Source organism: Lactuca saligna, chromosome 6 (assembly GCF_052625555.1).
Source record: "Lactuca saligna cultivar CGN05327 chromosome 6, ASM5262555v1, whole genome shotgun sequence".
NCBI lineage: Eukaryota > Viridiplantae > Streptophyta > Magnoliopsida > Asterales > Asteraceae > Lactuca > Lactuca saligna.
Genome location: NC_136422.1, coordinates 59264214 through 59336302, shown reverse-complemented (window position 1 = coordinate 59336302; position 72089 = coordinate 59264214). Strand labels below are relative to the sequence as shown.

Here is a 72089-nt window from a genome sequence, read left to right as displayed (position 1 = left end):
TTTAAGTATGGTCAATACTTGTTATTTCTCGGTCCTCGGATTTAGGACTACATATACATAAAGTGTTAACAAACATGAGAACATACGGAAATTTTATTTAATTCAAACGCGTCCATGTCCATTTAAACACATAACATTTTCTATTAGTAAGAAAGGTTACTTATACATTTTGGTCTTCGGTCATAAGACTACATTACACAGATTTTAAAGAAAATATCGGATTTTCTGGATACATATTCTAACGATTTTACAAGGAAAACGGTTTACTTTTCTAAAGAAATCTCTTATGAACTCACCAGCCTTTGTGTTGACACTTTTTAAAACTACTTGTATGCTCAGGAATTCAGTGAAAACAGGAAATCAACAACGTTTTGAGGATGGGATGATAAATCGTCAAACAGTTCATTTGGTATCATAATGTAATTGATGTGAATCATGTAAATATGTGCTTTGATGTAACGTTTTCAATTATATTTGTGATGGTTGTATTTACTTTGAGCACTATTATACTCATTGTTGTGATACTCTACATGAAGTACTCCACCCCCGGATGTTTCCGCCATCCTTGGTTTGGGGGTGTGACAAAATAAAGGAGTAGTTGGCTCCAAAGTCAAACAAAATTTGGGCAGGCAATTCGTTTACGAGAAACGTACCAAAAATGACATCAGCTTCTTCTTTCGTAGCTTCCAGTGTCATCTGGAAGGCTCTCGCCTTCGGCTTTGGTGGAATGTTGGGCTTTGTTGCCTCCTTCTTTTTCGGAAAATATCTCGAGATATGCCCCTCCTCACCATACCCATATCAAACTTTCTTGGTAAGGGTGCATTCGTTGGCATAGTGCCCAGGCTTTCCATATTTGAAGCATGTGGTTTCCCTGCCACATTTCCCATGATGCTTATTATTGCATTTGTGGCACCATTTCACTTCGCCTCCTCCACCTCCTCTCGAACTAGACTTAGAGAATTTACCCTTGTTGCTGGACCCCGAGAGTTCGTCGAAATTCCTCTTCTCACCAACCTCTGACCTCTCCAGACCCTTATCCCTGATCTGGGTCTGAATATTTCTAGCAGTCCAGATGGCGGCTTTCGTTGTGGTTGCTTGCTAAACCATTGGACCAAAGTCTGTTGGTAGTCCGAGGGCAAACTTATTGACCTTAGAGAGTTCAGCTGGAACTAAATATGGAATAAGCTTCATCTTTTCTGTGAAACTAGCAGCGTATTTAGTAACACTCATTTTTCCCTTCTTCAAATTCTGAAACTCATTATTGATTTCCAGAAGGTCCTGCTCGGAGCAGTATTGCAATTTGAGTTGCACCACAAAGTCTTCCCAAGACATCTTGCTCGCTTCTCCATTGGGCATCGAGCCAGCTAACAACTTCCACCAACTCAACACTCCAGATTTTAACAGAGGGATTGCAAGAGCGGTCTTCTGTCTGTTGTTGTATTGACAACTCTCAAACATTGTATCCATTTCAGAGATCCAGTTTATCACTTCCACCGGTGTCAGGCTTCCAGATAGACTCGGTGGTTTGGATGCTATGAAATCCTTGTACTTGCATCCTCTTCCATCATTTCCTCCATCCTGGTTATTCTGCCTAACAATATGTGGGTTGGCTTGACTAATGATCCCACTGAAGTTTCCACCTTCTGAAGGCCGTTCATTCAATTCGGGCTGTTCAATTGGCATTAAACGTTCTTCACGATTTTGCTGAAGCAAACGTCTAGTTTCTTCCATTTGACGATCCAACATCGTATGAATCATCAATTGCACACCAGCCATTGTCATTGGCTCAGGTGCTGCTGTTACAACATGTACTCGCTCAATCACTGGCGGTTGATTCCTGCTTTCATCTGCATTTCCAAAGCCACTTCAGGTTCTCGCCATTCTTGATCTATACACCGAATAAGGTGAATTTAGATCCTCATCCACGATAGATAAATAAATTGTCCATAACACTTAGAAACGTTTACAAGCTAGTTCTAATATTGTTGTCATACGCTTAGAATCCTAAACACATAAGGTCTCCAGATCCGGTTGGCAACAAACCGTAGATCTGAACAAATTATATCATATATGGTAAACATATAACATTTAGCACATAAAAGCATTTTAGGCATCTTTCCTAAAATAAACTAGTGCTTGTGTCTAAAATATAACAGACACTTATCTCACAATCTTCACTTAGCATGCTAAGTTTAAGTCTAGAAATCCTACAAATTCCTAGTTCGCTTAAACTAATGCTCTGATACCAACCGTGACATCCCCAAAATCATGGCAAGAAAAGACCGATTTAATTTATGCTTTTAAAATAATTTTCAGAGTAATCCTTTGATTTAAAAGAGTTGCGGAATTTGTTCCCAAAACAAAATATGATAAATAAAATTTATCAAAACATTCCTTAAAGAAATGTATATTTTCATATATAACAAAACTCGGGATGTCATGTTCCGATACAAACCAAAAGCATAAACGGCACATTATAAGCCTTACAACAGTTATATACAACTACTGGCCTATAAACAAAATATCTTCACAAGTTGTCCAACTTATGCTCTTGCGCCACATTGTTCACAACATCTACAGGTTATGAACACATTGTTCATAACATCTACAGGTTATGAACCTGCCAGCATTCCACTGGACAATCTAGAAAGAGTCCGTGGTCATCATCCATACTCCGACAGATGACTAGATCAACAACAACATTGAGGTCTCTCATCATTTTATTTCATCACACATCAACTATCTACCCATGTTCTACCCAACATATTTGTAGATAAAAGTATACATATTTATATACAACTTAAAACATGTATAGCATGTTCATTCAATACTCATTCCAAATAATAGATGATACACATATACATAACACGTATGTCATAGAGAATAATGCATATCAATGTGTTAGAAGATAACAATAATACACTTACATAAATCATCTACTTAATACATTCCATCGATACTTGTATAAAAACCATGTATATGAAAGGGACTATGCACTCACTTGATAATACGATGATCGGACAACACTACGACTCTAAATGTAGTATTCTTCGGTGAAATCGGGATGCTTCACGAAAACCGGGCTTCTTGCGGGCAGACTTTCGGCTCGAGAACTCTGTTTCTCGGGATCTTTGGGGCTTCGGGAATCGCTTCGGGTCTTGGGATGATACCCGGGCTTCGAGGGTATAACTTATACGTAAATCGAGGTAATATGGAGTGAGAGGAAAGAAATTGGCAACCCTAAATGGCTGGCCTCACTTTCTATTTATAGGAGGCGGAAAGCCTATGCTCATGTCATGAGCCACTAATGCTCACGTCGTGAGCTCGATGTCATGGCGTTCGTCATCAGGCCACTTGCCCTGGAAGATGTCCATCACCTGCTCACGTCGTGAACACTGTGCTCACGTCGTGAGCTCTGACACAAGGGTTGGAGTTTGTGCCCCGAACTTTAGAAATTCATGTCTTTCGCTTACGAGCTCCATTTTTGACGTTCTTTATATCCACGCGTAGATGAGATTATGCTCTACAACTCTCATTTAGACTCTGTCAGCTAATTTTGACTTTAACTTTTATTATATTATTTTTAGTAAGCCGAGATAGAAAAACTCCGTTAGAAATTCATAACTCCTTCATCCGTTGTCCGTTTTCGTCTGTCTTTTTACCGTTGCATTACTATTGACGAGGTCTTCGATTCTCATTTAGATTGTTTCAGCTAGAAATCACTTCATCTCATATTCGAACTTTGGGCGGCATACCGCTAAGTCGAAACTTCAAAAAATCATAACTTCATCATACGAAGTCATATTTAGAAGTTCTTTTTATGCACGCTCTTGGTTTAACGTATTCTATGAATTTTGTTTAGATTACTAAGGATAAAAATTGATCTATTGTAAATTCACTAATTACATCATGCAGTGTCGTATCAGTTCTTTCGCGAAACTTCAACAGGTTATAACTTCTTCGTTATAACTCGGATTTCAGCATTCTTTATATTTTTGGAATCCTCGTAACGACGACTACAACTTCATGTATAGATATCAGGCTTATCTAATATTTTATTATTATGCTTATTCTTGTTCTTAATTCATTTAAGTCACATAATTAAGCATAAAACACATAACACAAAAAATAATACATTTTTATTATTTGACAATGGTTTACAAAGGTTATACTATACTATTCCATCGTCATTAATGCCTAGCCTAGAAACACGGGTGTTACAAGTTGACAATGTCATGAGTTTTACTTTTGTGGTACTCACAAAATCCCACTTTTCCTCCTTTCACTGGTTATTTGTCAGAGATTGCGTAGACATCCGGCCGCCTGCCCCACCTTTCCTCTCTTTGGAATGGCCTGAAGCGTCCCTGCGAGCACTTGCCTCGCCCAAAGTGCCTGACCCCGCCTTGGGTGTTGGGTGAGATGGTGGCGGGCTGTGGCGTTTTGTGGCCGAGGTGGTCATGGCATTCAGGTATGCTTGTTTCGTTGCCTCACCTTCTTCCTATATTAGGTAGCGTTCCACTTTCTCTTTTAGTTCTGCCCATGTCTGCGGCTTTTTCCCGTGAACTTTTGAGACACGGGTCCTGGTAGGAGACCCTATGTTAAGGAGCCTGCTATTAAGCCTTTTTCGTGTTTTGGGATGTCTAGCGTGGTGTTGGTAAACCTGATGAAGTATTCTCTTACTGTTTCTCCTTCCTTCTGTTTGCAACTAATGATTGAGTGCGAATCTCCTTTGTATTTATGTAGCTGCATGAAGTTCACTAGGAATAAGTATTTTAACTTCCGAAAGTTGTATATACTCCCTGGCCGCAAAGTCTTGAACCATGTTCCTACGTTGCCATGTAGGGTTGTTGGGAAGTACGCACACCAGAATCACTCGTCCAGCTTAAGCGATGTCATCGTCCACTCGTATGTGTCGATGTGACTATCAGGATTTGTGGTTCCATTGTAGATCTTTAAGTGTGGTTGTTTTGCTTTGTTTGGGATTTCGTAATCCAAGAGCTCCTTGGTGAATGGAGATGTTACGATATGTGACAGCCAGTCTTGGTTTGGAATGGGAAAAGCACCCTATGGGTTATACTGCTGGGTAGTAGCATGTGGTTGCATAAGCATGCTACTATATGTTGGAGAGTGGTCAGACACCATATTTGGTCAATGGTCTGATGGGTGTAGTTTGAGTCTTGTGACCAGTCCATGGGTGGGTTTTGACTGAGGTGCCCTTGGGATTTGAAAAAGTTTTGGCACGTGAATTATTCCTAGGTTTTGACTTATTGACGGATTGATGTGATTTTGAGGGTTCAGGAGTTTGGTAAGATGCTTTTCCACTTTGGATCGTTTAAGGAATAGCTTTGAAAAGAATACTTTTGAAAAGACGTGAGTTTCTTTGGGATTTTGCAGGAGTGTTTGAAAAAGTTTTTGTTACTTGATTTTTGAAGGATTTTTAGTAGCAGTGGGTTTTTCAAAACCTTTTTTTTGAAATTTTGGTTTGTTTGAAAGTTTTCTTTTTGTAGTCAGTATCCCGCTTCTTACCTCGAGACCCGAGCTCTTCGTTGAAAGCCAATTTTGCTTGTGTTTTTGGAGAACCGCAGTCAGAAATGTTTAACTGTGATTTCTTGAAAATCTTTGACTGATTTGAAAAGCGAGGACTTGAGTCATTTGAACTAGAGAGTTTAGGACTTTGTGAATATTTACCATATTCAAAATTTTCAATTGGTAACTCATGAAAAATGGGTTGAATAGTCACTGAGCTTTTGACTGCGGTCTGTGGTGCGCATGACTGAACTACTGCAGAGTAAGTCAATGATGGTTTGTTGTTTGGACGATTTATGGAAGGCAAGGATGGACATTTTTTCAACAGATTCTGGTCCTTCCATAAGGATTTCTTCATCTACATCTGAAGAGGACTGAGAGTCGGGACATATTGTACCAATGATAGGTAATTGATCACTTGGATTACCTGAGGATTCAGAAAGAATTTCCTCGATGACACAATTGTTACTCAGCTCATGAAGTCGATCAAAGTGGCATCTTATGTCTTCAGTAAACTTTTTATCATTAACTGTATAATGAAACTCATGATGCGGTGGGACATCTGGTTGATCAACATTGAATCGGGGAGCTGGGTCCTTATTGGTTGAGTACCCATTGGACCATCCCCACATATAGGTGTTGTCTACAATCTCATTGTTACCTAAGTTTTCAATTGCTTCAGATTCATTAAAGAGCTTTTCTATTAATTGATTCAAACGTACAATTTCTTTCTAGGAAAAATCCCTTTGATTTAAAGCAATATCTAACTGAGTTTCATTCAGCATCCTAGCATACTTTTCTAACAAAAGATCCTTTTCTAGCATAGAAACCTTAAGTCTCTTATCCTTAAGTCTTCCTCTCATGTGATATAGCTCTTAGGATGCTATATTCTTTTCATCTAGTGATTTGATGTAGTCTGAAAGGACGGCATCACACGTGTCATCACGTCTTTCTAAGTATGGTTCATAATCATGCATGCTAAAATTATTAGAGTGGATCATGATTTTTACCTGTTCGATGATGTTGAGGGTGCCATCTTTGGCAATGTAGCAGTAGTTTCTTCCCAAATTCTTCGATCCGTCCTCTTCAGCAGCTACAACCATGTATATCTTCCCTTTTCCTTTGATGTTGTCAAAATCTTCATCTTCTCCGGGTGACCATAATTGATGATCTCTCTTCACATGAGCAACATATGATCTTGCCTTTTCTTTTTCTTCCGTTTCTTGGACCATTCTAAGATAGATTGCCTTGTCCTTAACCACATTTGCTTTGCAATCTTTGGCAAAGTGATTTCTTTATGACATTTGTGACAGATGATGACTTTACTTTTCTCTCTTCAGTTGAGGTACCGAAGTCTCATGGTTTGTTGGATTATGGTGCCTCTTTGGAATGATGTGCATTCTGTGGTTGCAGTGGATGGTGAGGGTTTCGAGGTTATCGTGAGTGGTTAAACTATGGATTGAAGTTGTGGTTGAATGGTGGTTTGGTAAACTGCTGATTTTAACAAAATGAGGTTGGTGGTAGTCTGTTGAATTGTTGGATAACCAATGCGACAACATTTTGGAATTCTTCTTTGTCATCCATTTCAACATCAACTTCATATGACTGCGGTGGGTTGTCATATGAAAGTGGAAAAGATGATTTGGTAGGATATGAGTACTGAGAGGTTTTGACTTGTGGGGTTTGAGATATCAAGGCAAGTGGACCACCAAGGTCAACACAATCTTTCAACACAGTTGATTCTTGTACCTGAAGTTCTCCATACAACTTGAATAGGGACAACATATGGATCATTCTATCTCCTTTTACAATCATATTTTCAGTAGACCAATGTCTTCCCAAACCATTGAGAAATTGTAGGTGATTCATTGCAGCCGGACCATTTTGTCAAGATCATCTTTGGTTGGTCGATTCATTCCAACCGGACCTCCACCTAGTCTGACTTGAGTACCATCTTCTTGAATAGGAGTAAGAACAGGGACATGAGGTCCTTCTTCCACTGATCTCTACACATCTCTTTCGAGCCTCTTAAGATACCTTTCCATTCTTTGAGACCAATGGTGGTATTCCTTTGCAACAAGTATTGGTGCTCTGTTCGAGCCTCCAACATTATTGGAAACGTTCAATCATAAAACTTGTGCCATATTTCCTTTGTTTTTGTTTTTGTTTTTTAAGAAAGAGCTTTAGTGGTATAGAAGGTTTTCAAAATTAGAGTTTTGTTTAAAAAGCAACTACTTTGGCTCTGATACCAATTGTTGAGAGAAACACTTTTGAGAAACACTTGAACAAATGTTAGTACAAGATAATAGTTGCGGAATAAGTTAATCTTAAAGGATCACGTAAGCTCAACAATAATAAGTTTGAGTTGTTAGATAGTTAGTTGCGGAAATGTAAAGTGCTGAAATGTAATAGAAATGTAAATGACAACAAGTTATATCAAGTATACACCAAACTCATTCATAACGAGGTTTGCATTCAAACACAAGTTAGTATGTGTGATCAGTTTAAGATGAAGAGGATCTCGAATATTAGATAAAATAGAGATATGAGAGATCTTTGTATTTCAGATTGAAAGTTCAAAAAGATCGTTAAGAAGTGGTAAGGTAACATGAAGACGAAGACTCTATTTATAGAGTTTCATAAAGTTACATCCGGAATAAACAATAATACACTACTGACTTTGGACGTCTGGCTGCAATCAAGGGAACGACTCCCATTCGGTGTTTATCTTGAAGATTTTTTGGATTTTTGCAAGAATTTTTCGGTTTAAACCGGAAATTTTTATGATGAGTTTTTCTATTTTTATGTGTTGATTCAAGCTTAGAAAAATAAAAAAGTTGTTGATTTCTTGTTCATTTTTCTGCTGAAAATCCATATATACAAAGTTCTTATGATGCTGAAGAAAAGAATAAGAAAAAGGGAGAATAAATTTTTGTGGTTTTAAAAAAATTGTTGAAGATTTGCTCCGGGCATTTTATTTATGCCTTGGAAATGAGACACAAATTTTAGGCTTATTATTGAAGAAAGTGAAGATTCTCTGTGAAGTTTTTTTAGCAATTTCTTATGTTCATAATAAAAAATGTATGATGTTCATGTCTTTCATCTTTAAATTTTTGTTGTGAATCTTCAATTTAGTGTGTTTGGGCGTGTTAAGTGGTTTGCAAAAAGTCACTTATCCTCTTCAATCTATTTGGAAAGAGTCTACTCCATTTACTATTCCCTCAAAAGACAAAAAAAACCATGTGACTTGACCAATCCCATCATCTTTTGTCCCTTTAAACCCTTGCAAACTCAACCTTTTTGCCTTCCCAACACCTCTTTTTGACCCAAATTGCTTTAGAAAAGATTCCCCTTGGTAAAATATAAATAAATGGCCTTTTCGGTATCATTTTTTTCATGAAAATAGCATTTTTTGTCATCAGCTTTGTCCTCCTCAGTTCCCCGAATCGTAGTCCAAAACTACCTACCGAAGCCTCTTGAGAAGCCTCTGCGGTACCCCTCTTAGTCATGGTACCGAAGCCCTTCTCAGCTACCGGAGTCCCTCTCAGCTACGATACCCCTCTCAGACTTGCTACCAAAGTCCTCTTAGCTGCGATACCCCTCTCAGAGTTGCTACCGAAGTCCTCTCAACTGTGGTACCCCTGTTAGACTTACTACCGAAGTCTTATTAGTTGTGGTATCCCTCTCAGACTTGCTACCGAAGTCCTCTCAGCTGCGGTACCCCTCTCAGACTTGCTACCGAAGTCTTCTCAACTGCATACTCCTCTCAGGCCTTGTACCCGGAGTCCATCTCAGCTTCTGACCGTAATCTCCTCTCTTCTTGCCTTTGACCGCAACTCCTCCCTCTCACCCGCAACTCCTCTCATCTGCAACCCCTCCCATCCACAACTCCTCTCACCCGCAACGCCTCTCATACGTAACCCCTCTCATCCGCAACCCCTCTCACCTGCAACCTTCACCTCCTCATTGCAGTCCTCTCGACCGCAACTACCTCCCTCCTTCCTCCTCCTCCTTTCTGTTTAGCCCCCTTTCCTCCTCCTCATTCATCCTCCTTCCTTCCCCCTCTCATCAGCCCTTCCCCTATTTTTCTTTATTTTTTAGCCTTATTTTTTTTTACTAACAACACTTATTTTTTTTAACACCCATTTTTTTCAGCCAATTTTTTATTTACCCACTTATTTTTTTAACACCATATTTTTATTTAGCCAATTAGTTTTTTTTTAACACCAATTGTTTTTATTTAGCTAATTTTTTTTAACACCGATTTTTTTTATTAACCATTTTTTTTTATTAAAACCAACTATTTTTTTAATACCAATTTTTGCCACAACCCAACCTTTGATAGTCACATTGGTTCACTTCTTGCTGATTATATTGGAAGAATTTTATTCTTTCCATGAGGATTGCTCCATACTGCAGTCAGAAATCATATTGTTCTTCGCGATATTTGCACCGCTACGGCGCCTGATCAACAAAGTTGTTTCACATTCTTCACCTTATAGGATTTTTATGACTTGTCTCTTTTGATCTACGGTTGACAGACCATGTATCTTGAGCATGTGGACTTTATTTTAATTTTGAAGACCAATTCAAGAGTTCTGAAACCGCAGTTTGGGTATACTGGTATTATTATTCAGCACATCAGAGATTTTTTCACGTAGAGTTATTATTGTTACTTTGGTATTTGATCTAGCAGTTTTTAGCGACTGAATCAACCAACTACATATGACCGCAGTGTATCTATTTTATTCTCATTCTTGTATTTTATCGAGACCCTTCATACATTTAGGGAGATCTTGCATAGCTCTTGGTATCTGACACTCTCCATCCCAATGATTTGTTGATTTTTTGATATCCGGTCATTGGCTATCAAAAATAGGGAGAGAATATCATCCGGATGTGATTTTATGATTGTTTGAATTTGGATTTTTGAAGACTTCTGAAGACGAAGATTATTTAGTGATGCGATGTTGTAACGACCCGTCTATGGTATGTTGTTTTTATATTATTTATTTTAGAAGTTTACAGAGGGACTCGGCGAGTCTATGGCCCGACTCGTCGAGTAGAGTCGTGATCTTGAGCAGCGTATAGATTGGCGACTCGACGAGTCCATATTCGGGACTCGGCGAGTCGGCCTGCCAGGTAGAAACCCTAAATCCCCGGGTATGCACCCTATTCAAACCATCTTATGAGCCCCCAAACTCGTCTCCTTCACCCTCAAAGCATCATTTAGCAAACCCTAACCATTCCATTGAATATTTGAGCATTTCTTGTGTAAATCTTGAAGTTTTGAAGAGAAGAAGGAGGCTAGATCCAAAGGAGAAGAAGAAGATCCAAGGTCTTGCACCCATTTCAGAGTTTATTGAGGTAATAATCGGATTCCTCCTGTTTCTATGATTGATTCTCCTTTATAAGCATATTTAGCCCATTTTATCCATTCCTTAGCTTGTTCATAGTAGAGAAATCATATTAGATTGCTTAGCCTTCAGATCTAACCATGTTTCAGTTCCCAAAACGTAGATCTATCACCTTTATGCAGCCATTTTGCATGATAGCCCTAGATCTATTTTTCCAAGTGCCTTTTTATCCTTTATATCCTTTTTCATGCATTTGTAACTTTACGTGGTAAACCAGCCTTAGGAACTCAGATCTATAATTCGTATGCAGTGGTTTTGAGCAGAATCGAGTTGTTAGTAACTGCATGCATGTGACTTGGCGAGTCGTTCTTCGGACTCGTCGAGTCGAGTCGTGATTCCCCGATCTTTCCCCTTTGAGTGATTCCGAGTGGAGACCAGTGAGTAGTAGTAGGGACTCAGTGAGTCGGAGGTTAGACTCAGTAATGGAGGGACTCAACGAGTTGTTCATAAAACTCGGCGAGTCTAAGACAATCTTCTTAGATTCAAGAACAACTCATCGAGTTGTTCATACAACTCGGCGAGTCGGATGTAGATAGCCTGAGTTTTAGAATCGAATGGGAACTCGTCGAATTTATGCCATACTCGACGAGTAGCAGCGAGCAGGGTTGAGAAATGAGAGTAGGGACTCGGCGAGTTGGCAACCCTACTCGACGAGTCAGGTCAACTGTAAGTTGAGTTTGACTAGAAGAGTTGACTTTGATAAGGAGAGTTGACTTTAGTCAGGGGTAAAAGAGTCATTTTACCCCAATGCAGTTACTAGTATTTGATTGAGTGTATTTGTGAAATTGTAGCCGGGGAGATACCGGAGCAGCAACAGATAGCATCTAGAGCCATACACTCAGCATCCAGATCACGAGGTGAGTTTCCTTTCAGTAGGAACGGGTCTAAGGCCACAATGCCGGCCCGTATAGTTAGTAGTAGTTTCCGGACTTCGGTCCGATGCAGATTTTAGTATGTTTGATGCCTTCGTGGCTCAAACAGGATTTATGTGTTATGTGTTCTGGGTTACAGCCCGATGCAGTATACAGTCTATGTGTTCATTCTAGTTGATATGTTTATGCTATGCTATGTTCAGTAGTTCCGGACTTCTGTCCGATGAAGTAAGTTCCGGACTTCGGTCCGATGCAGTTAGTTCTGGACTTCGGTCTGATACAGTTAGTTTCGGATTTCGGTCTGATGCAGGGGGCAAGGCCTCGGTAGTTCCGAACTTCGGTCCGATGCAGAGGCTAAGGCCATGATTAGTTTCGGACTTCGGTCCGATGCAGTTTCCGTACTTCGGTCCGATGCAGTGGGCAAGGCCCAGTATGTGTTTATATGTATTGTATGGTATGTGGTAGTTTGGGGGAGCTTACTAAGCTTCGTGCTTACAGTTTCAGGTACTTCCGCAAGCAAAGGGAAGAGCTCGGGTTGATGGCATCGCATACACCACAGTTTCAGTTGTCCTGGGAGATGCTTTAGTTTTTCATAAATGTGATTTGATACAGTTTTGACACAGTCTACACAACACTTTGTTATTATTTTGAGATATTGATGTATGAGTTTTATTTTATGATATTATGTTAGTATTTTTAGTAATTGTTAAACAAAAATTTTGGGTCTTATTTTGGGATGTTTCAAGTTGGTATCAGAGCCTTGGTTTGAGGGATTCGGATACACTTTCGGGTGCGTCTGAACTCAAACTAAGGAAACGGTGAAAATTTTCAAAAGAAAAATGTTTTTGAAAATGATTTTTGGAAAAAGAACTTAGAAAGAAGAAGAGTTTTATAAAAGGAAAATGGTGTGGCGTATGCGATCAACCGAGCTCAAGTAAGTACTCCCAAATTACCTATACAAGTTATATTATGATTGCCAGTTTTAATTTCTGTAGAACAACATGCTAGAATAGGACTAAGGATCTAGGAGGATGCCTTATGTGCCTGCTATATGTGTTTCATCTTTACGAAATTTGCATGCTAGTACTGAGTAGACAATAGTAGGATAGCCTATTTAGGTTATGCCTGATAGTATGAGCTTAGCATTGTATGCTAGTATAGTATCTCGTTATAAGAATAGATTTGCTTGAATAGTTTGTTGTATCCGAATGCTGCTTGCTTTGTGCTTTGTGGGACTCTGAGTGATGAGAGTTAGCCATTTGGTGAATACGTTGCATCACATGTGATCAAGGTTGAATAATCTCATAGTGCTGGATTTGGCCCTATTGCGCAGCTCTTCTTTGAGTCTAACCGTTGTAGGGATGAGTCTTTTACTCGAAGGATTATTTGAGCCTCATTTCATGTGATGGTATTCAAGTAATGACTAATTAGCATTACAAGGAGGCCTTCAGCAGCTGAGGACTGTTTTGAATGGAGTTAGAGATTTCCCCTAGGGAAAGCCTAGGATGAGAGTAGCATAGATCAGTAGTAGTAGAAGTGACTTGGTGGAGTCAAGGCAGTTCTTGAGGAAAGTACGGATAGATGTGGAAGGTAGTATAGGCCCGTACTACTGAAAGTAGAGGATCCGTACTCGAATCAAGGAAGGCTGAGACAAGACCAGGAAACTAGTATTGGTATCAGTGATCCCTTGAGATATTTCAGTTTTCTGATGTTGCTATGATTTGTTTCAGAATGGTAGTTTTGCGTTCGAGGCCAGCAGTCGGCAGTTCAGGTGCCGGAGGGGGGGTCAGGATCAGGCCCGGAGGCCGGGTAGTTGGATGAGCAGACCAGAGAGTTTCTTTCTTCTGAGGTTACTCGTATCATACTGGAGCAGACTTCTGTGATCTTCGGTTCGATCAAGGAGGGTATTCTAGAGCTGATGGATGAGAGATTGGGCACCTTCCGTGCCGAGGTGGCGGCCATGATGGGGTCGTGCACACTTATGTTCAGGGAGTTCAGGGCATGTGGAGCTCCAGATTACCATGGGGCACGGACCCCATAGCGAGTTCTAGATGGTTGGCGGATGTGGCCAATGCTTTCCACACGAGCAGGTGTCCCGAGGGGGACAAGGTTAGATTAGCGTCCTGTCTTCTGAAGGACAGGGCAGGAGATTGGTGGGAGGAGGTCGGACATACCATTGGAGATGATGCAGTGTTAGATGCCATGACCTGGGCTGATTTCTCCACCAGGTTCAAGGCGGAGTTTGCACCGGTTATCAAGGTGCAGTAGTTAGCCAGGGAGTTTCAGGACCTCACCCAGACTACAGAGACCGTGGCGGAGATCACCGCCAAATTCCAAGAGTGGGCTCTTCTCGTTCCTCAGTATGCAGCCGATGAGGAAATGAAGAAGGCCCGTTATCATGAGATGCTGCGGAGCGATATCCGCCAGTTTGTGAGCCGGTCCAGCTGTAAAACGCTAGATGACATGATTGCTAGGGCTCGGGAGAGGGATATTGAAATTGAGATGGAGAAGAAGAGGAAACCGGAGGCGGTTTCGGGTACAGGTATTTCGGGCAAAAAGCCCAAGGTTTCAGATCACAGATCCAGGAGTCAGCAAAGCCACAGTCAATGTGGCAAGTGTGGGAGATTGCACGATGGGGTGTGCAAGGCAGGGAGTTCTGGCTGCTACAAGTGCGGTCGGACTGGGCATTTGAGCAGGGATTGTATGGCTCCTGCTACTGCTATTGCAGCATTAAATCTGATTTGCTTTCAGTGCAATCAGAGGGGACATAAAAAGTCCTAGTGTTCGAGTTTAGCTGCAGCAGGGAAGGTGGTTGCACCTGCCCTTGCTACTTTGAGGATTACAGATGGCCGGCAGGGCCGAGCAGAGGCACCAGTAGCAAAGAGTAGAGCTTTTCAGATGATAGCAGAGGAGGTGCGAGCAACTCCTGATGTGGTGACGGGTATGTATCTTCCCTTCATCTCTATATTATTATTGATTATTGCTTATGGTTATATGTTTTGTATAGGTTCGTTCTCAGTGAACGACATTTCTGCTACAATATTATTTGATTCGGGGGCTACCCGATCGTTTGTATCGCTAGCGCTTAGCAAAAGATTTAGTAGAGCTCCAGGGGAGCTGGATTGTCCACTAGAGGTTGAGACAGCAGATGACAGGACCGTGAGGGTCGCCAGGGTGCATAGAGGATGTTCTCTTCAGTTGTTCGACGAGCAGTTTTCGGTGGATTTGGTCCCTATTCCCCTGCGAGGGAATAAGGTTATAGTGGGCATTGATTGGTTGAGCCCCAACGGGGCAGTGATTGACTACGAGTTACAGCTAGTGAGGGTTCGCACTCCTAGTGGGGAGAGTTAGTGATTCAGGGTGAGAGGTCACAACGTGGACCAACTTTTTGTTCAGCCGCAAGGGCGAGGCGCTATTTTCAACAGGGTTGCGCCGGTTTTGTAGCTTATGTCTTGGATGACCGGGGGAAGGGCAAGATGACAGTTGACGATGTTTCGGTAGTGCGAGACTTTCCGGATGTATTCCCGGAGGATTTACCAGGAATACCTCCTAAGAGGCAGGTCGAGTTTGGGATCGACCTAATTCCTGGTGCGGCTCCGATAGCCAAGGCACCGTAACGGTTAGCTCCCCCTGAGATGCAGGAGTTATCTACGCAGCTGCAGGAGTTGCTAGACAAGGGTTTTATTCGGCCGAGTAGTTCACCTTGGGGAGCGCCGATCCTGTTTGTGAAGAAGAAGGATGGGTCGCACCGTATGTGCATTGACTACCGGGAGTTGAATAAGGTAACGGTGAAGAACCGTTACCCCCTTCCGAGGATAGATGATTTTTTTGATCAGCTTCAGGGGGCGTCTTGGTTCTCCAAGATCGATTTACGCTCCGGATATCACCAGATGCGAGTTAGAGGCGAAGATGTGCAAAAGACTGCTTTTAGGACCCGTTATAGTCATTATGAGTTTGTGGTGATGCCTTTTGGGCTCACTAATGCTCCAGCCGCATTCATGGATCTCATGAATCGCGTATGCAGACCGATGCTAGATCGTTCTGTGATAGTATTCATTGATGATATCTTGGTGTATTCCAAGATTCAGGAGCAACATGAGGAGCACTTGAGGGAGGTGCTAGAAGTTTTGAGAAGGGAGAGACTTTTTGCAAAGTTCTCCAAGTGCGAGTTCTGGCTGCGTGAGGTGCAGTTCCTTGGTCACCTCATCAACCAGAAGGGTATCTTGGTAGATTCGGCCAAGATAGAGGCCGTGATGCAGTGGGAGGTCCCGAAGTCTCCATCCGAGATTCGGAGCTTCCTAGGTTTGGCAGGGTACTACAGAAGATTCATTCAGGATTTCTCCAAGATAGCAGTACCACTCACCCGACTGACTAAGAAATCGGTGGTGTTTCGTTGGGGGCCTGAGCAGCAGGCGGCATTTGAGACCCTCAGGTAGAGGTTGTGCGAGGCTCCGATCCTTACCCTGCCAGAGGGAATAGAGGATTTTGTAGTCTACTGTGATGCCTCAATCACAGGCATGGGAGCAGTATTAATGCAGCGGGGGCATGTGATAGCTTATGCCTCGAGACAGTTGAAGCCTCACGAGGCTAACTATCCTACCCCCGATTTAGAGCTGGGGGCAGTGGTGTTTGCCCTCAAGATTTGGAGACATTATATTTATGGGGTCCTTTGTACCTACTACACAGATCACAAGAGTTTGAGATACCTTATGGATCAGTCGAGTCTAAACATGAGGCAGAGGAGGTGGTTGGATGTGCTGAAGGATTATGATTGTGAAATCCTTTACCATCCAGGGAAGGCCAACGTAGTGGCCGACGCCTTGATCCGAAAGGTGATAGCAGCCCCTATCAGAGACTTATGTCTGAGGATGACAGTGATTACTCCATTGTTGGAACGGATCAGGGAGGCTCAGGTTGAGGGCCTCAAGGAGGAGAGGCAGAAGTGTGAGAGGATAGTGGGCCGAGTAGCTTCGTTTGATTATGATAGTCGGGGTTGTTGACCCTTCATGGGAGAGTGTGGGTACCGTACGGGGGCGGAGTACGGCAGGTGTTGATGGACGAGGCTCATAAGTCTCGATTTTCTATCCACCCAGGGGCGACGAAGATGTATAGAGATCTTCGACCCGATTATTGGTGACCCTGCATGAAGCGGAATGTTGCTTGGTATGTAGAGAGGTGCCTGACCTGCCGGAAGGTCAAGGCAGAACACCAGAGGCCTCACGACAAGATGCAATCGTTAGACATTCCCGTGTGGAAATGGGAGGACATCACCATGGATTTTATCACCAAGCTTCCCAGGATCGCACGTGGGGTAGATTCGATTTGGGTGGTAGTGGATCGGTTGACAAAGAGTGCTCATTTCGTACCGATCCAGGAGAGCATATCGACGGAAAAGTTAGCCGATATCTATGTGCGGGAGATAGTTGCACGTCATGGAGTGCCGGTATCGGTGTTGTCAGATCGAGACGTCCATTTTACATCCAGATTCTGGAAGTGGTTTCATGACGAGATGGGTACTCATCTCCATTTCAGCACCGCTTTCCACCCTCAGACGGACGGGCAGAGTGAGAGGACGATTCGGACCCTCGAGGACATGCTCCGGGCATGTGTCCTAGACTTCGGTGGCAGTTAGGATACGTATCTTCCGTTAACGGAATTTTCGTATAACAACAGTTATCATGCAAGCATTGATCGACCTCCCTTTGAGATGCTTTATGGGAGGAAGTGCAGAACCCCGATTTGTTGGGGCGAGGTCGGTCAGCGAGTCATTGGGAGCACAGAGGTGGTGCTCAAGACGACCGAGTTGATTCAGCAGGTTCGTAGTAGACTGCAGACTGTGCAAAGTCGGCAGAAGAGCTACGCCGACAGGAGGTGTTCAGACTTGGAGTTCCGGGTAGGCGATATGGTCCTTCTGAAGGTCTCACCTTGGAAGGGTGTCATCAGGTTTCGGAAGAGGGGTAAGCTGGTCCCCAGGTTCATTGGTCCTTTTAGGGTTTTGGCCCGGGTGGGTCGGGTTGCTTATCGGTTGGATCTTCCGGTAGAGCTTAGCCAGATCCACAACACTTTCCATGTATCTCAGTTGAGGAAGTGTTTGGTGGATGAATCAGCAGTTGTTCCCTTAGAAGATATTCAGGTTGATAGTAGCTTGAATTATATTGAGAGGCCGGTCGCGATTCTGGACCGGAAGACAAAGACCTTGAGGAACAAGGTAATTCAGCTAGAGAAGGTGCAGTGGGAGCACCGGAAGGGGTCTGAGAGGACGTGGGAGGCTGAGGATGAGATGAAAGAGCACTACCCATAGTTATTTTCAGATTCAGCCGTAGCAGACTTCGAGGAAGAAGTCTGAGTCAAGTGGGGGAGAATTGTAACGACCCGTCTATGGTATGTTGTTTTTATATTATTTATTTTAGAAGTTTTCAGAGGGACTCGGCGAGTCTATGGCCCGACTCATCGAGTAGAGTCGTGATCTTGAGCAGCGTATAGATCGGCGACTCGGCGAGTCCATATTCGGGACTCGGTGACTCGGCCTGCCAAGTAGAAACCCTAAATCCCTAGGTTTGCACCCTATTTAAACCATCTTATGAGCCCCCAAACTCGTCTCCTTCACCCTCAAAACATCATTTAGCAAACGCTAACCATTCCATTGAGTATTTGAGCATTTCTTGTGTAAATCTTGAAGTTTTGAAGAGAAGAAGGAGGCTAGATCCAAAGGAGAAGAAGAAGATCCAATGTTTTGCACCCATTTCAGAGTTTAATGAGGTAATAATCGGATTCCTCCTGTTTCTATGATTGATTCTCCTTTATAAGCATATTTAGCCCATTTTATCCCTTCCTTAGCTTGTTCATAGTAGAGAAATCATATTAGATTTCTTAGCCTTCAGATCTAACCATGTTTCAGTTCCAAAAACGTAGATCTATCACCTTTATGGAGCCATTTTGCATGATAGCCCTAGATCTATTCTTCCAAGTGCCTTTTTAGCCTTTATATCCTTTTTCATGCATTTATACACGTAAAGTTGGAAACTTTACGTGGTAAACCAGCCTTAGGAACCCAGATCTATAATTCGTGTGCAGTGGTTTTGAGCAGAATCGAGTTGTTAGTAACTGCATGCATGTGACTTGGCGAGTCGTTCTTCGGACTCGTCGAGTCGAGTAGCGAGTCCCCGATCTTTCCCCTTTGAGTGATTCCGAGTGGGGACCAGTAAGTAGTAGTAGGGACTCAGTGAGTCGGAGGTTAGACTCAGTAATGGAGGGACTAGACGAGTTGTTCATACAACTCAGCGAGTCTAAGACAATCTTCTTAGATTCCAGAACAACTCGTCAAGTTGTTCATATAACTCGGAGAGTCGGATGCAGATAGCCTGAGTTTTAGAATCGAATGGGAACTCGTCGAGTTTACGCCATACTCGACGAGTAGCAGCGAGCAGGGTTGAGAAATGAGAGTAGGGACTCGGCAAGTTGGCGGCCCAACTCGGCGAGTCAGGTCAACTGTAAGTTGACTTTGACCAGAAGAGTTGACTTTGATCAGGAGAGTTGACTTTAGTCAGGGGTAAAAGAGTTATTTTACCCCAATGCAGTTATTAGTATTTGATTGAGTGTATTTGTGGAATTGTAGCCGGGGAGATGTCGGAGCATCAACAGATAGCTTCCAGAGCCATACACTCAGCAGCCAGATCACGAGGTGAGTTTCCTTTCAGTAGGAACGGGTCTAAGGCCACAATACCGGCCCGTATAGTTAGTAGTAGTTTCTGGACTTCGGTCCGATGCAGATTTTAGTATGTTTGATGCCTTCGTGGCACAGACAGTATTTATGTGTTATGTGTTCCGGGTTACAGCCCGATGCAGTATACAGTCTATGTGTTCATGCTAGTTGATATGTTTATGCTATGCTATGTTCAGTAGTTCCGGACTTCTATCCGATGCAGTCAGTTCCGGACTTCGGTCCGATGCAGTTAGTTCCGGACTTTGGCCCGATGCAGTTAGTTCCGGATTTCGGTCCGATGCAGGGGGCAAGGCCTCGGTAGTTCCGGACTTCGGTCCGATGCAGAGGGCAAGGCCCTGGTTAGTTCCGGACTTTGGTCTGATACAGTGGGCAAGGCCCAATATGTGTTTATATGTATTGTATGGTATGTGGTAGTTTGGGGGAGCTCACTAAGCTTCGTGCTTACAGTTTCAGTTTTGGTTTCAGGTAATTCCGCAAGGAAAGGGAAGAGCTCGGGTTAATGGCATCGCATACACCACAGTTTCAGTTGTCCTGGGAGATGTTTTAGTTTTTCATAAATGTGATTTGATATAGTTTTGACACAGTCTACACAACACTTTGTTATTGTTTTGAGATATTGACGTATGAGTTTTATTTTATGATGTTATCTTAGTATTTTTAATAATTGTTAAACAAAAATTTTTGGGTCTTATTTTGGGATGTTTCAGATGTGGCACTGATTTTTGGTCTTCACAGATCAAATTTTTGGCATTACTAGATGTTTCTTGGTTCCATATTATTTATTATTCGAACTCTACCACATGATGATTCTTTTGTGCTTGCATCCGGTTCAGATCTTATGATTTCTTGAGTTTGGAGTTGTGATATTTTAAAGATGAAGATTATTTTGGCGATGTGACATCACACTTATTTTTTATCTTCTGATAAAAAATTTGGCATTGCTAAACCATGTCTTTGGACTCACATTATTTATTATTTGGACTTTACTTTTGGATGCTTCACATTTTTAGTAGGTTATTATTTTGAAGAATTTTGGGTGTATTATGATTCGAGAACTAGAGATGTTTTTCAGATTTCTTGAAGCCGAAGTGTTTTTCTGATTGGATCTTCTACTTGATCATGGGGCTTATGACCAATTTGTAGATTTGGATCTTATTTTTCTGCTTCATTGGTAGTGCTTTGAATCCAAAGACCTTACTGTTTAGAGATTCATGGCCAACATCAGAGATCAAAGACACTTCATAGTTTCAGAGAAATTTCAATATTTTGTTCTCATTATGTTTCATTCTATTACCACACTTGCTAGTCGGTTACTGTGTATTTTAGCCTTTTATCACTTCATTTGTATCCCAAATTATTTGCGAGCATTTAGGGAAAGAATATTGGAGCATGTAAATGCTCTACAAATTATGAGTGATAGTTAGGTTATTATTTTCCTTTATTGTATTATTGGTTTCTCTTGCCTATTTATAGAGAGAGTTGGTCATTGTAAAGGTAAGAGTGCACTCACAATGTAGTTTCTAGAGAGAGAAAGTGTGGTGGGATCTCTCCCGCCAAGGGAGAGTTATCTCTCCCAACAATGTTCTTCATGTATTATCTTTTATCTCTTTTCTAGTATTATCATGGAATTACTCATCTTATGGTGTTCTTCATTTTTATGTTCATTAAATCTCGAGATATTATTGTTCCGGATGCACCGATAGTCAAAATGGGTTTCAATAGACTATATTTTATTCATGTTTAAGTCAAAGCTTTCTGAGAAGTCAAGTTTCTAAAGAATTGACATATTTTTCGTGTTTTTCAGTTTTTCAGTTTCTTGTTTTTTGTCGCTTATTGAGGGGGTGGGGGGTTTTGTATTGCCAAATCCAATTTGATCACTTCCTCATTCCCATTTAGATTTTTATAAACATATTTCATTTATCAAAAGCGGGGAGAGATTATGATATGGGTATTCGAAATCAAAAGTGTTTGGATATTCATATTGGGCGAATGATCATTTATGATTAAAGACCGATATGACCTTGGGGGGGGGGGGGGTTGATTTTGAAGTGATTTGAATTTAAAAGTATGAAGTGGTTCATTTTTACGAAGGGTTTACTCTTAATGAAGATTTTTAGGATGTGCTTTTATGCTCAAACACAGGTAGTTTTCCTTGGAGTTTTAGATACTCAAGGACTCAAAGTTTCCTTTTGATGCTTTGAATTATAATGTCTCACATTCTAGAACCTGGATTAGAAGATCATTGAAGACTTGGAGATTTTTTGACTTCTTCTACATTTTTGTCATGCTTGAGGACTTGTTTGTGAAGTTGCTCTTTCGGAACTTGAAGTCGGTTCATGCATTCCAAGCTTTGAGGGGGAGAATGTTGGGATGCAAGGCTCTTCATTATATGGTGACTTGGAAGGATCCTTCCCTATTTGACATGGAAGGATTTTCTTATGGAAGGCCATATGGGCTGAGCTAGCCTATAAATACTAGTTTTAGTATTCCTTGTCGGTTGAGAGAGCTCCCATTGTATAGATGAGTAGTTTAGTCTAGAGAGAGAGGGGGGGGGATATTATAGTAAGAAAGCACATGCTTCTACATTTTTGTACTACTCCATTATCTATACATCTTGTCCTTAAAAGTTAGATAAGGTCTTTTTGATTATGCATGATCTTAATTCCGCATTTTTCATCTCCATTGGATCCTACAGTATTGTTGGATAATGATGGTTACTATAAAACATCTAATCATACCATAGAAAATGACACATTTAAACAAAACCATAATGATCAAACTATTGGATATATGTTCATCAATTTACTACACTTAAACATTAACCTACAAGAATGTTATTGATTTTACCTTATGCCGTGATCAAGAAGAACATACAAGAGGATCCAAAGTAGAATTACTTTATTGATGTTGCACTCTATAGCAACAATCCTTGCAAGCAAACAAAAGGATCAAACATTATTAGCTTGGTGACCAAGAAGCATGAAAACCCTTTTGGGGTTTTTGTTAATAGTTGCGAATGAGAATGGAGGCAAGAGAATAAAGAAATTTTGTGATCTAACTTGCTATTTATAGGGATTTTATGCCTTTTATAATTTTGAAAACCTTAGAGATTTACTTCCTCTCCACGATATGTTTAAATTGGGAAATTATACAATGAAGACGACAAACTAAATAATGACCTTCTAATTAAACCATCAATTATTGATGAATAGTAAACTAAATTGATCCTTTTTTATTACCCAATGGACCTTTTCATTTAATGGTGGTATCACGAAATGCATAATTGTTGCAACCTTTTCTACTAAATCGGTTCTCCCTAGATCCTTTCCTCTTCGTCTACCCGTGCCTTTTTTGATAGATTGGTTCACACTAACAATTGATTGATTTGATGCTCATTATTGAACAGTTGAAGCATGTTCTACTGGAGTATTATCTACAAGTGGAACATGCACAACATTTGAGACTTTCTGATTAACGTTTTTCAAGTGTTTTAAATGTCCATTATCGATAATCTCTATAACATACTTCAACATAAGATGTTGTAAGGAAAAAATGATATTAGGTTTGTTTTCAAAAAAAATTCTTCAAATTTCACCAAATTTAATAAATAAGAAAAATTTAAATCTAACAAGAATTCTACACTGTAATTTCAAACAAAAGGCCTAATGTATAGCCATTCACCATTTTCAGACTGCAATGAACCATCGATACAAGAAACAATAAAATACTAATTTGGAACATTTGAAGCCTTTTTTTAAGAATAATGATATAAGACGCGGAAATTTGTGTTGAATATCCTGATTTGTTGAATATAGATCTTATAAAATAACAATTATGTTTCGTTTCTTAAATTCATTGTAAGAATGTCAAATATTATCATAATGGTTGTTAGATTTCTTAGTCATATTCCATATTTCACAGTATTGAAGACATAAAAAATATAGTTTTCGTAAATAAGCAGGCTTTTGATAGATGTGTCATTAGCACAATCACAGATGGACATCAAAGGATATTGCAGATGTCATCTGCAAAATAATTACCCATGATTGAATATTCCTTCAACTTTACTCACTTAAATACTTACCATGTTTTCGTACATTACATTATCTTTTCGACGATGACAATTAAATTCACAGATATTTATGCAATATGGAGAATTATGTTTTAAGTCATTATATGATAAATAAAATTATAATTAATGAGATGAAATCCATATGGAAAACAAGATACACCGCTACCCCTTTACGGATTGCAAAGCTAACTCTTTTAAAAATTACATCCATGGATCTTAGGGGCGTAACATTAGAACACATGACCCGTTGCACTCGTTTAAGGACCTCCACTACTTATGGTGCCAGGAAACCAAATGTATCAAAAGCAAATGGTACAAACACATGTTGATTATGAATACAAGCTTTTTGGTGTTTTTCCACTTTACTTGAGGCCGTTATTAAAACTAGTGAAACCCTTAATCCTTAAGCTCACCAGGGGGAAACTCCTGTTCGATGCACACAAGCATGTTTTCCTCACATCCACCCAAAAACAAAATATATGCCGATCTAAGTGTTGATCTTCCTTCTAACACATCAGTTAGGAAGTTCATGAGTGCTTCTTTCTTAGGTGAAACCTCGACCCTCTAGAATACGTTAAAAAGAACATCTCTAACCATATCGTGTGAATAGTTAAACTAGGAGATGGCAACAATGTACTACATGGTCTCCAACAGAGTCTAATCATGCTTTATGACAAACTACACATATCTCGTCAACGGGAAATAAAGGGATCATGAGTCGATAATTAAAGATAGTATGATACTCCACGGGAAAATTATGTTGGCCAAGAACATCTATATGGATAGAAAGAAGAAAATCCTAAGCATGTGGTGGTTTTAGACACTCAAAAACTATCATCTGTCTACCTGGCATATCAAGATCTATTTCTATGCTCTTGACAATTTTGTTAAAAATGGAACTTGCCAATACATGTAGGGATTTAAATGGGGACGTCCTTAGTAGAAAAACCACTAAGTCGAAACTTGGGATCGTTTCACGAAGACAATCCTAGGTAGAAACATAGTCAGATGCCATAAAACATATGCTAGTGTCTCGTAAGATGTGGTCTTGTAACACCTAAGATTGGGCCACTAAGGACACAAAAGAGTATAAGGAAGCCTCTACAACTGCGTGAAACCCCCAACCACCAATCTAAATGGGTAAAGAAGCACATCTATAATGGATGTCTCTAAATAAGGGACATCCACAATCCACTAAGTCCTTAGTTGACTCGTGTAACCCTAACAAAGGAAAAAAGTAGTCTCCTTCATGTGCACAGGTTGACATGTCCTTAGGCCAAAGAAAACTTTTTTAATACCAATACAAGATCGAAGTAGAAGGATCTGATCAACAATTATGAGGAATAATTTTCATGGTGGAAATAGGCACTTTAAATACATAGTCAACAAGTTCAATATTTAAATAAGAGTGCTAATGTAGAAATCGACCTCCACAACAAAGGGAATCTTAGAAAGTGTGGGAATCTTGATCTCCCAAGCTTCCTTCTCCTCTTCTAACTTCAAATACACACAAAAAGGCACAAAAAATCTCAAGAACCTTTATGCTATGGGAATCCTCAATGGTTCCAGATCTGAAGCACAACTCTAAATATACACACAAATCTAAGTATAGCCTCTCTAAAGCTTAGAAAAGGTAGAAAACAACCCGAAATCAAGATCTAAGTAATGAATAGCCAAGGTATCAGCTTTATACCTCAAATAAGCAGGAAAAGTGCCAAGACTTCTGGATCTACTTGCTATCTCTTGATCTCCCAAGCTTCCTTCTCTCCTTCTAACTTCAAATACACACGAAAAGGCACCAAAATTCTCAAGAACACTCAAATAAGGCTTAAGGTTTCTAGTTAGGATTTTCTCGTGGTTGGGAGGAACAATGGGGGCTGTGTTGGGCATTATATGTTGTTTAAATAGGGTGAAAACCCTAAATATTAGGGTTTCATCCAGACAATCCTACTCGTCGAGTAGGTCACTTATCTTGCTGATCCAAAGTCGAGTCTACTCAATGAGTTGGGCCTCCAACTCGCTGAGACCCAGAATAAAACATGAGTTTACTTTAATTAAAAAACGTACCAGGAGCCTGCTGTTACAAATTTCCATGTCCATACCAAATACTATAGGTAGATTCTGGTTGTTCTCGTCCATAGATACTGCTACGAACATTGTGTTTAGGTAGTCGCCTCTTAGACACACACTACCTCTAAAGATGACACGCGACACACAACCTATGAATGCGTGTAGCTATAATTTTTTTTTTTGGAAAAACAAATCAATAAGCTTTAGTTATACAAATGTTATCAATTTTAAAGAAACAATATGATTATGGAATTTTTTTTACCACACATCCAATAGCCACAAAACAAAATTGGAAACGATCCATCACATCAGTTTTGATGTTCGTGTAACTATGAGGGTTAGTGCACCTTAGTTTGTGTAGGAAAATTGACACACTTGTAAAGCTTTCTTCATGCTCACTCTCTGAGAAACTCATCTTCAACGAGTTATAGGAGATAATTATGGATGTTGAAAAGTAAGATATTAACTAATTATGGTAACAATTATATATAGGGACGAAAATTGATGTTTTATAATTTGTAATAACTGTTCGAAAACTGTTTCCAAAACATGCATCCATGACTACGTATGAATATTCTTGTTTCAGACCAAATCTATGGAATGAATACCTCAACTCTGGAATGCGATATTATGGAGAAAGTGGCCATTTTACAAAAATAATAATAATAATAAGTTGGTTATTATTAATAAAATACCCATTTATATGGGTTAGAGTACTCAATTTCCCATTTTTAACCAATAACCATTTACTAACGATGAATGCTTAGCGGTATAATAGAGTCAGATAATTAGGCCATCCGTAATCCATATCATGACGGGCGTCATGGTCTAGGTGGTCACGAACCACATCCATGCACACCATCCCAATGTGTCATTGTGGGTTGTGGTCATGCCCTTTCGTGGTGTGTTCGATGATCGAGAATGGCCAATAGGAGCCGGTTGAACCATTTACTCTTGAGTAAATTACACGAATGGTTCCTATGGTTTGGGGTAATTTGCGTGTTTGGTCCTTAACTTATTTTTTTAACTCGGAAGGTCCCTATGGTTTGTTTTTGTTACGCGTTTGATCCCTACTGTTTATTTTTGTTACGCGTTTGGTCCCTGTCTTATCTAAAAAGACTATTATTTAAAGAGGAAAAAATGATGGGGTAGGTGAGGTAAGGTGAGGGGGTGGGATTAGGGGTGTGTTTATTTAAATAAATTAGAAAAATCAAGGGCATAATAGTATTTTTTTTAGGTAAGATAGGGACAAGGCACGTAACAAAAACAAACAATAAGGACCTTCCGAGTTAAAAAAATATGTTAGGGACCAAACGCGCAAATTACCCTAAACCATAGGGACCATTCGTGTAATTTACTCTTTACTCTTTGACTTCAATTTTACTAGCCGTTCAACTGTTTTTTTTTTTTGAAAAATATTTTTTTAATTTCAACCATTTACCTACATAAACCATAACACACAACCTCATTTCTTACACCATTAATATATTTCTCTATAAACAATTACACGTACGACTTTATTTTCAACCAAAAACCATGGATCCCAATAAAAATCCCCCCCCCCCCCAAACTATCGAAACCACAAATCTGATAACATTTTTACGCTAGATACAACTCACCGTCAATACCCGAACATGGAATCACCTCTAGGAGGTTGATAGGTGCATTTTATGCACCTATTTTGCATGTTTATTTCCATCATCTCATAGCATTCTACTTCATAATTCTTGTATTTAGTTAATTAATTAGGAAATTTCATATTTTATTAAGAATATCTAGTACTTCACAATTTTTGATTTATTTTGTAGGCATTATGGAGCTTTGAAATGGAGCATGAAGCATGGAACTTGGATCATGGAGCATGGAACTTGGAACATGGAGCATAGAGCTTTGAAGCATGAAGAGACGATGGACCAGTCATGCCATGGAAGAAAACATGAAGACATAACTTGAGTCCCTGTTGCATTATCATCATAGCAGAGGACTACGTTTGAAACACGATTCGTGTCACACCGACACTGGTTGTGTTTGTGCTTTCTCATCTTAAATTTGAGCAACATGACTCATGGTGAAGCTTGATTGAAGAAGGATCCAATAATGAAGACTTATTGGAATTTTAGCAAAAAGCATGGGCCATGCTAAAAACACATGGTCAAGATACATGGCCATGCCAAAAACACATGGGAAAAAGGCATGGCCATGCTAAAAAGGTATGGTCTAATAGAATGCATTGTGGTGCTACATTGGAGGGGATCGACACTTATCATACACAGACGGTTTTGGGAGTTTTCTCTAGTGATTTTGGGAGATTTTTGAGAGCTTTTGAAGGCTACTAATCATTGCAAACACTTTTGATTTCCTTTTGTAAGTATTAAACATTTCTAATTCCATCTTTCTTTTTGATTGATTTGTTCTTAGCCATGTGTGGCTAAGAAACCCTAATTTTCAGTTTGCATTCAAAACATGTTTCTTGGTTGACTTGAAGTATATGATTTGATGTTTGATTTGTGATTCTATTCTAGTGATTATGTTTTTGTTTAAACTAGTGCCCATGAATTTGATTTGTGTTTGATTGGCCACTTTTATGAATTGAATTTTTGTGTAGTTAATTAACTTTTAGGGCACCTAATCATTGTATTAAGTTAATAATTGGTAATAAACAAGAAGTTTTCTTGTTCTAAAACATATATCACATGTTTTCTCACTTCCGAGCGTATGAGAAGAAATGAACATTATTGGGAAGCTTGTACAAAACTTAATGCAGTTTTTCAATACGACCAGGTCTAGTCAAAGACCGTGTTTTGGTTAGATAATTTGGCAAGAGAGAGGCATTAGAGCATGTTTATAACTTTCAGTACCAACTTAGAATAGCAACCATAAATTACATCAAGTCATAATCAAGTTGAACAACAACATTGAGAACTAGAACTAGAACCCTTCAATCAAATTGTTTACAAGTATATTTCATTTTCTGCATTTTTTAAAGTGAACTGTTATTTTATTATTTTACTTTTACAAACAAAACCCCCTTTTGTGATCAAAGTTCCTTGTGCAAAGAGGTGTAGACTTTTATCCCATGTCTCTGTGGTTCGTCCCTACTCACCTTGTAATACTTTTTAGTGTATTAAAGTAGTGTATTTGGACTCTATTGTACCTATATTATTTGTTGGGTTTGACACGCCTAACAGTGGTTTTATGAATTTGCTCCAAACCAGTTCACCTATCCAACACACACAACTTTTCCAACAACAATTTCAAACTTTCCGCCCTATCAACAACAATTTCAACCCAATTTCGTATACCAACAAACTTTCCAAACCACAACCTTTACAACCACAACCATCACAATCACCACCTTCACAACCCCCTCTTTCGCCAGATTTTGTGTCGGAAACACAACCTTCACTACCACCAACCTAACCAAAAAAGGAAAAAAAAAAAAACTCGTGTTAACTAATACAACCGATAGGGTTCCATGGACAAAAGAGGAAAAAGAGATGCTATCGGAGGCGCGGGTATCGACTTCCCAAGACCCAATTGAAGGAGGTAGTCAAACATTTAATTATTTTTGGGAGAAAGTACAAAGCCTGTTCTACGAGTTAATAAGAAGTGAAAGTCGAAATCCCGACCAAATTAGCTCAAAGTGGCACGATTTGAGGCTAAAATGTACTGAATTTAGATGAATTTACAACAACTTCAACAACGATGTATTTAAGGTGGCCTTGGATCAATATAAAAAACAACGGCAACCCACAAATGCTTTCCATATCTCAAACCGTGACTAAAATTGAAAGATGCTCCAAAATGGAAAAAACAAACTGAAGGAACTTCACAAATCTCTTCCGGTTCAAAGCGTTCAAGACACCCTGGTGCAACTTCCCAACAATCGGACGAGCGAACAGACATCAACATCAACGATGATCCAATAGATCTTGAAGACGAGCAACCTCTTCGCTGGCTCGTTGGAAGAAATAAAGCAAAAAAACGGTATATCGGCCTCGGGATCTAACGTTATCGATCATTTTGAAGACAAATTTGATCGATATGTCTAAATACATGAGAGCAAGGCGGGGATGATGAGTCGGGTGCAATAAAAAATGTTAGAAATGCAAACGTCATTTCAAGAGGCACAAATGTCGCTTCAAAGAAAAACCGATATGAAGATATTGAAGATGAAAGCGGATGATCTTAAAGTCGAAGATTTGGATATATTTCTCGCGATTAAATAGTTCGTTCGAACCCGATATAGGAATAATGAGTATTTTTTTGTAGTTATGTTTGACATTTTTAGTATATATATATATATATATATATATATATATATATATATATATATATATATATATATATATATATATATATATATATATATATATATATATATATATATATATATATATAAACGTTGGGTTTTTATTTTTTTATTTAATGTAATGTGGTATTTTAAAGCTACGAGAAAAACTAGTTAGTTTTTTTTTTAAATATATATGTTTTTAAAGTATTTTTAAATTAAAAAAAAATATATCGAATGGTGTTTTAGTGATATGAATCTTATGGTTTCGGTGATACCATGTGGTTAATGACGTGGATGGATTGTGGATAAACCAAAATGTTTTATCGCTATTATCGATTCTGTTACGTCTATTGAGGTTTTTGTGCTGATAACAATTAGCTCAGTCGGAAATTATGAATCCGTTAGGGTTAACTGAGGATTTCTGCGCAAAACAAAATTTATAATCTCAATTAAAAAAAAATGAAGTTAAAGGCACGGCGGCTGAGTGGCTACGACTATTAAGTATCGACTCTAGTGAATCGATGCACATTGCTTCTACTACTTTATATCCATCACATTCAGTTATCTTTAGATTCTATTTATGTATTATTTATTCTGTTTCGTTAAATGATAATATATTTTTTTTTAACGTGGTATGAAAACCAATACTTATTCTAGTTATATATTTGGTTTAATTACTATAGCCAAAATGGTCAAATCGAACATCAACTTTATATATAAATATGTTCAAACCGACACGCATAAACGAATGTTAAATTAGATGGCTTAAATGAGACAAATATACAATGTCAAACAATCACATTCATAAGAAAATTCTTTAAAGATTTACAAAAAAATAAAGGAAAAAAGAACCAACCTTGAAGGTAATAAAGCATTTTGTGTTTTGAGTACTAAATTATCTTTTAAACGAAGAAAAATAAATCAACACACCATATTAAATAAAACTCACCAACTATATATAAGCTTCTGTTATATATGTATGCTTAAATGAGACAAATATACAATTTCAAACAATCACATTCATAAGAAAATTCTTTACAAATTTACTAAAAAAATAAAGAAAAAAAGAACGAACATTGAAGGTAATAAAGCCATTAAGAACATTTTGTGTTTTAAGTACTAAATTATCTTTTAAACGAAGAAAAATAAATCAACACACCATATTACCTAAAACTCACCAACTATATATAAGCTTCTGATAGATGTATCTTATATATCTACCTGTCCATGTCAAGTGGAGAAAAAGATTTCTACATTTGAAGAAAGCTTTGTGATTGGTCGAGTTTCCTTTGAGCCTCGATATCTTCATGTATTTGTTCTTGATCGTAACTTGTTAGTATTTGGTACTCAACTTTCTCCTCGTAGATTTTATACATGACGAAGTAAAGCGAGACATCAAAGATTGTCAACCAGATTAGATACCAACTAAATTGAATATTCACCAATGACTTAGCGCGTTCTAAGGCTTCTTCCCCATGGCACCTGACCACATGATGACCCTCTTCAAGGTTCAAGAAACAACCTTTAGGAATTAAGTTTCTAGTCCAAAGCATGAAACCCATGATCATAAGCCAAAGACCTTCAAAGAATATGCTAATGGACCTTATGAAGCCAACTATGAAGCTTTTCTGGTAGCTAATGCCCATAAGGGTGGTGATTACAGAGATAAGAATTAGTATTTGTAGAAGTATATGATATTGTCCTTCAACACAAATGTGGTCTGCTGAGTGGAGGTAGCAGAGGAGGAGTTGTTGCCCAAAGGCAATACCTGCATGCAACTGAGTCAACTTGTATTGGGCTTTGGGTAAAAATGACTCTACAATCCTTTCTATGAGTAGTAAATAGATACAAGTTATATAAAACTCAGAGTAAACAAACAATCGATTGTGTGTATCTGCCCTAAGCCCACAACCAAACAAGGAATACCGAATGAGGCGGATGTCACACATCCCATTGGTTGTTCGATCGTCGTTGTATATAACCCTGGTGTATTTACTTGGTACTCACGGAGTTAATTGCAATAGTTCCTTTACATTTGATAAAAAGATCCTTTAAGAAAACCTTTATTTCTTTTAGTAAAAAAAAATGGTAACCACAGTGGTTCCTCCTATAATCTCCTAAGTTATACTAGCTATATATAATCTAATATCGAATAGATAGTTAGTTGTGTGAATCTACACTAAGACTACAACCAAACAAGGAATAGGAAATGAGGCGGAAGACACACATCTAACTATCTATTGGGTACTAATTATATATAACCCTGATGTATTAACTAAGGTATTATAGAATTAATCACCTAAGGTCCTTTAAGTTATATTGGTTTAATAAAATGGATTAAACCCTTTACTGGTAAGTTTCTAGTTTTTTATACCAAATGTTCTATTTGGAAAGTATGTTTTGTACTTGAAAAATGTGCATTGAATTAGTGTCCTGTGACTTGACCTATACCTGGTACCCCTTATGATGACTTAATGTATACGGAACATATATATATATATATATATATATATATATATATATATATATATATATATATATATATATATATATATATATAAGATCAAATGGATAATAGGTTGGGTGAATCCGCTCTAAGCCCACAAACAAACAAGGAACATGAAATGAAGCGGAAAACACGCATCCTATTACCTGTCGGATCCTATTAATATATATCCGTTGATGTTTACATTAAGGAATCATAAGGTTAGCATTATGGTCCCTTTCTACTGAATGTACTAGACCCGACTGTTCTGTGTTTCGTTTTGAAAAGATGTAAGTTTTCCCTATTTTATAACTATTTTAACTCGAAAATAACTTGCATTAACTTTCAAGTGGAACTGACACAAAATGAAAGTAATGGGAAAACATAAGTACTCAGTTGTCTTTTGAATTGACATCCTGACATACTAATTACCTTAGAACATGTATGTTTTATTAAGGTCATAATGTGAAGGCTAGTACCCATTCTATAAGCTCTCCCTTTCAAAAGATTCTGGGAACCAAACACGACTTCAGCAAACCAGTTGCTAGGTCGTGTAACTCCACATTAAAGTTATGCGATCATGTATACCCAATTTAACTATCACCTTTTGTTTAGCACAATGAGTTAGTGATTCGCTAGTATAATTAAATTCTGTAGTTGTTCCATGCTATAGCATCTTAGTAAGTTTGTTCTGTTATAGTATCTTAGTATGTTCTTTCTGTTATCGTGTATTGTATCTTCCTCCCTGTTTCTCTTTATTGTGTGTTCTCTTATGTTATCGTGTATTGTATCTAGTATGAATTGAACCTCTAAACTATACCCCTTATAGTTTACTAGTGTTTTACTTGAACTGTTATTGAAAAGACTCATTTTACTACTAAGTTATGCTTGTACTTTAATAATAGAGTTTTGTTAAAGTAAAAAGTAACATAACTTTAAAAGAGTTTTTAAATGTTTTGATCACATATAAACGACATAAGCAATATTTTGAAAGACGTTTATAACAAACATTTACACAATTATCATTGTGTTCAACTTGTATTCCCCCCCCCCCCCCCAAAAGCATTTAAAACAGTTAAAAGATTCATTATGGGGTATGAACTCACCTAATGTGGGTGATTCAAATGAATATGCGTGTAAGGATGAGAAGTTCCACAAATGAAGTCCTGAGACTTAACAAGTCCTAAATGACATATAATGGCATATATTGACATAAATATAGTGTCTAGAAGCAACCAAATGCAAGGAAACACCTCACGGGATTAGGAAACACTTTGATCAAGTGTTGGAATCACATGTGATTGACCTGAGGGGAGTGTATGGAAAATATGAGGAGTGTATGGCCATGGAGTGTACGACCATACACTCATGGTATTAAGTGTACAAAAACATTTTCCAAGGGTAGAATGCTTGTGGGACAATTGCTCTTCAAGTGTTGAAGCTAGGAATGCACTTGAAAGCCCCTTTAAGGGTGTATTGAGGAGTGTATGGCCACACATGTGTGTACGGCCATACACACCTCATGTTCACAAATTCTGGGCATTTTTATGATGTTAATCTAGTGTTATAACATGTACTTAAGCATAGGGAAAGAGTACTTACGATTTGGAGGCTCAAAAGGGTTCACAATCACCAAGAACAAGTGTATGTTCTTGGTGTTCTTGGTGAGATTTAAAGATCTAGTCAAAATATTATTTCCAATGGATGAAATCAAAGGGTATAACTAGGAGATAAAGTATAACAAAAAATCAAGGGAAGAACACTTACAACTTTTGAAAATCAAGGATGAAAAACGGATGGTAGTTGATAGAGAAATCAAGTGTTCTTAAGATGAAAGTGCAAGAATGAAGGAAAACTGAAGGATAACACTCATAGGGAGGGGGTGTACGGTCCAACATGGGTGTACGGCCGTACACTCCCTCGAATGGAGTGTAGGGCTCGTTTGTTGGTTTAGAACTTTATAAGGTACTTCTTATCACTCAGTCCTTGAATGTACTGAGCTTTGAACCTTTAAACGGACTCTAAACAAGGCTAAATGATAACATAAACGAGTCTGTCACTCACTTGAGTTGACTGGCTAGGCTTTACAAGGAATTCTTTTTGGGTTGTCACACCTTCAATCTAGACACTTCCAACCTCAACTTCTTTCAAAAGAACACGAAAAGGACCAACTCTTCAAGCTCACACACTCAACTTGGGAGAGGATGCACGAAAATTAGGGTTTTGGGCAGAGGAGGCAGATAGGGAGGTCATTCATGGGACTTAAGGCCTATAAATAAGGTGCAACACCCTAAAACTTAGGGTTTCATAGTCAGCCACCAACTCATCGAGTTTGCCTCTCCAACTCATCGATTTAGTCAAAAAAATATGCGCGGCCTAAGGCCTTTCAACACATCAAGTTGAGGCCATCAACTCGATGAGTTCCAAGGGAAACTTGGCTTTTTAAAATACTAAATCTCATACTTGGGAATTGGGATATTACATTCCATTTATTTGCCAACTCCTTTCATGGAAACCTTAGAAACTAAACATCTCGAATTATTACCTACTACAATAGGTTGGATCCCGTTGTCAGGCTTAAGGAGCGTCATGTGAGGTGCATAAGCTACAATCTACACCAAACATATTAAAACATATCCACCTTAACCACATGTTGACCACATTAGTGATATCACATTAAGATATCCCTGGCCACAACATACCCTTCTCTATATATAGAGCATCCAAAACATGTTGCACCCTCAATCAATCTCTCCAACATGATGTTCCTTTAGGAAACAGTTTGATCTAACTAAGGACACAATTAACCTCCTTAACAAAGGGAATCTTAGAAAATATGGAAATCGGTATTGATGGATGCTACTTATATGAATGCTTAGCTTCCAAAGCCTTAATACTACCAACACAATTTAGAGAAACAACGAAAGAACATAACACTTTCACTGTTGTAGTAAAGTGCCTATTAACAACCTTACGTAGACACTGCTTGATGTTGGTGTTGGCTATTTCCCTCTTTATCAAAATGTCACCTCCTCCCTTTCTCAAAGAACTCAAATGAGGACCGTCTAATATATTTTTTAACAAGCATAATCATACCATATTTCCCCCTATATATCTAATGAGTTCAGGATGGAACGATGTTGCAAGGATTTCCTGCTTCCATACCTACTTTCTTTCCTATACTTGGGTCTGAAAACCCACGAAGTGCAACGAAAAGAGTAACAACCTTACCTATGCTTCAACAGACCCCGATTGCGCAACCAATATACAAATAACAGTTTTTAGAGTTTGAGAGAAAGCCATTTGATAGTTATAAGGAATTATTTTCATGGTGGTAATAGGTTCTTTAAAGACACAGTCAATAAGGTCAACCTTCAAAAGCAACTCCTCATGTACATTGTTCTCAAGTTTCGTGATGGAAGGCTTTGAAGTTTTGATACTGTACCCGCCCATACCGCCCATATTCCTTACCTCATCAGAAAAATGTGTAAGGCCATCAAAATGATGACGAGCTCAACTGATTACATGTATATAAATACACTTTCAACACAAGATCAAACACCTTCAAAGTATCCTCCAAAACTATAAAAAAATCCTTGGTCAGTAGTGATAGCCTCCTTCAATATGCATTTTAATTTATTGGTATCAAGGTAACAATGAAACCATTAGAATGGACACGACCATATCTAGTTCGTGTTCGTAGAAATTGAAGTCATGATAAAATACAAACAGAATTAAGCCTTGAGAAGAGGCTAAAAATTGAATCCAAATAACCCAAAACTTAATAGTTACATTTCAACAAACAGTCGGCGTGCATTCTAGAAGAACATGTAACGCCCGCAGATCCGGGCTAGTCAATTTAGAGATAGGAGGGGTCAAAAACGACTTTTTGAGAAAAAATTATTTGGAATAAATAATCTTAGCCATGTTGTAGAATATGTCTCAAGGGTTACGTATATATAAAGAACGCCGAAATCCGAGTTATAACGAAGAAGTTATGGCCCGTCGAAGTTTTACGGCAAAACTAGCACGGCACCGGGAGACGTAAATAGTGAATTTTTGATAGAGGACTTTTTAGCCTTAGTGATCTAAACAAAAGTTCTAGTATACATTAATCAGAGAACATACAAAAAAAAAAAGAACGCCCAAATCTGACTTCGTATGAGAAAGTTATGAATTTTCTAAGATTTGGCATAGCAATGCACGACCCGAAACTCGAATTAGATCGAGCGGTTTTTGGCCTACGCGACCTAAATGAGAATTGAAGATCTCATTAATAGGAACTCAACAGTAAAAAGACAGACGAAAAGAGACTCCGTATGTAGAAGTTATGAATTTTACGCGGACATTTAACAGTATAATCTCCTCATAATGTTAAATTTAAGATCGGTAGAGAATTAGCCAACGAAGTCAAAATGAAAGTTGTACATCTTATTTTTACCTACGTTTGGATACAAAGAACGTCAAAAACGGAGGTCGTATGTGAAAGTTACGGATTTTAGAAGTCAGAAGTGTGTTGTGCAAAAATAGGTGATGTGGCACAATCTTGGCCATTGCTTTCTCCCCAAGTCTTGCCACTAGATGGTGACATGTGGCACCAAGTTCAACCATTTTCACCCTATAAATAGAACCTTTCCACCCTCATTTTCCTCACATATTTCATTCTTTCTTCTCTTTACTCTCTCTCTCTCTAGAACCTCTCTCTAGCCTGAACCACCCCCCCCCCCCCCCCGAAAAGCCTAAGGACCTCCTAGCACGAGGCGGAAGCCTCGGAGTGCTCGACGGCTCCGAGAAGAAGAAATTTTCGGCTCGGGAACTCTACTCCAAGAAAAGCCTGGTTTTCTATAAAACCCATTGTAAGTGAGCTATGCCTACGCTATTTTTAATATAGATTTTATTTAATTATAATAACGTTATTAGGAACTTATAATAAGTAATTATAGTAACTTTATTAGGAACTTATAACAGTAATAATAGCTAGACTATTAATTAGTCTCGGTAAATAATCTAATAAACTCTAGTGGTAATAATACTACGTTTTGTCGAAGGAAATTATTTTAAAGTAAACGAAGCATTGTCTGTGTACCGAGTCACCAACTTATCAAGTGAGTGCATAGTTACTTTCAGCTTACACATAAATATGAAGTATTTAATATAAATTACGTGCTATGTGTGCATATTCTCTGAATACTTGTTGTCTATGCTGGGTGAAATATTTTTATACATGTTTTAAATGATTTAAACTGTATATGTATTTTATATCTACAAAATGTGTTGGGTAAAACATGGGTGGATGTAATAGTTATTGTGTGACCAAAAAAATAATGAGAGGCCTCGATATAGATGTTATTGATGATCCAGTCATCTAGCAGTGTATAGATGACGACCAAGAATTATTCTAGACAGTTTAGTAGAATGCTAGCAAGCTCGCAACCTGTTGGTGTTTATTTGAACTGTGTGCTCACCAGCAGTACTCCATCCCCCACATGGTTGCCTTATTTGACATGAATTGCTGAGGAACCCTCGAAGCATGTGTTGTCACCCCGATGGAAGTCCTTCTTAGACTAGGTCCCTTGTGTTAGATGTTTTAGGGACGTAAAGTGAGGATAACGGGAATGGGTAATCGGGTTTGTTTAGTTTGATAAAGTTAATAAAATTATTTATTGTGGGTTGAAAACCCTATGTACTCACCAGGTTTCCCAACCTGAGCCACTCAGTTTGTTTATATCACAAGTGTTGATATGAAGTCGCATTACACTGAGAGATTAAGGAGATATAAATCACTAGTGATAATCAATGTAAGTTCTGTTTATGCTTATGTTTCTGTATTGACGATGACATTCCAAATGTTTTAAATGAATAAAAATACTTTCTGCAGAAATGCTTTGATAACGTATTTATCATGTTTTACTGGGAACAAATTCCGCAACATTTTTATTATAAGAGGTACTCTGATTTTTATAAAGCATAAACAAAATTGGTCTTTTTTGTCCGTGAAAATAAGGATGTCACAGTTGGTATCAGAGCATTAGTTTAAGCAAACTAGGAATAAGGATTTATTTCTGGACTTAAACTTAGAATGCTATGCAGTGATCGTGAAGAGTGTGTCTAATATATTTTAGGAAGTACACCTGAATAGACACAAGCACCAGCTTAATTAGGAATGATGCCTAAAATTCTTTTATGTGCTAAATGATTTATGATGCTTTATGCTATCGTTTGATATGATCTATGGTCTGTTGCCAACCAGATCTAGAAATTTTTTGTGCTCAGGTTTCTAAACGGTTAATTACAAAATTAGAATTGGCATGTAACTTTTTGGAGTAATACGGAGGAATACGCGTCTAAATCTATCTCTATCTATATTCGCGCCTCAATACACCAAACGCCTGCTTTGGTGTATAGAATGTCATAATAAGGACTCATAGTCGACTGAGCAAATAGAGGAAACGAGAAGGCTTACGATAATGAATGATACCTATCGGAAGATATTTTGAGAGTGATGTCTTGCCTTTAGAATGCGTCTAATAAATAATATGTCTAGTACAAAAGAAGTTCACTTTAAATTAGAAGAAAAAAAGAGTTTTGGTAGAATCCATGAATTTATCCCATCGTCTGACATTTCCACCATCAATCGAGTTGAAGTAGAATTGATGTTTGAAGATACGCGTGGAAGAAGTCCTAGTAGAATCTAGAGAAAATTATATGATTGTTTGGACACATTTGTATGTGTTAAAACTGTTTTTGTGATAATAACTTGGAGAACTGCGAGACAATACTTGAGACGATTATGAGTAGGTGTGAATGGTAGTAGAGGCCTATACTACCGGAAGCACAAGACTCACGCTTGGATCAGGGAAAGTCACAAGGTTACCAAGAAGCTAGTAATTGATACCGTTTTATTAAAATATGTCGTTACCATCGTTTCAGTAATGACTAAGAGGATGATTGTTACTCCGACCCTAGTGGTCATATTGAATTAAGTCCGACTACGATGAGTATGTTACGTGGTTCAGAGAACCAAGTTTGATGTAGCATCTAACTTAAGCCGGAAGATTGAAATAAAAGATAATCAAAGTGATCGGTAGAGGTATCACGATGGTTGCTTGTAGCTAGAAATGCTACCTTTTAAGATATGATTAGAACATGAAGGAAGGTATATTATGTTATGGAATTTGATTCTAAAAGACCTGAGTCCAAGCAATGCATCATACGATGAGAGGTCATTAGAACATGACCCATCGGTCTATTATGATAATCGAAGGAAGAAGCTTATCTCAATTTTTTTAAATAATGATTTTCCAGTCGAGATCGAGATCATGACATGAAGATCATGATTGGAAGTCTAACATGAGATAGAGAGCGGGTCCAAGATTGAGCACCGCATGTAGTCAGGAAGTCTTAGAGTTAGATACTTGTTCGAAGAAACATCAAAGTTACGGTTATTACTTAGGATGAAGAGATAAATTATGGAGTCATCATGTGATCTCTGTTTCGTTGATGATTCTGGGACGTAATCATCCTAAGGGGAAGATAATTGTAACGCCCGCAGATCCGGACTAGTCAATTTAGAGATAATAAGGGTCAAAAATGACTTTTCGACAAAAGATTATTTAGAATAAATAATCTTAGCCAGGTTGTAGAATATATCTCAAGGGTTACGAATATATAAAGAACACCAAATCCGAGATATAACGAAGAAGTTATGGCCCGTCGAAATTTTATGGCAAAACCGGCATGGCACCAGGAGACGTAAATAGTGAATTTTTTATAAAGGACTTTTTAATCTTAGTGATCTAAACAAAAGTTGTAGTATACGTTAAACCGAGAACATACAAAAAAAAGAACGCCCAAATCTGACTTCGTATGAGGAAGTTATTAATTTTCTAAGATTTAGCATGGCAGTGCATGACCTTAAACTCGAATTTTAGATCGAGCGGTTTTTGGCCAACGCAACCTAAATGAGAATTGAAGATCTCATTAATAGGAACTCAACGGTAAAAAGACAGACAAAAACAAAGTCCGTATGTAGAAGGTATGAATTTTACGCGGACATTTAACAATATAATCTTCTTGTACTTTTAAAGTTAAGATCGGTCGAGAATTAGATGACGGAGTCAAAGTGAAAGCTTTAGATCTTATTTTACCTACGTGTGGATATAAAGAAAGTCAAAAACATAGGTTGTATGTGAAAGTTAAGGATTTTAGAAGTCGGAAGTGTGCTGTGCGAAAATGGGTGATGTGGCACAATCTGGGTCATTGCTTTCTCCCTAAGTCTTGCCACTAGATGGTGAGATGTGGCACCAAGTTCAGTCATTTTCACCCTATAAATAGAACCTCGCCCACCCTCATTTTCTTCATAAATTTCCCATTCTTTCTTCTCTTTACTCTCTCTCTCTCTCTCTCTCTCTCTCTAGAACCTCTCTCTAGCCTAAAACCCCTCGAAAAGCCTAAGGAACCTCCCTAGCACGATCCGGAAGCCACAGATTGCTCTACGGCTCCAAGAAGAAGAGCTTTTCATCTCGGGAACGCTGCTCCAAGCAAAGCCCGGTTTTCTATAAAAACCGCTGTAAGTGATTTAAACTGTATATGTATTTTATATCTAAAATATGTGTTGGATAAAACATGGGTAGATGTAATAGTTGTTGTGTGACCAAAATAAAATAATGAAATGCCTCGATATAGATGTTATTGATGATCTAATCATCTAGCAGAGTATAGATGACGACCACGGATTATTCTAAATACTCTAGTGGAACGCTAGCAGGCTCGCAACCTGTAGGTGTTTATTTGAACTGTGTGTTTATTTGAACTATGTGCTCACCAGCATTCCTCCATCCCCCACATGGTTGCCTTATTTGACATTAATTGCTGAGGAACCCCGAAGCGTGTGTTGTCACCCCGATGGAAGTCCTTAGACTAGGTCCCTTGTGTTAGATGTTTTAGGGACGTAAAGTGAGGATAACGGGAACGGGTAATCGGGTTTGTTTGGTTTGATAAAGTTAATAAACTTATTTATTGTGGGTTGAAAACCTTATGTACTCACCAAGTTTCCCAACCAGACCCACTCAATTTATTTATATCACAGGTGTTGATATGAAGTCACATTACACTGAGAGATTAAGGAGATATAAATCACTAGTGATAATGAAAGTAAGTTCTGTTTATGCTTATGTTTTTGTATTGACGATGACATCCCAAATGTTCTAAAATGAATAAAAATACTTTCTTCAGAAATGCTTTGATAACGTATTTATCATGTTTTACTAGGAATAAATTTCGCAACATTTTTATTAAAAGAGGTACTCTGATTTTTATAAAGCATAAACAAAATCGGTCTTTTTTTGTCGTGAAAATGGGGATGTCACAGAACAAGAGGTAAAAAATCTACATCTTGTCAATGCTTGTTAGAATTGAAAATGGAATACCGGAAGAGCATGATGCAATTGAAGGGATTGAACACTTGAATTCTTCAAAAACCGGTGAAAAATAGTACATGAATTGAATCTTAACTAGTAGCACAATTGCATCAACTCAGAGGTTCTTATCTGGTTGCTCTAGAAACAAACGGAGTGTAGAAAACAACGAGATCCTAAATTGATAGATTTACACGTTTCTCCAATGAACATTTTTTGGTCAAAGAAACTATGGTCAATGTACATGAAGTAGTAAGATACGGAGAAAGTCAACCAATAGATACATATTGATAGGTGACATTAGTGCATTTTCGCAAATATGAAGACTCCATACTAACTCCCAGATAAATGATGGTTATCACAAAATAGGTAAAGAGATCCCGAATTAAAAGTTATCATCTTTAATAATTTTATCTCACAAGTTCACCAATGGGTGTGGTGAAGTCCCTAACGATTCTAAGTTATCAGGGGTTTCGTTAGCTAACAATTCGATTACTAGCTAGCTTTACGATGTTGCTAGTAAGTGGCTATATTTGAGATTTGGAAATTTTTTAAAGTGGTTAATGGGTCGGGATTAGAATACTTTTAGGGGAAATTAAGTAATCTTACCACAATTGAGTTATAGTTAACAAATCTAAGTTTCTTTTATCGAAAAACTGGCCACTTGGTCCGGAATGGCCCATTACGGACCATAAAAAATGGCTCAAGCCCAATATTGCAGCCTAATGCTATATATTGGTCTCACACATAAAAATCTATATATCGGTCCCACACATAAAAATTTGGAATACACGTTCTAGATTTTGCAATTCCAAAGTCCGTTCTACCCGTATTTCGGACCTACTTTTGAACATTGATTTGTCAAACCAATTGAGTTCTTCTCTTTAAGTTACTTGCATTTGAGTGCACAAAACAGTTTACGTATTACGAAATGAATATCACACTTTGGAATATGATGAACGAGTCCGAACTATTTACTTTTTGTATGTTTTCTTGTTGTACATATATGAGACGCATGTATCTTATAGTGTGTTTAGGATCAGTTTGTTAGTACGAAAGTTTGTTTTCTAGGGAATCTGGAATGGTAATGTAAGTCCGAAATATGAAGAACGTAGTTCGGAACGCGATAATCTATTTTGGAATGTTGTTCCGGTATGAAAATCCAGAATAAATATTCGTTGTCACTTTTGTGTCTGATGTTTAATAACTCCTATTAGTCTAAAGATGAATTTACGTGAATGTTGTTAAAAAAAGTGGGTTTTGCGAACAAGGATGTAGTATTCAATTTACAAGAGCTTTTACAATTACGCCTGATAAAGATGGAATCGAATTATAAAAATTTGTAATAACTTTTATATTTTATTTGTATGGTAATGTATTAAAATGTTGATAGAATTTTGTTTTTGCAGATAAAAACCAAAATGCTTAGTTGGAAAATTATATAAAAATAAACCAGAATAAGCACCTATAAAATAAAGAAAAAAAATCAGAATGAGTGTTAAAGCTTAAATTGAAAGCAGATAGAACTTCGTAAGATGAGACTGGAGGAACTTCAGCTAAATTGTTATTATAGACTAATTGCAAATAAATTTTTTTATGGATATGATTTAGCAAGTTGGTTTTGTTATTGGATATGTTTATGCAAGTTGGTTTTTAATGTGTATGTTAATATATTTTATTTTTAGTCTCCAACATCCAGTGACTCGAACGATGAGGATGAGTTGCCAATAGAATATTATAAACTACATCTTCAAGAAGAGCAACGCCGTCTTGTTGATACGGTTATTGTACAAGTAAAAATAATTCATGATTTTATGGTATTTTACCTCCCATGAAAATTTCGTTCAACAAAAATCCATTGAATGTAGTCACAAATTGCCTCAGTAAGCGTTATTAATGGAACATTGCGTTGATTAACTAATAACACCAACATAAATTATGGAATATCAATGTTGTGTGCATTCCAATGGATGTTAAGGAAACAGGCTCTTGTCCATTTCCACATGACCGATGTTGGCAAGCACCTTACGTGCATAATGGGTTAGCCGACATAAGTTTTGTTCAAAACCAGACATAGTATATGAGTTGGATGTCGGCTAGAATAAAGGTTCCAATGTTCTGTTTCCATCAACTGTTATGTGCATATACATGAACACACTTTTACAAGTATACACATGATAAGAATTAGGGAATACCTGGACTATGCAAAAACTAATGACAGCGTCCATATTGGTTATGAACGATACTTCCCTACCCTCTCTGAGAGATTCCTTCGACCTTATTGGGAACCAAGTACAAAGTCAGCATTATATGTCACATCCATACCAAATGCTATAGGTAGGATCTGGTAGTTCTTGTCCATATCAATTGCTACAAACATTGTGTTTAGGTAGTCGCCTCTTAGACACGCACTACCTATAAATATGATAGGCATCACACAACCTATGAATACGTATAATTGCATTTTTTTTTGGAAAAAGAAACCAAGATGCTTTAGGTATACAAACATTATCAATTTTAAAGAACCAATAGAATTATGGAAAAAAAAAATTTACCACACATCCAATAGCTACAAAACAGAATCGGAAACGATCCATCACATCGGTTTTGATGTTCGTTTAATTATGAGGGTTAGTCCACCTTAAGGTTGTGTAGGTAAACATGCACGTTGGTAAAGTGTTCTTGGTGCTCACTCTCTAGGAAACTCATATTGAACGAGTAATAGGAGATAATTACGAATGATCAAAACTAAGCTTCTAACTACATATGGTAACATTTATATATAGGGGATGGAAATTGATGTTTTATTATTCATAATAACTGTTTGGAAAGTGTTTCCAAAACATGTGTCCGTGACTCCATATTATCACTTCAAATTACTAACTTGATAATCGTACATAGATTCTTGTTTAGAACAAGGATACTTCGGAATGTAAGTGCGGAATGTATGAACATTTTTATTTCGGACTAAAGCTCCGGAATGAATACCTCGACTCTGGAATGATATATTATGGAGAAAGTGGGCATTTTACAAATAAATAAATAAATAAATAAATAATAAGTTGGTTAATATTATTAAAATACCCATTTATATGGGTTAGATTACTTAATTTCCAATTTTTTGTAACTAATAACCATTTACTAATGATGAATGCTTAGCGGTATAATCGTGCCAGATAATTAGGCCATCAATAATGAATATCAGGACGGGCGTCATGGTCTAGGTGGCCACGAACCACATCCGTGCACACCATCCTAGTGTGTCATTGTGCGTCGTGGTCATGCCCTTCCGTGGTGTGTTTGATGATCGAGAATGACCAATAAGAGCCGGTTGAACCATTTACTCTTTGACTTCAGTTTTACTATCCGTTCAAAGATTTTTTTGTTTGAAAAAGTTATTTTTTTAAGTACAACCATTTACCTATATAAACCATAACACACAACCTCATTTCTTACACCATTCTTCTCTTTCTCTATAAAAATTACACATATGACTTTATTTTCAACCAAAAACCATGGATCCTGAATATGGAATCACCTCAAGGTGGTTTTATGAATTTGCTCCAAACTGATTCACCTATCCAACAAACACAACTTTTCAATCAACAATTTCAAACTTTCCCGCCCTATCAACAGAAATTTCAACCTGGTTTCGTATACCAAAAAGCTTTCCAAACCACAACCTTCATAACTACAACCATCACAACCACTACCTTCACAACCCCATCTTTCGCCAAATTTTGTGTCGGAAACACAACCTTCATTACCATCACCTCAACCAAAAAAGGGAAAAAAAACCCATCCGATCCAACACAACCGATATGGTTCCATGGACAAAAAAGGAATAAGAAAAGCTACCGGAGGCGTAGGTATCGGCTTCTCAAGACCCAATTGAAGGAGATAGTCAAAGCTTTAATTGTTTTGGGAGAAAGTGTGAGGCGTGTTCTACGAGTTAATGGGAAGTGAAAGTCGAAATCCTGACCAAATTAGCTCGAAGTGGCGTGATTTGAGGCTAAAATGTACTAAAGTTGGAGGAATTTACAACAATCTCAACAACGATGTGCTTTGGGCGGGCTTGGATCAATATGAAAAACAACGACGACCCACAAAGCTTTTCCATATCTCAAACCGTGGCTAAAATTGAAAGATGCTCCAAAATGGAAAGAATTAACCGAAGGAATTTCACAAACCTCTTCCGGTTCAAAGCATTTAAAACACCCCGGTGCAAATTCCCAACAATTGGATGAGCGAACACACGTCGATATCAATGATGATCCAATAGATCTTAAAGACGAGCAACCTGTTCGTCGGCCCGCTGGAAGAAATAAAGCAAAAAAGCAGGTTCATTGGCTTCGGGATCTAACATTATCGATCATTTTGGAGACAAATTTGATCGATATGTTCAAATACATGAGAGCAAGGTGGGGATGATCAGTCGGGTGTAACAAAAAATGCTAGAAGTGCAAACGTCATTTTAAGAGGCACAAACGATGCTTCAAAGAAAAACCGATATGGAGATATTGAAGATGAAAGCGGGCGATCTTGAAGTTGAAGATTTGGATATATTTCTCGAGATGAATGAGTCCGTTCGAACCCGATATAGAAATAGGGGTAGTTATTATTATTATTATTATTATTATTATTATTATTTTAATGTAATGTCGTATTTTAATTCTATGAAAAAACTAGTTAGCTTTTTTTTTAATATATATGTTTTTAATATATTTTTTAATTAAAAAAAGAAATTAAAAAAAAAATAATATCAGATAACGTGTTAGTGGTAGGTATCCCAAACTTGCTACAAAATATTCTATAGCTAGTATTATCTATTCTGTTACGTCTAATGAGGTTTTTGTGATGATAACAATTAGCTCAGTCGGAAATAATAAATCCGTTAAAGTTAACTGAGGATTTCTGCGTAAACAAAATTCATAATTTCAGTTGAAAAAATGAAGTTAAAAGAGTGGCTACGGCTATTAAGTACTATCGACTCTAGTGAATCGATGCACATTACTTCTACGACTTGATATCCATCACATTCAGTTATCTTTAAGATTCCATTTATATATTATTTATTCTGTATCGTTAAATGATAATATTTTTTATTTTGAACGTGGTATGAAAACCAATACTTATTCTAGTTATATATTTGTTTTTACTATAGCCAAAATGGTCAAAATAACCTTAGCGGTCAAAATGGTCAAATCGACCATCAACTTTACATATAAATATGTTCAAGCCGTCACGCATAAACGAAAGTTAAATTAGATGGCTTAAATGACACAAATATACAATTTCAAACAATCACATTCATAAGAAAATCCTTTACAAATTTACTAAAAAATAAAGAAAAAAAGAACCAACCATGAAGGCAATAAAGCCATTAAGAACATTTTGTGTGTTAAGTACTAAATTACCTTTTAAACGAAGAAAAATAAATCAACACACCATATATTAAATAAAACTCACCAACTATATGATAAGCTTCTGATATATGTATCTTATTTTTCTACCTTTCCATGTCAAGTGGAGAAAAAGATTTCTGCATTTGAAGAAAGCTCTGTGATTCGTCGAGTTTCCTTTGAGCCTCGATATCTTCATGTATTTGTTCTTGATCGTAACTTGTTAGTGTTTGGTACTCAACTTTCTCCTCGTAGATTTTATACATAACCAAGTAAAGCGAGAAAGCAAAGATTGTCACCCAGATTAGATACCAGCTAAATTGAATATTCACCAATGACTTAGCGCGTTCCAAAGCTTCTTCCCCATGGCACCTGACCACATGATGACCCTCTTCAAGGTTCAAGAAACAACCTTTAGGAATCAAGCTTCTAGTCCAAAGCATGAAACCCATGACCATGAGCCAAAGACCTTGAAAGAATATGCTAATAGACCTTATGAAGCTAACCATGAAGCTTTTCTTGTAGCTAATGCCCATAAGGGTGGTGATTAAAGAGATAAGAATTAGTATTTGTAGAAGCATATGATATTGTCCTTCAACACCCATGTGGTCTGCTGAGTGGAGGTGGAAGAGGAGGAGTTGTTGCCCAAAGGCAATACCTGCAAGCAACTGAGTCAACTCGTATTGGGCTTTGGGTACAAACTTGTCTAGTAGTATCGCAAAGGCAGCATAGACGAAAAAGGTCAGGGAAATGAATGAGTGTTCAAAGTTGTGTAGATGGTTGGATGGAATGGTGCCATCTGTGTCAAACGGCTGGTGACGATCTGGTCCAATAAATAGCTCCATAGCTATTGACATGGAACAAGCTATCATGATCAAGTAAAGCTCCAAATACCTTATCTTGATGGAGGGAAACCATGGGAGAGAATGATAGGTTTTGTGGTTTTGAACATGAAGTTTGATATGGTTAAGAAGGTGCCAAAAACCGATGACAAAGAAACCAAACCCTGGTGCCACATGTCCCACCAAAGTGCCCATGTGTTAGTTGTCTGTGTTTAAGGTGTTGTATGTGTGAGGGGAAAATGAGAAGAGAGAGAATTGAAAAGAACGCTAAAAGTGAATGAAAATTGTGAAAGGAAAATGGCTTTTAAAGGAGTTGGATTGAACGCCTAGAGTCTTCCAATGGGGCTTGTCAAAATCTTTTTTTTAAGATTAATCTATGGATGTTTCTTTTTTGTTTGAATGAGATTGAAAGATTTGAACAAATTCAGGGGACACCTCATTCGGAGACTAATTAAGGAATGAGATTAATTATAGTCGACTATTAACCCTTTCTATTTAAATTGTTTTTCTCTTTCTAAAAAGCTCCAAATTCTAAAATACATTCATATAATTAAATCTTATAAGGTAAGATTTACTTGTTTAGATGCATCGAATCGTATACTTTTACTAATTCACATAATAAAATTTCAATTTATTGTCAATCTTTTTTTACCCGTTTGCAAATTGGTAACTAGTACTAATTTAAAATAAAATTAAATATTATTGATAAAAAAAAATATCTATGTAGTTACATATTTGATAAAAATATATGACTTCCTTAGATATACAAACTAAGAACCCATCTTATTTGCTTTATTTTAGACTAGAGGAAAACCCACCACAAAAATAAAAATATAGAGTAAATTACTGAAATCGTCCTTATGGTTTGATCAAAATTACACTTTTGATCCCTAACCATTTTTTTGCATTTGGATTGTCCTTATGGTTTGATTTTGTTGTGTTTTTCGTTCATATGGTTTGATCAAACGTTATGTATGTAAGGGACGAAAAACGCAACAAAATCAAATCACAAAGACGATCCGAGTGCAAAAAAATGGTTAGGGACCAAACGTGTAATTTTGACCAAACCATAGGGACCATTTCAGTAATTTACTAAAAAATATATTGATTAAAAATATGACAAATATATTGAATTGGTTAAGATAATATAATATAAAAAATAGCTATATCCTTGTTATTAATTTATACTTAATGATTTTTATACTAATTTGTTAGAACATATTCTAATTATTTTAAATATATGATAAAATAGATATATAATTAAACCATATAATTTCAGTCATTATCCAGGAGTTTTATATCAAAACAAAAATAAACTTCTTTCTTAATTTTTAGCAATTTTTAACCATTAATTTTAATCAAATTAGATAACCATTGATTGTGACATATGATTCATTCCATGGAATCTATATGTAGGTAGCATGTTGATTTGAAGTTTCGATTTAGTTGTAATATTTATCATTATATTTTAAAATTTATTATGTTTAAATAATTAAGACGCTATTTTTTTAAACAAAAATATAATAATAACAAATAGTTTTTTTATCTACATTTGTTTTTAAATTTGACATTTAAATTTAATTTTTATATGTTAATATTAATAAATACAACAATTATAATTAACATCATATTTAATTTAATCACAAAAATATTAATAGTTAAAAAGAATTTTGTTTAAAATATATAAGGTTCAAGAAAAAAATGGTTGCTTTAATTATAATAAGGGAAATCTCCGGAAAAGTTCTAATATTTTACCTTAATTTACAAAAAAGTCTCAAACTAAAATTGGTTTATGAAAAAGTCATAAAAACCGGTAAAAATGACAAGTTAGCCCTATTTTTTCGGTTTACCGGTTTCATTACTTACCCAAAAACAATAAAGTCCCATTATTTTACCATTATTTTCATTAAAGTCCTATTTTTTTACAATAATTTGGGACTTATTCGTAAATTATGGTAAAATAATGAGATTTTTTTAAAATCAGTTAAGTAATGAAACCGGTAAACCGGGAAAATAGGGTCAAATCGTCATTTTTACCGGTAATTAGGACTTTTTCATAAACAAATTTTAGTTTGAGACTTTTTCGTAAATTAGGGTAAAATATTAGAATTTTTTCGGAGATTTCCCTTATAATAAATCTAATTTTGGTTTAAATTTTATATTTAATCTTTTACTATTTCTATGTAATTAAAAAACACATCTTTCGAATAATGTTGTTATTATATAAATTAACATAATAAAATAGACTTTTATTTTGAAATCGAAGACATATCTTATAATAGTTATATTTAATCATATGATTTATTATATTTATTCGTAGGTTGCAAACAAATAAAAGTTATGTATAATTTTTTTCCTTATTACTATTTATAAGTATTATTTAAGTTAATTTATTTAGAAATTGCTTCTTTGTTTATTTCTTCAATTTCTTCATGGTAAAACTTTATCATTTCGTGAATTCTTCTACTACTAATATTTAGTTATTATTTACATGTTATTAATGTCATTCATCACTTTCTAGAAAACTATTTGATTATTTTGGGTGTTATTTTTATTGATAAATTGTAAAACTACAAGAAAATATAAGTTTTAAGTGGAAATTAGAAAATATAAGTGTTCACTATCGGGACATAAATGTTATAAATTCTAGAAATCGAGGGTTCAAGTGTAACCTTCAGACCAATTATGAATAGATTTATGGAAATTGGGGGCTGTTTGGTAACTTTTGGACTTGAATTGAAAGGATTTTTGGAAGCAAGGGGGTATAGAGTAAATTATAGATTTAATTTTAAAATAAATTGAAGAGGAGGGACTAAAAGTGTAAAAAAAAAAGATTAATGTTTAAGAGAGTGGTGAGACTTAAACCCGCTCCCCCTATACCCTCGTGCTTCTCGACTACAACTACATAAAATCCTAACCCTAATTTTAATTGTAGCCGCCACCTTATTCTCCATTTGCCGTCACCGTTTTCCTTGCCATTCTGATTGGTTGGAGACCACCGTTAACCTTGTTGCCAACGATGAAGAGGTTATGGGGTTGAATGTCGAGACCTGAGAGAGAGTGTCACGAGATTGAGTGGGAGTTCATGGCTGCAACCGTTCTCGATGACAGATGCAAAAGTCAAAGATAGTTTGTCTTTTATTCCATCTTACTTTATAAAATGTGTTTGTATATTATAACATATAGATGAACTCTAACTAATCCAAAATAATATACATAACTTATAAATCCATACCTTATAAACTAGTAGTTGTTTTTCTCTCACCGAAGATATTATTTCTATAAATTATAATTTTACAATTAAATACAAGTGTTAATAATATTTATTATTAATTAAATTACTTTAATAAATAATCAAGAAGTAGTAACTTGCTATACGATGTAGCCTTATATAATCATATCTCATTAGCAAATATCACTCTATATTGACTTTTGGGCATAAAAAATCTTTCAATCTCCCAATTGCATAATAGTCATCACAGACTGATATGTATAGTGGTGAACGTCTTGCAACATTTCACTGCCCCTAGTAACACACGATGAAAAATTCCATTCATCAACATCCAATTCCTAAAATCTCAAAGCTAAAATTGATGTATAAGGTAATTTTATCAGTTATCCCTTTGTTATAGACATCCTGTTGAACATGAGACTTGGATCCCAATCAATCTCATTTGTAGTTCAACTTTGGGTGACACACGTTAGATGTCTATCTATCAGCACATAAGAGGAACAAATCTCATCTTGACTAAATACGAATCTTGTATAGTTCATATCGAAATGTCCTTTACAACTTCCTGGTCAAAGAACAACATTTGGCCATGTCAAAGTATAATGCTCCATACACTCAAGTCCCAATATGCATATCTGGTATTAAGGATACAAATATAGTACCTTTTATCATGTATCATTCATGATAGCGATAATTGAGGCGATTTGATGTGGGTCATGTCCAATACTTGTTCTCCAAAAATATCTATGAATCTTGGTTACAACCTCTTGCCAACTTTCATCTTATGAGAGTCAAAAAATCAAGTTCATATTAGTCTTAGTTCATAATTGTTCCCACAGTTATGTCTGACTATGAACTTTTACAATAATTAGATTATTCATTGAATAAATATGTTAATATAAAATACAACAAGTATTACTATGAAGATCACATCCCAATATATGAAAACAGTATAATAGTTATTGTCATAGTGTTCCAATATGCAAATACTATATCTAAATCAAATCACATTTCATGAATAACAAAGTCCTACAACTGAAGCTTAACATTTCATGCTTAGTTTAAAGGAAAGACGAATGGTTCTGACTAAATTTAATTTGTGGGTTCTCACTAAATTTAATTTGTGTGAATTATGTTAATACAATCATCTCCATAATTTACTTTAAGCATAGTTAAATATCAATAGAGAATATGATTGGTGTTCTAGTGTGACTAAGAGTTCTTAACTAGACTAAGTACAATCTTGAAGCCACAAATGATTTTTAGGTTGTCCTAGAATGGAATGAGTAAACTTAGTTTCTCAATGAACCTATTCATCCAATCGTATTTGGATGCATCTTCTAAAGTAGCAGTATATTCTAATTCTGTAGTAGATTGTCCACTTATATTTTTGTTGGAGCTAGTTCTAACATAACTCATTCTTTATTCATAATTAAGTCATAATACAATTATAATTCATAATTATCTCTATCTTTTTTTATTGAAGTCAACATCTTGTGTAGCTCTTTATATAAGGATCTTCTTCTGAATTGATTATCTCATGTATATTCTCTAGTTCTTCTTAAGTTCTTTTATAATGTCCTTGTAATCATCAAATAACTTTCCCATGTATGTTATTGGTATCTTTTGATAGGTTTATAGGATTATCATATACATGGTCCTATGCAAAACATGACATAAATGATGAACTCATTTGTTTGAAAAAAAAGATTATACATCATTTTAACTAGCTCAAACCTATGCTCTAGGTCATTTTGAGGCAAGCTCAAAATGGTGTCATGTGACAATGCCAAGTGTCCTCCAAAGTAATCTTGTATCTTGATTTTTTTCAAGATATTGTCAACATATGTCTAAAGATTTAAAACTTCAACATTTACTTTATCTATCTCCACAGATTTTACATTCCAAGAATTTTGTCTGTCATAAGTCTTTAATTTTAGAAATACATTGTGAGTCGAGGCTAAACAATGTTGCATAGTCTGAATGTAATTTCTCATGATTAAGGTATGTCTTATGCATACAAGATTAGGAATATCACTATGGTCCCACTATTTTTTTAGTAAACATGAATATTATTCATAGTTGTTGTCATAATATTCCAATATCCAAGTACTAGATCCAAATCAAATCCCATTTATAGAATAATACTATTCTACAACTCAAGCTCGACACTTCATGCTCAGTTTAAAGGAAGTATTTTATTAATGGATCTGACTAAAATTATTTTGTGGGGCCTAACAAATTTAAATTATATGAATTATGTGAATAAGATCATATATATATATTTAACTTTATGCTCAACATAGGCTTTAAGTACATGATTAGTGTTCTTAGCTCGATTAAGTACATTTTTTGAAGTCACAATAGAATTATACGTTATTCTTGAATGGAAAAAATTCAACTTTGTTTTTCAATGAACTTATTCATACAATCATATTTAATTGTATCTTCATAAGTAGTAGTGTATATTGATTCTGTAGTAGATTGTGAGCTAGTTCCAACAAAACTTATTCTTTATTCATAATTAAGTGATAATCTAATTATAATACATAGTTATCTATATCTTTTTTGAAGTCAACATCTTGTTTATCTCTTTATATAAAGATCTTCTTCTAAACTAATTATCTAATGTACATTTTCTAGTTCTTCTTAAGTTCTTTTAGAATGTCCTTACAATCATCTAATGACTTTCCTATGTATCTTATTGGTATCTTTCGATATGTTCACAAGATTATCATATGCCTGGTCTTGTGCAAAAAATGGCATAAATGATGAATTCATTTGTCAAAACAAATAGAATATAAATCATTTTATCTAGCTCAAACCTATGTTCTAGGCCATTTTGAGGCAAACTCAAAATGGTGTCATGTGGAAATGCCAAGAGTCTTCCAAGGTAATCTAGTATTTTGATCTCTTTCAAGATATTGTTAATATATGTGTAATTCCAACAAAACTCATTCTTTACTCATAATGAAGTCATAATCCAATTATAATTCATAATTATCTGCACCTATTTTTGAAGTCAAAATCTTATGTAGCTCTTTACATAACAATCTTCTTCTAAACTGATTATCTCATGTACATTATTTCGTTCTTCTTAAATAGTTTTAGAATGTGCTTACAAACATCCAATGAATTTCCCGTGTATCTTATTGGTATCTTTTGATTTGTTCATAACAAAATCGTATACCTTGTCTTGTGCATAAAATGACATAAATGATGGATTCATCTGTTAATGAAAATAGATTATAATTCATTTATCTAGCTCAAACCCATATGCTAGATCCTTTTGAGGTAAGCTCAAAATAGTGCCATGTGGTATGCCAAGAGTCTTCCAATGGAATCTTGTATCTTGATCTCTTTCAAGATATTTTCAGCATATGTATAAAGATTTAAAACTTCAACATTCATTTTATCTATTTCCATATATTTTACATTCGAAGAATGCATTTTTTTTCTTTCCTAAGTTTGTCATTTTAGAAATAGTTTTTCAAGTCAATGTGAACCAACCTTGTAGAGTCAGAATTTAATTTCCCATGATTAATTTTGTCTTATTCATACAAGATTAGGAATATCACTATGATCCAACTATTTTTTAGTAAACATGGATGTTATCTTCATTTTGATATAAAAACATGCTTTGTTTTTCAATTAAAATGACAACTCCAACCTTGTGATGTTTGCTTTATATCCATAAATGGATCTCAAGGCTTATATAGTTTGTTAGGATATCTCGGATTAACAAAACCTCCAATATAAGCTATATACACATCTCCAAGTAGGTTTCTGTTAAGAAAAATGGTTTTCTTGAAATATATTTGCCATATCTTATAATCGTAATATGTATTTATGGTAAATAATATCCTTATTTATCTATATATATCTACTTGAGAAAATGTTTGATCATGGTCAATGACATAAGTATAAGTGGAGCCTTTTATAACAAGTCTTGCTAAATGTGTATAAATATCCATGTTTGTTTTTTTTTCTTTCTAAAAGAATCATTTACTCTTGTTAGTCTTGCTATATGGAGGATGATTAATCAAAATCATACTTTATTGTTATACATGGATTACATCTCATTGTCCATGACTCTAAGTCATTTATCATGTTTAAAGTTAGATATAGCATTTTTGTAGTTGATAAGTTTACCAAAAACTATTAAGAAAGCTCATCAATGAGAGATTCTATATTTTTCATGTTATATACAATTCTATATTAGATATTAGTCTACTTCATAATTGTTCTCATTATTATGACTAACTATGAAATTTTATAATATTTAGATTATTCATGCATTAAACATGTTAATATAGAATACAAAAAGTGTTAATGTGAAGATCATATCCTAAAATATGAAAATAATGTAATAGTTTTTGTTTTAGTATTCATATATCCAAGTAATAGATCCAAATAAAATCTCATTTCTAGAATAACAATGCCCTAAAAATCAAGCTCAAGAGTTTATTCTTAGTTTAAAGGAAATACTTTATTAATGGTACCGACTACATTTATTTTGTGGGGTCTGACTAAATTTAATTTGTATGAATTATGTGAATACGATCATCTCTATATTTAACTTTATGCTAAGCATAGTTAAATACCATGGATAATATAATTACTGTTCTAAAGTGACTAAGAGTTCTTAGCTTGATTAAGTACATTTTTGAAGTCACAAAATATTTATAGGTTACCCTTGAATGGACGGAGTCAACTTCGTTTTTCTATGAACTCTTTGACCCAATCATATTTGATTGCATCTTCTGAAGTAGCAATGTATTATGATTTTGTAGTAGAATGTGTAGTTATATTTTTCTTGGAGCTAGTTACAACAAAACTCATTCTTTAATCATAATTAAGTCATAATCCAATTATAATTCATAATTATCTCTATTTTTTTTAATCAACATCTTGTATAGCTATTTATATAAAGATCTTCTTCTAAACTGATTATCCCATGTACATTCTCTAGTTCTTCTTAAGTTCTTTTAGAATGTCCTTACCATCATCTAATGACTTTCCCATGTATCTTATTGGTATCTTTTGATATGTTTATACAGTTATCATATACCTGGTCTTGTGCAAAAAATGTTATAAATTATGAATTCATTTGTCAACAAATAGAATATAAATCATTTTATCTAGCTCAAACCAATGTTCTAGGTCATTTTTAGGCAAGCTCAAAATGGTGCCATGTAGCCATGCCAAGAGTCCTATAATGTAATCGTGTATCTTAATCTCTTTCAAGATATTGTCAGCATATATCTAAAGATTTAAAACTTCAACATTTATTTTATCTATCTTCATATATTTTACATTCCAATAATGCATTTTGTCTTTTATAAGCCTTTAACTTCAGAAATACTTTATGAGTCAAGGTGAAACAACCTTGCGTAGTCGGAATGTAATTTCTCATGATTAAGGTATGTCTTATTCATACAAGATTAGGAATATCACTATGGTTATACTATTTTTTAATAAGCATGAATGTTATCTTCATTTTGATATAAAAACATACTTAGTTTTTTCAAATTAAAATGATGATTCTAACCTTAAGATGTTTGGTTTATATACATAAATGGATCTTAAGGCTTATACATTATGTTAGGATATCTCAGATTAACAAAACCTCTAGGATAAGCTATATACACATCTACAAGTAGGTCTCTAATAAGAAAAGTGGTTTTCTTGAAATTTATTTGTTATATCTCATCATAATAATAACTAGTTATGGTAAATAATATTATTGTTGATCTAATCATAACCATTTGAAAAAAGGTTTGATCATAATCAATGACATGAGTATGAGTGATGCCTTTTTTTAACAAGTCTTGTTAAATGTGAATAAATGTCCATATTTGTTTTCTTTTAAAAAAGAATCACTTATTCCTTTTAGTCTTACTATAAGGATGATGATTAATCATGACCATACTTGATTATTATATGTGGATTGCATCTCATTATCCATGACTCCAAGTCATTTATCAGGTTCAAAGTAAGTTATTGCATTTTTGTAGTTGATAGGTTTACGAAAAACTATCAAGAAAACTCATCAATGAGAGATTCCATATTCTCATGTTATAGACGATTCCATATTTCATATTAGTCTTACTTCATTATTATTCCAACAATTATGACTAAGTATCAACTTTTAGAATAATTTGATTATTCATAGATTAAACATGTTAATATAGAATACAACAAGTATTAATGTGGATATCATATCCCAATATATGAAAACAACATAATAGTTGTGTTTACAGTATTCCAATATCCAAGTACTAGATCCAAATCAAATCCCATTTCTATAATAACAAAGTCGTAGAACTCAAGCTCTACATTTCATGTTTAGCTTAAAGGAATGACTTTATTAATGGGCCTAACTAAATTGTATTTGTGGGGTCTAGCTAAATTTAATTTGTATGAATTATGAGAATACGATCATCTCTATATTTAAATTTATTCTAAACATAGTTAAATATCTTAGAATATGACTGGTGTTCTAACTAATGTGACTAAGAGTTCTTAGCACGATTAAGTACACTCATGAAGTCACAAAAGTTTTCTAGGTGAAGGAGTCAACTTAGTTTTTCAATGAAGTCTCAAAAGATTTCTAGGTTATCCTTGAATACGATCATCTCCATATTACAAATCATTTTAAAAGATTGGTATATGTAATATATTATGAACATTTTGAAAAGAATATTTCAAAAAATAAGGTTGTTTAGATATCACACTTTATTTTAAAGGATTGAAATATTAAAAAGAATAATGTTGAAAATAATACGATACAAAATGAGATGATTCAAAATATTTATTATCCAAAACAATTATAATTGAATAAGGTTATGATGCTTAATTTATTGTTCTACAAAAGTATTTTGATCAAAACATGCTTTGATCTTTAATCTTATTTTTTATAATTCATAATTAAATTATTCAAAAAGTGTAATGAACCAACATTTGTTATGAGTAGAAACTTAATCTAATTTAATATATTATGATTTAAAACCATATGATTTAAAATACTATAATTCAAAGTAATATGATCCGAAACCTTATAATTCAAAACGATATGATTCGAAAATATTATGATCTGGATATATTATGATGTTTAATATCTTATGATTTGAAACTTTTTATAATTATAAAATATCAAAAACACATACCAATATCTAGTTAAATAAATAAAAAAAAAATGTATAAAATGGTATAGAGAAAACAAAAAAAAAACACAAATAACATTAAAAATGTACTAAAAATATTAAAATTAAAAACTTATAAAAAGACCAAAGTAGGTAAAAAACAAAAACAAAATACAATAAATAAATAAAAACTAAAAATCGAGATTATGTTTATTTATCAAAAAATAATTTTCAGTGGGTGTACATCGCATGTGAACATTGGCGTTCGTTGCATGTGATTATACTTTCGAGTCCATATTACATTATACGGACGTAGACCACATACAAACATGTCATGTCAAAATATTAAGTTTGACGTTTTAGCCTTGACAAAGTGGTTGATGGAGAATTATCTTCACTATTTTTTTAGTCTTCACCAGATCTCTCTCTCTCTCTCTCTCTCTCTCTCTATATATATATATATATATATATATATATATATATATATATATATATATATATATATATATATATATATATATAGAACAAGGATCATTTGAGAACTCATATTTTCCTGAGAACCCGAGAACCAAACGAGGGGTGTTAGATTAAAATATTAGAAGGTTGATATGTTTTGTGGCATTGTTGTAAATATTTGAAAAGAATTAAACATGAGGTATGATACTTAAATTAATCTAAGGGAATTTATGGTACTGAAAATCATCCCCCCCCCCCAATCACTTGATGTCTTCTTTCTGTCACAAATCCCCCAATCGTCTCTTCGTCCCTATTTCTCTCATAGCTTCATTGGCGTTCGTTCCCCGATCCAGAACCAATGTCCGATTTATCAATGGTCTCCTCCGTCTACTATCTCTCTTATTCATTGAATCGAGGAAGGTGAAAGTCAAAGCTCTCTCTCTCTCTCTCTCTCCATCATTTACCTCCTTCCGTTGAATCTTTCCCTACACAATCGCTCTGCCGCCAATTTCCACCAAATCTACCGCTATAGTGAGCATCAAAGTCGACGCACACATTAATTATTGACGATCGACCTTAAGCACCACTGATTTGGTTGTAGTTATGGTGGAATTGAATGGTAAAGAAGAGGAGGTGCTTCGATCCTCGCAAAAAGTCCTGAAGTTGGACATTTGAGGAATATAGGTGCTTCGATCAGTGATAGTAATTGAGAAACCCATGGACACTCTCTCTTACCTTCTTTTCTCACAGCCACCGAAACATATTATCTTGCTGGCAACAACGGTGATCAGGTATCCAATTTTCTTGCTCCTTGCAGTTCGGTCCTTTATTCCTTTATTTTGATCGCATTTGCCGACAATTACAATTTTTTTGGTTATCGATCGTTCGTGTGATTATTCAATTTTGTTGGATTAGTTAGTGCTAAGGTTTTCGTGGAGAAGAGTTGTAAAATTGAAAATGTGCATTAGGTTACCTTTTGAATTAGGATTAATTTGGGAACCTTTTTTGAATTCGTTTACCTAGGTCAATTTCTACTAAATATCAAAAGGATCTGATGATAATTTTGTGTCAGTTCCATATTTCCATATAGAGATCAACTTGGGAGATTGATGAATTTGACTAGAGAACAAGTTACTTTTCTAGTATTAGGGTTTATGATAAGTTCTAGACTAGTATGAGGGGCCAATGGTCTAAATAAAAAGGTTCCATTCAAGATAGTCTCCAGCTGCAATGAAGTCATAATGATCTTGTGTTGCTAATGAGAGAAATGAGTGAAGATTCTGATGGTAGTGTTTTGGTTCACTTATAATACTTGAATGAGAAACACAGATATAGACTTGTGCGGAGTTTAGGAATGTTGTTTGCAAATTTCAAGCAAATGGTAGAGAAAAACCTTGAAACCCCTGTTTCAATCTGTGTGATTGGGATTCCATCATATTTCACGGACTTACAAAGGCGAGCTTATCTTGATGTTGCACATATTGCATGTTTAAAACCTTTGAGATTAATGTATGATTGCACTGCAGTTGTTATTCACACATGAATCACTTGTGATTCACACGTGTTACTTGTGATTCATACGTGAATCACTTGTGATTCATACGCGAATAATCTTAATTATTTATTTTTTGTGGCCATAAGATTTTTTTTAATTTGTTTCCTTTTAGCGATTCACATATAATTCACATGTGAATCACATATGATTCACATGTGATTCATATGTGAATCGCATGTGATTTACATATGATGTCATATGTAAATGTGATTCATATGTGAATCGGATGTAATTCATATGTGAATCTCATGTGATTCATATCTTAATAACATGAAAATCACATGTGTAGTTTTGTGAGAGTTTTTGTATAAATCAATTTCTTTTAATTTTCTTGTAGATTTGGAAGAAATTATGGTGGATATTGAAGAGATGAAAAATGATAAATTGAAAAAAATATGAAAATATTGACACGAAGACATGAAACGCTTTGAAATTTGTAGCATTTTTTATTTTTTATATTTTATTTTCTATCGAATAAAATATTTGTATTATTATGTTTATAGATTAATTAATAAAAAATGAGATTTTTTGTGATTTACTTACAAGTATTATAGTATAAGAAATATGTATACATTCACTTGAAAAAATTATCTTATGCTCCTGAAGGTTGATTATTTTTGGGTAAAAAAGTTATAGTTTTTTTTTATTTAAGTATTTCAGTTTTTTTAATACATTCACTTAAAAAAATATGCTTTTATAATCCTAAAAGGTTGATTATTTTGTTTAAAAAAGTTATAGTTTTTTTTTTTTTTAAATATTCCAGTTTTTTTTTTTTTTAATTTACTAAGTTTATAAAATTTATTGTTTTTTAAAAAATGCAATTTTTGAAAAAAAAAGCTTTTTTTTTTCAGCTCCTTTAAAAAATTTATGTTTTCTAAAAAAAGTGAAAAAATCTGCAATTAAAAAAAACGAAAATTGTTATTTTTTATAAAAAAATTGATTTATAATGTTCATTTGAGAATTTTTATTAATACTTCTAATAATACAAAAAGTTACATGAGATTGGTAAGAAGATGATCATGCCCTTAAGAAGTCAATTTTGATCCGACGTTCCACCTTTAGTTTTCGGGTGCTCAGGAAACTTTTAGTTCTCAACTGATTTCAATATATATATATATATATATATATATATATATATATATATATATATATATATATATATATATATATATATATATATATATATATATATATATAATCACACACAAAATGAAATTCCTCTTCTTTATTTGTCAAAAAAGTTGAGCTTCTAATGGACGATGGCTGTCTCTTTTACTAAATTTGATGATGATTACACGATGAACTTTTACTTGTTGGTTGTGTTGTGTTGAAATTTTGACTTGAAAAATAAATATTAAAGAATTTGAAAAATCTTAGGTGATAAACAATGTCAAACAAGAATGTGCAAGCGTAATTAGTTTATCCAAGCAAATTCAAATTTCGTCAATGAGCCGAATATATTTCTACAATTTCTATTTGTTTATTTTTCAAGAAAATTAGTATATATATATATATATATATATATATATATATATATATATATATATATATATATATATATATATATATATATATATATATATATATATATATATATATATATATATATATATATATATATAGAGGTTCAGGTTCATTTGAGATCATTTTAATTTTGTGAAACCGTAATACCAAATCTAAAAATAATTTTAAAATGCAAAATAAATGGAAAAATTTAATAATTCTTTTTTTAAATATTATTTTCGAAACTTGAATTAACTAAAAAAAAATAATAAAATAAAAAATAAAAAAATTTTGTTTTTTTTTTTAAAATACGTGAAATATTCTAATATAATACTACACTGACATATTCTAAAAAATAATTTTAAAATGCAAAATAAATGGAAAAATCTAAAAATTCTTTTTTTAAATATTATTTTCGGAACTTGAATTAACTAAAAAAATTTAAAAAAATCCATTTTTTTTTGAAAAATACGTAAAATATTCTAATAGAATATTACACTGTACATATTCTAAAAAATAACTTTAAAATGCAAAATAAATGGAAAAATCAAAAAATTCTTTTTTTAAATATTATTTTCGGAACTTGAATTAACTAAAAAAATAAAAATAAAAATAAAATAAAATAAAAAAAATAAAAAAATGCGTCTTACAGTCTCACAAAATTAGGCCGTTTCAAATGTACCTAACCCTATATATATATATATATATATATATATATATATATATATATATATATATATATATATATATATATATATATATATATATATATATGTACCTTCTTAATCTCATATTTTAATAAATATTTTAATAAAACTTTACCTTTATGCCAGGTGACATTTTCTCTTCCCAATGCTATTTTTCCCACCTAAATTTATAAAGTGAAATTATGATGTTACCCATTTGCTCCATTACACTCTCATGGCATAAAATCCCGTCCAAATAAAGCGAGGTTTTTAAGTTAAACTAAAAACTAAAAATTGCTGTGAAAATAAATTAAATAAAAATCAATAATAAAAACGATTTCATTTCTGCTACGATTTTCCTAATCATGCAATCACTTTATATCTGGTTATTCAAAATGCATCCTATCTAAGCTGGTACAGAGAAAAACTAACAAACTCTAGTATAATCTCTTTTATCTAAATTAGTTAACAAAAACAAACTCTTTGAATAAACCATAACATTTTACTGTTTAATTAAACAAACTCTTAATTAAATCAGAAAAACAACTTTATGATCTGTGTAAAATTCCCATCGATACTCAATATTTCTCACAAGCTTGGAAGCATAAAAAAATGATTTTTACAGTTTCTACCAGAGTTCAATCCAACACCGAACAATTTGACACTTGTTACTTATTACCAGTTGACAAGAACAATCAGGGATTCTATTAACTGATTAACTAGAATGATAGAAATTCTAGCTAGGTGATTAGACTAACTAAAGTTAAAAATAAAACGTTCATTAAGCTCAAAACTGCAAAATATAGATAGAAACACAAAAAGAAAACCATATCTGATAATTGATCATGAAAAGTACTAGCCTATACAGAATTAAAAACTAGGGTTCTAGCTAGACATGGCTAAAAATGAAACTAAACTAAATAAAAGAAACATTTACTGATAAATCTTCTAAACTAAATGAATGAGATTATTCACAACCTTCTGATCTCCAGAAATCACTGAAAGATATCATTTATTGCCTTTAGAAGGGTATTCTGTTGTCTAGAACCATCTCTCCCTTAGATCTGATTATGATGGTCGTGTTTATACTCAAGGTAGATGCTTCCGGAGAAAGAAAACTAAAAATAAGATCGCAAAAATCAGATATACTATCGCAGATTTTGAGATTTTTCCGGATATGCCCCTAAATGATGCCTGATTCTATTTTCAACATTTTCAGGACTTCGGGAAAAAACGCGATCGCAGATATGGAATATGCGATCACAATTTTTAACTTTTTCTTCATTGATGGCTTCTGGATGACTTATTTCGACCTTGGGAAATTTCGATGCAAACACATGATCGCAGAAGTGAAAAATGAGATTGTATTTTTGGATTTTTGGCCCGTTTAGGTTGTGATTCTTTAGTTTAAGTAAACATTAAACTTGCCCAAAAATTTTCTAAGTTTCCGAAACATTTTGAATCTCATTAATCGGAGTTACGAGTAATGAGATATGTTCAAAATAATGACAACGGCTCAAAGCTGCCATCAACATCCTTTAGGATTTAGATTGTAGTAATCTATCTTTGTAAAATCAATTCAATCGAATGTTTGTTGGCCAAAATAGCTTCTAAGCATTCCTTAACATCATTCTTCAGTTCCAACTCCATTTAGGCTGCAATAATTATGATAAAAGACATGACCTGAAAATTATTTAAACTAATAACATGCAAATATACAAAATATGATGCTAAATGATAATAAAAAGTACCCTAAAAGATGCATAAAATGACATTTATCAAATCTCTCCAAGCTTGAACCTTATTCGTCCTCAAGTAAGAAAATAATTAAACATTATGAACAAATGGGAAGATGTAAATGACCTAAAAAGAATTTAGAATAAAGAAAACTAAAAAACTTAACCGAAAAATACTTCACTCTTTTTTTCTACACATGATCCAATTTTACAACGAGCAAGCTTTAATGAAATCACTACCTAGACGATAGTCTCAATACCTTCACTGCATATTCAAAATTCATATTTAAGTCAAACCAAGCCTGAGCCAATAATTTTTACGCCAAATTAAATTTATGAAAACAGTGTATTTCTAAAAATAATTACACGAAAATTCGTTAATAAAAACATAGCTTGACCGATCCCTCATTTTTTCCGAACTCGTTCAGTAAACGCGGTAAGCTCCATTATGGACGAAAAATCCAAGCTTACCCCTATGATTCCACTATCGAGATATCAATCTCATTATATCACACATCTTCTTTTTCTTGATCAACTCTTCACATTTAACATTCTTGATTCTTGAAGTTGGTTGGAATTTGACTTTGAATTTGAGATTTCTTCAAGTTTTTTTTTATATATCGTTTCTAACAAATATATATATATATATATATATATATATATATATATATATATATATATATATATATATATATTGATTGATTGATTGGGCACGGATTTCACTTTGAGGCCGACCATACCTTCAAAACTTCAAAAATGATAATAAATTGTCTGAATATAACAAGGGTTCCCTCCTAACCTCAAAATGCACGGAAACTATAGGGTTCAATACTTCATAGAAAGAAAATGGTTATTTAATATAGGTTCTTTTTAAGCCATTTAACGATATTATTTCTAAAACATTGTTCGTTTTTCTATCCCACACTTCATGTGTAAAAATTATCCGACTCTTATGTTGGTTTATATTAAAAAACATTTAATGTACTTTCTTGTATAAAAAGATAATTTTTAAAATTGATTGTAATGAGACTGTTATTTTTGGTACCTATCACGCTGCATCTTAACAGAGCTATCGAATGTAAAAAATAATATCCTCATCTCATGTAAAAATTTTATATTTATTGATTTTTTTTTTCCGATTATTTATATGCCAAAAGTATAAAATAAAAATAACTAGAAATAAAATCTTTTGAGTTTTTTTTCTTTATGAATACAGAAAAATAAAAAGGAAAATATTTGTTGAATTTTTTAAATTTTTATATATGCAAATGCAATGCAGAAAATAAAATGCAGATAGAAAAATAAAATTTGAAAAATTTAACCAAAAAGACTGAAAATTTAAAAATATTAACAAAAAATGAAAATTTTCCACTAAGCCCCTCTCCGAACTTAAAATGATGCATTGTCCTCAATGCTCAGAGAGGAATGAACAGTTCAATAAAGCATATAAACAAAAGGTTGCAACTAAGAATGAATGTACCTAATAAGTTTTTAGAAATTTTGATTTTGATGATAATGTTGACGAAAAATCTGAATTTCAGCAACTCTAAAGATCATTGATTTCCCCAAGCTTACTTGGAAGTGCAAACATCTCTTTACTGAAAGCATAAAAACTAAAAACTACTCCTCAGGTTGCGTTCTTGGAAAGTTGCCCAACCAAATTTGCTAACTGGTGTGGTTGAGATTTCTATAAAGCTCAACTCTTTTCCTTGTCACTCCATATCCCTTTAGATATGGAAATATTGGTGGATTTGGAACTTGTTCAAAAAACTGGGAAGACTTCAGATTGTCTTCAGATTGTCTTCAGATAACTCTTTCAGATGATTTTCAGAATTCTTTCGTTTTTTGATCTTCCTTTTCTATCCAGAAATCTTCTCTTTGAATTCTTAAAATTCTTATCTTTTCAGATTCGTATCAGAAATCACCTTTCCGACCTTTGCTTTTTCCAAAACTATTTTACTTTTTAGATTCATCTCTGATTTTTCGATAATAAAACCAACTTCTCCTTCACTTCCCCAAGGTTATTTCTTGTCAGCTCCTTCTCTGATGCTTCATATAACTTCTTTTCAATACTTAATTCTACTTCATTTTCCCAAACATTTCCCTTTTCCATCTTTTCTGATATGCCTAGTAAATTCCGATCTACAAATATTCCTTACACAGAGACATTAGAAGACACCCAGCAACCCTTAGATAAAAAAAAATGTTGGTACCCATATAATTAACAAAAATAATATCAAAAGGAAAATTATCAATATTAATTTTAAAATTAACCATATCTCCATCAAATTCCATTGTAATCATGCCATTAAAAACATTTATGTTTGTTTTTTCAATTTTTATAAAAGGTCTTCCCAAAATAATTAAGTGTTTATCTAATACGTCTAAATCACCCATGTCCAAAATATAAAAATCAGCAGGAAAGATCAGATTATCCACTTAGACAAGAACATCTCCAAGTACACCTTTTGGGTGTACTGTTGAGTGGTCAGCCAACTGGATAATTGTCCCGGTCTTTTGTAAAATTTCCATTTTTAATTTTTCAAAACCTAAAAAGGGAAGGACAATGACTAAAGCAGCTAAGTCAATCATGGAATTTGAAAAAGTAACGCCACCTCATTTGCAAGGAACTAAGAAAATCCCTAGATCCTTGCATTTTGGAGGTAAACCCTTTTTGCAAAATGGCAAAAATATTTTTGCCAACTTTGATAATTTCATTGAATTTTATTTTTTTCTTTGAACTACATAAATCTTTCAAAAACTTGGCATATCGAGGGATGTGTTTGATAACATCTAAAAGTGGGATATTTACCTCAACCTTACGAAAATTTTCCATAATGTCTTCATCCTCTCTTTCGCACTTCGTATTTCTCAATCTTGATGGAAATGGAGGTAAGGGCTTGTACTCCTTCAGATTTTGCTTGGATGGTTGTGGATTTTCTGCTCTTTTATCTTCTTCAACATCTTCTTCAATCAACACCTTTTCATACTCTTCATCACCTTTTTCTGTGTCTTTTATATCTTCTTCTTCAACAAAAACCTCTTCATATTATTCTTTAGCTTTGTTTTCTAGTTCGGAAGCGCTTGGGCCTCCATAACTTTTTACACTTATTAAGGAAATAGAAGTCACATTGTACTTTAGATTGTTTTCAGTGTGTCTAATAAGTTTCCTTGAGATTCAAAACGACCCACATAAGTGGTAAGTTGAGACACCTGTTGTTCCAGATTCCTGATACTAGCTCTGGTTTCGGTCTTGAATGCTTAGGTGCTCATGGAAAGGCTATTAACTATATATTCTAAGGCCACACTAGAACTGCTAGGTTGTTAATGCGAATTCTGATTCTAATAATTTTGCTGATTCGGATTCTGAAAGTTTGCTGATAACTCAGTTGCTGATAATTTCTTTGCTGATGGAATCCGAGTGGCATCTGATGTTGCTGTTTCTGCTGAAAGTTACTCTGATAATTGTGCTAATAGTCCCCAACAGCTTTTACTGCAATTGTATCCTCTAACAGTAACATACACATATCTATTGGATGTTTCGTCTTCAAGAAGATTCCACATGGTTTCTTTGTAGCTATTTTTTCCTTTGTCACGAGTTGAACATCTTTTATCATTTGAGAAATCTGAGCCTCTATATGAATATTGCTGACTTCTTTGAGTCCTTTTGGCTGATCTGGATACCACACGTCTTCATTTCCGGTATGCTTTGACTCTATCACTAGCTTTTCGATCAGTTCTTGGATTTATGTTGGTGGCATATCACCCAAGGTACCGCTACTAGAAGCATTTATCAGATGCCTTTCCATGGGTGTAAGACCATCACAAAAATAGATGTAGATTTGTTTAACACCCCGAGTTCAGAAGAGCAAAGTTCAGGGTGCTTAGTGTAAATATGGAAGACCGACTTGGCGAGTCAACGGGTAGACTCGGCGAGTCGGGTTGCGAATCTGGTCATGTGTTAAGTGACCAACTCGGCGAGTTGGTCCTAAAGAGAGAAAAACCCTAATCTTCGGGGTTGCACCCTATTTAAAGGACTTAATGTCCTCCCCTCAGTCCCCTTAGCCCCTTTTGAAGTCCAGAAACCCTAAATCCATTTGTGAGTGCACTAGAGAGCATTTGGAGCCTTGATAAGTGCTTGGTGAAGAGATCTTTGAAGATTAAGAAGGTTGGAGCAAGGGGCTTTACAGAGATTTGGTTCATTCTTCAAATGGAGCTTTCATTTGAGGTAATAATATGTTGCTTAAGGTCCTTTGCATCTAGATCCTTTGTTGCTTAAGTCTTGTGGCATTTCTAAAGTTATTTTGGGTTTGGAGGTTGGATCTAAGGTTGCTACCTTAGATCTGGACTTGAGATGGTCCAGAAGATCATAAAGTTCCTATCTTTGAATTGTTGGTGAAGCCTTCTTGTCCCAAGCCCTAGCTCAAGAGTGTTTTATGCTTAGATCTATTTGGATTCATGTAAAGTTTGCAACTTTACGTGAGGAATAGCTTGTAGAAGGGTAGATTTATGGATTGGAGCCCCTGCATAGCTTGGAAAGCCACTGTATGGATTAAGAACTAGTTGTACTCGGCGAGTCACATATGTGTACTCGGCTAGTTGGATGAAGATAGGCATGGACTCGACGAGTTAGAAGAACAACTCGGCGAGTCTGTTGAAGATTGCCTTGGACTCAACGAGTCTGTTCTTGGACTCATCGAGTCTAGTCGCGAAGTCCTAACCGTTTTGGTTGAGCTGTGAATCGGTGAGTCGAGGGGTGACTCGGTGAGTTGAGCAGGAGGTGACTTGGAGTTCGTGGGACTCGGCGAGTCATAGGGCGACTCGGCGAGTTGGGTCGCAATATGGGAGTTTTCAGAGCTTAGGGACTCGACGAGTCAGCGGGCTAACTCGGCGAGTAGAGTCAGTCAGGAAGTTTGACTTTGACTGAGGACTTTGTCTTTGACTAAGAGTTGACCAGTTGACTTCCAGGGGTAATTTGGTAATTATTGGTATTTATTGAGTTCAGTCTTTTGGTATTATCAGTGGTGGAGTTCGTGTCGGAGGTTGGAGCAGCATGATCTTATCTTTTCAGTCAGCAGTTGCGAGGTGAGTTATCCTCACTATATCGACAGGGTCTAAGGTAGCAAGGCCGCCCTTTTATCGGATTATAATCCGAGTATTATTGTTATGTTATTGCTTTGCTATGTTTGCATCCTAGTAGTTAGGGTGGTATATGTTAGAGACCTAGTTAAGGTCGGTATCATGGTACATAGTATGATGCTATTTTAGTGACCGGTTAGGTCGGTATCCTGTTTAGAGTATGCTATGTATGTGATCTGCTAGATCGGTTGATTGATGATTAATTGTTATGTGGTTACATGTTTATGTGCACATGGTTGGTTGACTGGGGTTGGGTTGAGGCGGGTTCTGCTTTGTGTTGTGGGCCAACATACCCAGGGCGGACCGGATATTCTGAAAGCCCAACGAGCGGTTCGGATAGGCTGTAGCCCCACGAGGGCGGACTAGACGTGCTTAGGCTCGGAGAGTGGACTAGGCCGACTGAAGTCCCAGTGCGGGCGGACCAGTTATACTGTAGACTCAGAGAGTGGACCAAGTAGGTTGAAGGCCCGGTGCGGGCGGACCAACCACACTGCAAACTCAATGGATATGGCTAGACTCGGAGGGTAGACCAGGTGGACTGAAGGCCCAGTGCGGTGGGCCAGTCACACAGTAGACCCGTAGTGAATGGCTGTTCTGTTATGTATGATATGTTATGTGTATGGTATATGTGGTTGGTATTTTGGGGGTATCTCACTAAGCTTTCGGGCTTACAGTTGTGGTTTAATGTTTTTCTGGTACTTCAGGAGACCGTGGCAAGGCAAAGGCGTGATCGTACCGCTCCTCATGTTCTTGTTTTATGATATGGTTCTGGGAATACTCTGATAATAAATGTATTGAAAACCTTTTTGTAATAAGTTAATGAAATTGGGTTGTTTTTGAAAAATTTAAACTGGCTTGAATTCTTATGGATGTTACAAGTTGGTATCAGAGCCTTGGTTTGAGTGAATTGGAGGAACATTCGTGTGAATCCAGTCTCAAATCAAGGAGAGCTTTCAAAAGAGAATTTAAAATGGTTTTCAAAAATGAGTAAAGGAGGACGTGGAGGTACAATCAGCCGGAGCCAGTAAGTAGCCCCAAAATACCATACAAGTTATTTGTTTATGCCTGTTCTTCACTAGGGTGTTGTGGTTATACTTGATATAAATATGGGTAGGTATGGAAGGTAGTATGGGCCCGTACTATTGAAAGCACAGGACCCATACGCGTATCAAGGAATTCATAACCCCTAGGGCTTGGTTGAGAGTCGGTTCCCGGGTTAGTGGGAGGTATCTGATGTGCACGGTGTTTTTCAGTATGGTGGTTACGAGGCATGGTGGGAGTGGATCCGGGTCAGGATCGGGAGCAGGAGAGGGCGGTCAGGGTGGGTCGGCACCACCCGAGGTTATCGGTCAGATGAGCACAGACGAGTTGGATGCTAAGATTCGTGAGATCCTGCATAATGAAGTTGCTGCTATGTTCCGGGATGAGTTGCCGAAACTGTTTGGGACAATCAAGACCACCATGGTCGAGTATTTTGATGAGTGCTATGCAGCTCTTTCAGAGATGGCTATCGCGGCAGCTACAACGTCTATAGCAGCGACAGGGGGAGGAGCCGGTAGAGGTTTTCAGTATCAGGACTTCGATAATACGAAGCCCCTACCTTCGATGGAGTTCAGGACCTGATTGTTGCTATGAGATGGTTGTCAGACATGGATGGGTGTTTCTTCACGTGTTCATGCCCTGCTGATTAGAGGGTGAGGTGTGCTCTGAACCTTTTGAGGCTCAGGGCGAAGGATTGGTGGAGGTTGACCACAGGATCGTATTCTGATGCGTAGCGAGCTGCGGTTTCTTGGGATCAGTTCAGAGAGATGTTCAATAATCGCTATGTTCCGCGAGTTGAGAGGGAGATATTAGCTCGGGAATTCCTAGATCTGAAGCAGGATTCCGAGTCGGTGATGGAGATCACCAGGATGTTCACTGAGAGGGAGATGTTTTTCCCTGAGTTTGCTTCTGAGCAGGCCCAGATGTCCCGATGTCTGAGTATGCTGAAGAGGGATATCAGGTAGTTTGTGTCTACACAAAGGTGCGAGACATTGTTGGAGTTGCAGGAAGCCGCTAGGCGGCAGGAGTTGGAGATCGAGTTACAGTTGAGAGAGCAGAGGCAGGCTCTGGTACAGTCGCAGCCGGCACCGAAATGGTATAAGACCGTTGATTTCAGTTTAAGCAGTCAGAGCAGCTGCACTTATGAGAAGTATGGGAAGGGTCATGCCGGAGCCTGTAGGTCCGTTGGTGCGTGTCGCAAGTGCGGGAGAGAGGGGCACTACGCGAGAGATTGTCGTCAGTCAACCCTAGTTCAAGATATGAGGATTTGCTATCAGTGTCATCAAGTTGGTCACTTGAGGGCCAACTGTCCACAACTAGTTGGGAGGTCGGTGCAGGCTCCAGCACCGGCCACGTTGAGGATTACTGGCGGGGGCCAAGGTGGAGCGGAGCCTCCGAGGGCTTAGGGGCACGCTTTTTAGCTTACTGCAGACGACATCAGTAAACTATCAAATGAAGAAAAAAGTTATGAATTTCG

General features: G+C 35.7%; 1 protein-coding gene and 1 pseudogene across 1 annotated transcript; both read right to left on the bottom strand.

Moving 5' to 3' along the window:
* Positions 1 to 31191: 31191 nt before the first annotated feature.
* On the bottom strand, positions 31192 to 31928 carry LOC145002622 (uncharacterized; annotated as a pseudogene).
* Positions 31929 to 47185: 15257 nt separating this feature from the next.
* On the bottom strand, positions 47186 to 48443 carry LOC145001495 (uncharacterized). Its single transcript, XM_078960872.1, has one exon. It carries the CDS (start codon positions 48312 to 48314, stop codon positions 47385 to 47387), a length of 930 nt encoding a protein of 309 aa, XP_078816998.1. The 5' UTR covers positions 48315 to 48443; the 3' UTR covers positions 47186 to 47384.
* Between the last annotated feature and the right edge of the window lie 23646 nt (positions 48444 to 72089).

Coding starts and splice junctions, on each gene's coding strand:
- LOC145001495 (XM_078960872.1), bottom strand. CDS start 48,314: ATGGGCACTTTGGTGGGACATGTGGCACCAGGGTTTGGTTTCTTTGTC.